This window comes from Cyprinus carpio, chromosome B20 (assembly GCF_018340385.1).
Source record: "Cyprinus carpio isolate SPL01 chromosome B20, ASM1834038v1, whole genome shotgun sequence".
NCBI lineage: Eukaryota > Metazoa > Chordata > Actinopteri > Cypriniformes > Cyprinidae > Cyprinus > Cyprinus carpio.
Genome location: NC_056616.1, coordinates 9,004,703 through 9,076,791, shown reverse-complemented (window position 1 = coordinate 9,076,791; position 72,089 = coordinate 9,004,703). Strand labels below are relative to the sequence as shown.

Sequence of the window (72,089 nt, the reverse complement as noted above, 5' to 3'; positions counted from 1 at the left end):
CCCATGAATTTCCAATCTGTGTTCTCAGATTTTGTAAACCGTACCTTAGGTTTTTGAATCCGTACCCACTAATTCATAATCCCTGCGCACACTTTCGCAATCCGTTCCCTCGGATTTGTAAACTGTACTCACGGATTCGTGCAGCAAGCTCCTATGTGTTAACATACAGTTTTATTGAATATTATTATGTGGAATAGGCCTACAGCAAAGTGTCTTAAGTGATTTTCTATCAATTGTAGTACGTGGTGGAATACAAGGATTTAATAAGAAAGATGTGCATCAAAATCATTTAATTTGTGATAATCTTAGCACTTGATTATTATTGTATAATAAACCTGGCATTGTGACTGATTTTGGAGTAATTTGTTACAAAATCTTAATTCATAACCTATAAAATAATATAAAGCACAAACAATAAAAAAAAATAAAATAATAATAAAAATAATAGTTATTATTTTAATTTATAGGCTAAATTAATGAGAGCACTTAAGACAGTAAAATGTTTGTCATAAAATAATTAATGAATGCTTTATTTTTAAATAACCTTTTACAGTTTTGGAAATGTTTGTGTACTATTCTTTCAAAACAATTATAAAAAATTTGTTGATTTTATTATACTAAGCTCTTTCCCCCAGAGTTAGATGCATGCTTCACTGTTAATGTTATTATTAAATATGAGGCCTATTATAACACTGCATTCAGTTAGAGAGCAAAGGAATGACAACATAACTGGTAAAATTGCTTTTTTCCTCCTTCTCTCGAAACTCAATCGTTTTAGGGGTTTTTTTAGCGTTATTTAGCTATTTTAGCATTATTTAGCTATTCTTCTTTTTAGCATTTATTTTAGGCTATAAATCACAGGCGGCGGTGTCTTATCCTATTGGTGAATAATGCAAAATAAACGCTAAAAAGAAGACTATTTTGTGAGTGCGGATCATGGTCTCATAGACTACTATGAACAATAATGTTTAATAAACACAAATGAATCTGTCGGTGGGGGCGGGGCCACAAATCGGTGAGTTTACAAATCCGAGGGAACGGACTGCAAAGCACGGATTATGAATTTGTGGGTACAGATTCAAAAACCGAAGGTACGGTTTACAAAATCTGAGCGCACGGAAATTGGAAATTCGTGGGTACGGTTTATTAATCTGTGGGCGCAATTTGTTAAACCGAGGGAACAGTTTAAGAATTGAAGAACTGAGGGGACAGATTGCAAAACCGTCGCCACGGATTGTATTGTTTTCTCCTACAGGTGACCTCCCAGGCTCCATACTTAGGGGAATGCAATAGTGTAGCGAGAGAACGCAAAAATTTTGCTAGTGAATTTTCTTGAAATCTTCTTAGGGAAATGCAATAGTTTTGAAAATTTTTTTTTTTTTTTTCGCATCTTGTATTTCTTTCCATCAACATGTCTCCTTGATGATTCCGTATCTATTCAAGGTTTAAGATTTTACTTTTTATTTAAAGGTTGTTATTTAAAGGTTGTTATTTTTGCTACATTATAAAGGTAACATTTTTAGAGTGTTCTGTGTAATGGCTTATGCTTTTTAAATAGATTTTCGTGTGGCGTTCATCTCTGTACAACTTTCCGCCACAATGCTAGGGTGTTACCATGCGGCAGTTAAGGTGTTTGGAGTGCTTTCAGTTGATTGCTATGTGGTTGGCAGGGCATTGCTGGCATGTTCTGGGTGGTTGCAAGGTGCTTGCTAACTTGCAAGTTAAATACTTAGTCCTAAGGATTCATTCAAATGAGAGGAGAAAGAGAAATAGTGGCAAAGAGGGCGATTCATATGAATGTTTTGAATGTGTGTGTTTGTGTTTGTCTGGGGGCTGAAATAGTGCCGTGACGCGAGCTGAAACCACACTAGTTTCTCTTCTCCTTTACACACGCTCCAGAAGGCCTAAACCTCAGCACCACCACGCTGTGACATCACAGGCGCTCAGCTGAAACCTCCACGCACGCCTGTAAAAGCAGACAGAAGAAAAGAAGAAAACGATAACAACACAGAGAGAGTCAGTGGGTGTCTGCGTATCTCCTGGCTCCTACATCTAACTGAATGTGACGTCTGTCCTCCTACTATGTTCCCTTATTCCAATCTGTAATACACGCAGTATGCACTACTACGCAAAGAGAGAGGAAAGAGAAAGAGAGTGAGTGAGTGAGTGAGTGAGTGAGAGAGAGAGATTAAGTAGCATTATCGTGATTATTACCATGCCTCAGAGTTTAAGCGCAGCTGTGTTATCATCATGTCTTTTTGTGTCAGTACTCACATAAACACACTTGATGAATAAATGAGCGGCCGGGGGCTATTAAGCCAAAAAACACCTGTCTTTCAGGTTAATTAAACAGTAATGATTTCCTCAATGGAATAAATTGCTAATCACAACGCTAACAGCAGGCCTTGACTGACGTTTTGATAGCCGAAGTTTGACATTCGCAAGATTATGAAAACAAAAAGTCATTCATTCGCAAGACCACCAGCTCATCAACAAGTGAATCAGTCAGCCGGTCAATCAGCTCACATTGAAGCTCGGTTAGCATAGCATGTTTTTTGTTTTTTGCTAACAGCAGCAATAAAGCTATCATGAACATTCCTTACAATGTAGGGTAACCACAAAGTTACTACGGTCATTTTATAATAAATGAATATCAGATACTGCAAAGAATTTGTTTATGACAGTGTTTGCTATCACAAGTTACCACAGATTCATTCTAGTAAAAACTGTACATTTGACATGATGAAATAATGTGACTGAATGAAGTTTGGCTTGCCTTAACCCATACGGAAATGTAATACATTATATATATTGCTCTATACCAAGAGTCATATTGCCATATATGTTACCTATAAGGCAATATATAATTTTCACATACATACATTCTCTGGGTATGAAGATGTAAAGTGATAAAATCCCCTTAGTAGAATGCATTTTTTTTCAGACACTTGATATTAATAATATTGATATTATTGATTATTATTGTGACCTGAGTTTAAGGCCTTACTCTTTCCCAATCTTTTGGAAAAAAGGAGACCTTATCCGTTCCCATCACCTACTCTCTACCACTTCACTTCCTATCAGTCTATACTTTCCCATCACAAAAAAATGCAATAAATAAATAAATAAATAAAAAATAAATGAATGAATAAATGAACGTGCACACTTATGTGGGGTTTTATTTCATTAATATTATATTACCTGCAAGTTATATAAAATTTACATTTTAAAATTTGAAGCACATTGTAACACAAATAAGCACTTTTTTTCACAAGGCATACTGCTTGAAAGGTGCTATACAAATAAAGTTATTATCCGCTATTAAACTGAAGCACACCGTGATGCATTGACCTATAATGCAGGCCTTTTCTCAAGGCTCTCGCCTCTCACCTTAACTGGGTCATGTACTACTTTGATAATGTCCTCTGTTTACAATAAGATCACTGGGCTTTGACAGAAGGCAGCTCTCAGTCTTTGGCTACTTAGAGCAGTTTGATGTTTTTCTGTGTACAAGAGCATAGTTTACTACAACACAGGGACTTTCCACCCTACAACCCACTGCAGACCCACAGGGCTGGATGTAAGAATGATTCTCACACACAGAAAGATCACTTCACAGTCCACTTTCACCTACACATAGGTGTGAAAACACACACACAGATAGACACACACACACACACACACACACACATGTGTGTGCAAACACCGAAGGCTGTGTGAAACACAGGTGGGAAATTCACATGTACTACTTTTCTCTAAATGTAGTTTCAGTCAAATGCAGTTCATGAATGATGGACAAGACAAGAGGCATGCATATTAATGGAGAGCAAATTATAAAATTAAAAATATTATAGGGGTCATATGATGCAATTTCAAGTTTTCCTTTCTCTGTGAAGTGTTAAAAGCTGTTTGAGAATAGATAAGATCCCTAAAGTTGCAAAGACTAAAGTCTCAAACCCAAAGAGATTTTCTTAATAAAAGTTAAGACTCATCCACGATCTCGTTCAAACACGCTCCAACATCTCTACGTCACTGTGTGGGGAGATTTGCATAATGCCGCCCAAACGCAAAGAAAGAAGGCATAACTTTAATTCTCGCTGTAGTATTGTTGCTGCACCCATGTTGTGGAGATGCTGTGTTTTGTTATGAAAGCGAAGCTACTTTGTTTGGCCTTCCAAAAGAGGACAACTAGAAATCAGTGGTTAAGTTGTATTTACAACACTGTTCCAGAACAGTTCAACCCAAATATACAGATGTGTGCAGCGCATTTTATGAAGGACTGTTTCCCGATCCTGGGAGAGTAGCAATGCTGGCTGTGCACAAAGGCTGTTTCTATAAAATGGGGCAGTTCCAACTTTGCAAGGACAGTCTGGCGCTTCTGACTCACAGCCTGTAAGTATGTTTTCATATTTAAAGAATTTGCCACCAATGATTCAAACGTGAGTTTTGAGCAGTGTAGAGTAGTGCTTGTTGTTTGTCGTTTCTCCAATCACAATTGCAGACATGGTTTTATGTTTACGCAGCGTGATACGTAACATTTCCGTCACACGCTTGAGACATTTGGTCAATCACAATGCACTGGATAGCTGGCCAGTCAGAGCACACCTCGCTTTTCAGACCTATGAGCTTTGTAAAAATCAAAGTGTTTCAGAAAGGCGGGGCATAGAGGAGAAACAATAATGTACATTATGTGGAAAATAATGTGTTTTTTTAACCTTAAACCACATAAATACATTGCATTTCACCAAATAAACAAAATATGATGTTGCTAAAAAGAACATTTTCTTTTTAGCAATGTCATATGACCCCTTTAAGGGTGTGAGCCGTACTTGTTAAAACAGTGCCAGCAGAAGCTCAGGAATGAGCTCTAAAGGTGGGAAACAAAAGCTTTGAGAAGAAGTGAGGTGTCAAGTTACTTTGAAAGTATTTTGTTGTTGAATTATCATAACCTGTCTGTCAAAAGATGTTGGTGAGGACAAACAGAACATTGTGATGACTGAGATAATAAATGGAAACTCAAAGCTGATTAGATTGATAAACTGTGAACAAATAAAATGACAGGAGCCACTGTTTTATTTTTTTAATAAAACGCTGTCTAAAATGGATATGTCATCTCCCCCTTATGCTATCTGCTATCACAAGTAGCAAATGTCTCCCAATTTTCACTTACCTTTATAATACTATAATAAGGAGCACTTACTTTTTTACTTTTATTTGTGCAGGTTCATAGTATAAATACATTCTCGCCCTGCATTTGAACAATATGTAGTATATGAAAATCAGTAATCTGCATCACATGTGTAGAATGTCCAAATATGCTTTATTTTGTGTTGTTATTGTTAATTAAAACTACAAATCATTTTAGAATAAAATAAAATATAAATATTATGTATATTATATTGTTTTTTAGAAAACTTGAAAATGACTTAAAATAATTTAATAAAAAAAAACTAAAAAAAAACAAAAAAAAAAAAAAAAAAATAAAAAAAAAAAAAAAAGAAAAATTAAAAAAAACTAAAACTTAAAATTAAAACTGAAAATATAAAAATAAAAACAAATAGAAATTCTTAATGAATACTATAACAGTATACAAATTATGTTAAAATAACACCAGACACATGCAGTTGGACATTTTATTATCCTATGTGGAAATTAACAACAATATATAACAATATATAACAATATATATATATAGTCGTATATATATATATATATATATATATATATATATATATAGTATAGAGAGTATATATATATATATATTGTTTATATATATATATATATATATATATATATATATATTTTTTTTTTTTTTTTGGTATGTGAAATTAAAAGGAATGAGACAATGTAGAAAAGACAAAAAGTGGTGAAAAACAGAACTGAAACTCACCTTAAAATACACAAGCGAGATGCAAACCATCCCAGCAAGAGCTCAACACACATGCATATATACACTGATTCACTTTGTGTAACATTGTGTAAACAGAGATGAATGATAAACTCAAGGCACACATTCCTGACATCCATTCCCTCGATGAACACCCACATTGCACGCACACACACACACGCGCGTTGTAGTACCTTTGTCATTACACACATTTGTGTCCTCATAAACCATATATACTAGTACACACACACACACACACACACACACCCACACATATACATATACAAACTGCTCATTCATTCACTCATTCATAATTCATTCATTCATTCATTCACCAGCAGAACACTGCTGCAGCTACAATAGTCTGAGACAAACTATTGCAAACAAAGACAACATACATATATACACACAGATATGTGGAGATATGCAGTATCAAAAAAACTTTTGAATAGTAGTGTAAGTGCAGCAATGCTATCATAAATTTAGCTTCTTTAGCTCAAAAACTTTTCATATGGATTTGTGTATGCAACATTTTAAAGTAAATAAACACACACACACACAAAAAATGATTGGTTTTATTAACTGAAAGCTAGGACTTCCATTCCTTCAGCTGCAATACTGACCACTTTAGTTTCTCCCATGCAAGTGGTTCATCTCCTCTACCTATAATTATGGTGGCAAAGTAGTGTGCAACACAACAAAATCTACACAACACAATGAAATTAGCATAACACAACAGAAACAAGCCACAGCACAACAAAATTAGTCATATGCGTTGTGTTTTGGCAATTTCACTGTGTTGTGCACTACTGGGCCACCATATTTAATGTCAGTAACAAGACAAAAAGATACAAGCCGAGATTAAACAAGAAAAAAATAATTGTGATATGAGATAAAATAAATAAATGAAAAAAAAGTACTGCACTTAATCATGACATACTTTTGAACAGCAATAAAAACACAGAGATTTGAAATATGTTCACTATTTAGACTAAGGGACTAAAATATCTAAACACAATAATGCATTCTTTATTTGCAGTGACCGGCAGCTACACACAGCTTACTCACTTAAACACAGAAATCTTTCCAGCCTATCACCTGTCATTTCTAACCCTGGGGCCCGCATTAAACACAGATTTATGAGCCCAGAGTTATGCAAACTAAGAGCGGCAATCCAATCACTCAATGCAAAACTGCACAACAACAGCCCAGAGATGGAAAAATCCAGTCACTCTTTACTGAGAGATAGTTCGATTGCAGAAGATAAACTTGATACCTCCCTTTTGCAAAATGAAGTGCACTTTAGTGTACTTCTAAGGCCCAGACAGACCTTACAGGCTCTTTATGCATTTTTCCACACTCGAAAAAAAAACAAAACAAATCAAAACAAAACAAAAAATGCTACTGAAAAGATATAAAATGAGGTCAATGTTTTAAACCGAGATATAAGTACAAACTCTATGCTAAAAGCAATATCAAATGATCAAACCTATTTAATAAGTGTACGATGAACCTCAAATTTTGGAAAAAAAAATCTGCAGAGCCATGTGGGCCTCCTCATTAGTCTATTAGTCTAAATAGTATATTAAATATTATATTCCCTTCCAGAAAGAGTCCAAGCTGAAATGTTTTTAATCAGCTAGTACAGTATGTGAACATTAAAGGCACACACACAACAACAAGGCATTTTCTGCTTTCCAGCATTTCCAGCTGCTGTTCCAAGTTGCAGACAGGCTGGTTAATGCTGAGCCCGGCTGCATGAGGCCCACAGCGGCATCAGAGCCGAGAGAGAGAAGAGATCACATCACTAATGCACCACTTAATACAGTCTTAGAATAACACATATGTATCCACATGCCAAGCACAGCCCCAACACACACAGCCAGTCTTCCAGCTGAATGGACACTCAAGCCTTTAATGCCCAAGGGTGATGCCAGGGGCCACTGCAGAGCCACACCTGTCCCTCTCAGCCCCTTATCTATTGTGTTCAGATTAACCCAAACAGATGGCAGACGGACGGTCGGCACATACTGTACACGCATGTATACCACTGTGCTTGTTTGAATTTTGACTTCTGTAATGATGAAAAGACAGTTGGATTTAGTTTTCACAACCATTTTCTGACACATTATACAGGTTTTTGCTCCTGTGCCCTTAAGACTTCTAACACACACACACACACACACACACACACACACACACACACACACACACACACACACACGCATACACACGCATACACATACACACACACACACTTTACAGCTTTGTTCCAATGACACTGTGATGCTTAAATCCTAATGACTAAAATGAAAGTTCAAATAATACACAAGTTTTAAAATAAAAATGTTTATTAAATGAAGTCCTTTTATCAAATTTTAAGCTTCACATTTCTGCACCCAAATTATGATTACAGGGCTTTTTGATTGACATTATTATTGATTCATAAAAACTTTTTTATATGTGGTTCCTTGCACAATACTAAGTTATGTGCTCAAACCACTTTATTATAGTGCATGATTTTTAAATAAATAATAGTGCTGGGCAATGATTACAATTTTTAATCGTGATTAATCACATGATTTTCTGCGATTAATCACATTGTTATGCAATAAATTGGTCCAAGACAAGACTGGATTGGGCCCCATTGACTTTCATTGTATGGGGAAAAACAAAGTAGGTTTGGAACAACACGACGGTGAAAAAATGATGAAAGGATGCTCATTTTGGGATGAACTATACCTGTAGCTCACTCAAAAATAAAAATCTGCTGAAAATTTACTCTCAGGCCATCCAAGATGTAGAATTTGTTTCTTCATCTGAACAGATTTGGAGAAATTTTGCATTTTGTCACTTGCTCACCAATGGATCCTCTGCAGTGAATGGGTGCCGTCAGAATGAGAGACCAAACAGCTGATGAAAACATTACAATAATCCACAAGTAATCCACATGACATCAGTCCATCATTTAACATCTTGTGAAGAATCCTCTATCTATAATGTTGCTTTCTCCAGTAAAAAATAAATAAATGTGTTTTGTATGAATCAAGAGAGAAATATGCACAGATCAAACATTGTTTACAAGTGAAAACAATCCAAAACAGATAAGGACTTTCTGTCGGTGGAATTTGATCTGAGAAGACAACAGTCCTGAATGGTGGATTTGTTTCTTAAAAACATGCAGGTTTTCACTTCACACGATGTAAACTGATGGACTGGAATCATGTGGATTACTTGTGGATTATTGTGATGTTTTTATCAACTGTTTGGACTCTCATTCTGACGGCACCCATTCACTGCAGAGGATCCTTTAGTGAGCAATTGACGCAATGCTAAATTTCTCCAAATCTGTTTGATGAAGAAACAAACTCCTCTACATCTTGAATGACCTGAGGGTGAGTATATATTAATTTTGCTGAATACAGAATAGGCATTGATATGAAACAGTAAGCAGTCATATGCTAACATGTTCAAGCTTTTGACATCATAATGATAGCGTTTACTGAAGAGGTCTGTTTCTGCAGTCAGTTTCCATAAATAGTCTAGAGAGAAAGCGTGTGTTGAATGTGTAAATATGTCTAAATAGTACATATATCATATGGCAAGGGTGTGTATATGTATTTCTGTGTATGTCTGAGCATGAACTAACTGACAGTAGTTACATAATGTCCAATAAGCCAGCCAACATCACTCCTGTGCAACACACAATAGATGGAATGCATCCAGATCAGGTCACCGCTGGGTTTCATTGGGTTTCCAAGACACAATTAAGAGCACATAGCAACACTGATGAAGTCGAATTCTATAATAAATAATATGCGTTAAATGATACAGCTAGAAAGTTAGCCACTAAAAATGTTCATGATATTCACATCACAATAGTGTTTCAGTAGCAGTGAAAGGCACCGTTGTTTTAAAAACAAGGTTTATGTCAGTAAGAATGTCCCATTCTGCAAGGTGGGGTTGTTTGTATGTTTCTATGACTATAAGCAAGCTGTACTAAGTCTGTTATGTGATGAATGAACAAGCTTTAAATACAATGGTTGCTATATACAGTAGTTGTTTCCACCAAAATACCAATTATAATATCTTAAAATAAATAGATTTTAATATTTTCTGAAGATAATGTTCCAGTTGGTTGTGTTGGTAATGTCATGTGGCTGTTAGGTGTTTTCAGTTGTTTTTTTTTAGAATATATCTATGTGTTTTCTAAGGGTGTTGCTAATGTCTTCTGGGTGATTACTTACTGACTTTAGTCAAAATATTTTTTTTTTCTTTTCTCTCCAGTTATATCATCTTCCAGGTGAAAATTATCAAGTAAACCAACCAACAAACAAACAAGAAATAAATTTGTCTGATAAAAACTGTAATACTGTGAAATATTTTTATCATTTAAAATAGCTACTTTATATTTGAATACACTTTAAAATTTAATATGATCCTTTAGAAATCATTCTGATATGCTGAAAGAGTTCAGTTGAATAGAAAATTTCAAAAGAACAATGTATTAAAAAGTTATAAATGTCTTTATAAATGTCATTTGAATCTATTTTTATTTTGGATTTATTAAAAATAGATTTGATTTAACTTTATTTATGTATTAATCTTATTTTGTTAGTTTTGTTCTAGTTTTTATTTATTTATTTTTATTTTATTTATTTATTTATTTAATTTTTTCTGTGGATACCATTGTAAACATGATACAAAAATGTATAGGCCTATCTTTCTGTTTATCCTTGTTGCCTACATACAGAAGGACAAAGCTACGCATTGTTCTTCTGAGAAAGAGGTGAGAGGAGATCATTGTACAAGACTGAGAACTCTCTCAGTGTTTATAGGGGCGTCCTCAGCCGTCTGTGTGTCTGTGTGTGGAATAAACGTGTGCTCCTCACCTCAACACTGTTTTCAAGTTCACTTCCAGGAGACAAAGACACCATTCTGCTGAGGAGAAGAAAAGAAGGGGGAGCGAGGAGGAAAGAGGGGCTGAAGAGAAAGACAGTGGAACTTTCCAAATCATTTGAGTTTGGAATTTTGTTAGAAGGTGCTACATAGCTCCAAATATTTGTTGTTTCAGTCAGCATAGCAACCAGTATACAGGCCAGCAGTTTGATAATGAGATTTAACATTGAAACTGCTGCCTCAAATTCTTACACACATACACACAACGTGAGAGGCTTGATTGTGGGAGATTTCAAGACTCCTCTTGCACTGTTTCTTTTTCTCTTGTTCTCTGGATCGCTCAGATTTCACTGATGGCATGCTCCAATGACAAATGTTGATTGACAACATCTCTCAGGTGAAACCAGTGACCAGAAATGGAAAAGAGAACAGAACAAACATCAGTCACTCAATTATTAATCTCTCTTGGCCTCTGGCCACTCAGGCACACACACACCCACACCCAAAAACATCCAACACCATGCTATGTTTGAGAGTCTGTCCCTGGGAGTCTAAAGCCACTGAACCATTTATATTTCAAGCTAATCATTTAAGGGGCAAGTGGGTCAACAGTTACAATATTCTTATGACTTTGCAATAATGCAAAAAATTAACCACAATCTCAGGCCAGAATATTACAAGACAAAAGGTACAGTTCACTCATAAAATTAAGTCATTTACAAAAAGTAATTTACTCACCCTAGCGTTGTTTCAATAGCTGTATGACTTTCTTTCTCCTGTAGAACAGAAAAATACATTTTGTAAGAAACTTTTCAGTTGATCAAAACTGCTGAGCACTTTTTTGACATCTGTCAAAAAATTAATGACAAAATATTATCTTAAAGGACCATAATAGATGTCTACACAAATTGTTTGCTATACTCAATGGCTTTTGAATTCATACTATATCTTTGCATGAAGAATAGATAAAAAATGTATTATTCTCTTAAAACATTGACATCTGCCCTAGTACTAGCGTATGAGAGGAGTAGTGTTTATTGAATATTTGTTCTATTTGATCCACAAAACCTGGATGATTTCTTCAATCATTCAAAGTAATTGGTGTTTTACTGCCACTGCTACTTCAGCTAGAAACTGTCTATAGGTACATCTTTAGAGCTTTGTAAAAATGCAAAAGGATGAGCCTATGTTGAGATTGTCAGGGAATAAAGATTGTTTCTTTACTGAAAGATGTTTTCACAATGCTTCTGTGTCTTTTTTGAAGCTCGAAAGCTTAATTCCCCATTAATGTAACTGGATGGAAAAGAGCAACCAGCATATTATTCAAAATGTTTGCCTTTTCCTCAATAGAAAGACATTCAAGCCATGAGGGTGAATAAATGCTAACTAAACATATGGGTGAAATATCCTTTTAAATAAAATTGTCACACATAAGCACATCTAGCACTTGCTTAATTTCACAGAATGAGGAAAGTGGGGAAAATACACATAAAGAAAAGGAGAAACATAGATCTGGGAGGTTCTTCTGTTGCCATGCGTGTACGTGTTTATGTATGTTAGAAACAGATACAGTGAAACAGGCATGAAATCTGATCACAGATCAATACTCAGCTCTGCTCCACAGAGACCAGAAAACATCAGATAGTGGCTTGTGGGGTGGAGTGGGGGGTGTCTTAATGCACTTGGATTTGGTACATTGCGGGAGGTGCCCACAAATGCTCATCCAAGTTCTTAAAAGCATGTTTTGTGCTTTGGGTGATTGCCAAAATGGCGTAGCGGTCTACTTCTGACATTTTAAAAAAGAATCACAAATAAAAGCAAATGTAAAATGAGAGAGAGAAAAAACTAAACAGATGTGAAAAGGCCAAGTTAAAGCTTGGCTCTCCATATGCAATGCTCACATCAATTCACCCATCATCTATAGCAGATGACGGACCAAACGTTGTGCACAAAGCCATTTGGGCTAATTACGTCATTAATTATTCATCAGTACTTGACCAGATCGAAGGCAAACCAGAGCTGTACACATTAGACAGAAGAGAGGCATGATTAGCTTTAATCATCGAATGCTTAGTGTCACAGTAAGATATGATGGTGGTCTTTTGTACCAGCCCTCTAAACCAAAATCAATTACATAAGTGGGCACACAGCAATAATTGAGTCACAGGATTCGTTAAATGGCCAAAAGTGTGCATGCGTGTGTGTGCGTGTGTTATGGATATGGTGGACGGTTGAGTTATCTGATCACTCAAATAACCATTCGTGAAAAGATACAGTGTATTGGAGAATAATACTCAAAAAATGGCTCTGAAAGTGACACTTTGAGAAAAATGGAAAACATTGTTTCTGTTCTTGGACAGCTGGAAAATAGGACCAATTGTGATCATTTCTTTCTAAAATTATGAAACTAAACAAATTTCCCTTGCTAGTCTGAGGGAAAACTGGAACAATTATCACCACAGTTTCTGCCACCTGAAAGGTGGTTTGTCCCATAAGTGACCATCCATGAGTTAACACCATTGCGTCCTTGAGAAAGGCACTTAAAACCAACCTGTTCCAGAGGGACTCTCCCTGTATTAAGTTACTTTGTCATTTTGGATGAAACCGCCACCCAAATTACTATTAAGTAATGTTACAATGTAGTTTCGTTTGAAAGTAGTCTATGTATGTTCATAAGTTTGCAAGAATGAGCACCTTGATTCCCTTCAGTAAATTAGTTGATCTTCTAGATCACAAAACACATGACTGAATAATTTGTTTGCAAATGAGACCGTTTCAGTTCAAACACTTAAAACGAACTTGAGTCAGCGGTGCGGTTCACTTGAGACTTTCACTTTATCTCAACCTTAAAATAATACCCAAATATGTTTGGTTATAATAGGGTACATACTTCAATAATTTTCAAATTTAAACAAACTGGTTTCCCAAACACAGTGTGAATGGAAACTGGACTGAAACTAAAGTGGACGAAAAAGAGACATGAGTCAATTTCCAAGGTAAAGAGTAAAAGCAAGTCTGTTTAGTCAGTTTGATTTCCCAGTTTGGTTTGTTTTATGTGAAAGCTGGTTGACAAACGTAGTTGCAGAACCTTGGTCTTTAAGAAAATGAGATTGATAATGTTAGGAAAGGAGTTATCTGAACTCAATATGGTTTACAATTGATACGAAAGCAGTTAGGAAGGAACTCCAGGTTGGTTCTCAAGTCATGTGAAAACAATCAAGCTGCATTTCCTCCAGTTCACATTACTTGCATATTTTCACAAACGCTGTTCTGTGCATCATAAGTTTTGGTAGCAAAAACAAAGGGACAAACACATGAGTAAAAACATGAAGTGTAAAACGCTTCCCATTTCTGGCGCTTTCCCCTCTTGAGTCATTACTTAGCAACAGCAGTAAACAGTTTCCACTAATGCTCACAGTGAAACTCTTAATGCAGCATAATTCAGAGCCAAATAAATACAATGTGAAAAGAAACCTAAGGGGGACAGCAAGAGGAAGGGTGTAGAATCGAACCTGCAAACCAACCAAGAGATTGAACAAACTGTCAAAACAACCTAAGTTGGGTCATTAAAAAAAGACTCAAGTGTGAAAACGCCCTACTAAACAATGACTCTATTTCTAGAAAATTCTTCACTAGACTCTTTGAAGCGGTCCTGAAAGTCTCTTCAAACCTCTGTCTGTTTCTCCATCTCCTTTGCTGACCGGACCGAGGACATGCACATCCTTGTAGCTCTCGAACCACAGAGATATATAACTGAAACTCTCTCCTTAGGTCATGCACTTACCCCTCACGTCTTAAAGCCTGTAAATGTTCTAGCAAAAACCACAGAAACTGAGAAACACACTCACAGAGGCACACAAGCACGAGAGAGAGATTTTCGCTCTGAGGTGGGGGTCTGTCGAAGGTGCCTGCCACCACACAGGGTTAAATGGTGTGGAACAGGTTTGGCGTAGAGCAACACATTGTTGGGCACCTGTACAAACAGCACAGCCCATCTGAGCTCAGTAACTCGCTGCTGTCTAATAGCTATCGATCATCCTCCTTCACCACACACACACACACACACACACACACCTCTGTTAGAGGCTCTGACACAGGCTGGCAGTTAAAAAATCAAACAGGCCCTCTGAATTATACAGGCAGGAGGTGGGACGCCAGTCTGTCAGATGTCAGATTTAGCCCCAAATGAGCGTCTGGATCTCAGCTGGACTTTTCCAGTGCAGTGGGCCTCTAGTCCAAAGAGAAGGAGGTAATGGGACTGGGGGAGGAGGTCAGGTTGAGAGAACATTCACCTGTAAGCAGACGAACTGGACGGGGGCCAGTCGCAGAGGTCGTCAGATTCGGATTGGAGGGTTTGGCAGCCTCACAAAGCTCCACATTGTGGCCAAAAGAACCTGTTGTGTGTGTGTGTTCGCGCATTTTAAATAGAGCCGTTGAAGTTTAACATGCTGCAAACATAAGGGTGTGGTGGATTTCACATAAATACTAGTGGACACATTCGTTTTCATGAACGAAATTAGCGAGACACATAACAGAGCAACATACAGACATGTACATTTAGACATTACCCACTCTGGAGAAAAGCTATATGGCAAAAAAAAAAAAAAAAGATGAAATCGAAAGATTAGGCCTCTGATGCAAACAGAGATTTCCACTATTCTGGCAGTAACTGACAGGTATACAGGCCACCAAGCAACCAAGCAAAACAGTTTTCAAGGATTTGCAAAAATTTAGTTTTTTTTTTTTTTCCGCCTATAGCAAAAAAAAAAAAAAAAAAAAAAAAATTGCGTGTATATATATATATATATATATATATATATATATATATATATATATATATATATATATATATACACACAGGTCCTTCTCAAAAAATTAGCATATTGTGAAAAAGTTCATTATTTTCCATAATGTAATGATAAAAATTAAACTTTCATATATTTTAGATTCATTGCACACCAACTGAAATATTTCAGGTCTTTTATTGTTTTAATACTGATGATTTTGGCATACAGCTCATGAAAACCCAAAATTCCTATCTCAAAAAATTAGCATATCATGAAAAGGTTCTCTAAACGAGCTATTAACCTAATCATCTGAATCAACTAATTAACTCTAAACACCTGCAAAAGACCTGTATATGGACCTGTATTCTGGACCTGTATATATATATGTATATACATATTTAAAACATAAATGTATTTGTCCAAAGGTTTGGTGTCAGTAAGATTAAAAAAAAAAAAAACTTTCAAAAAACATTTTTTAAGTCTCTCACCACTCAGAACTGCAGACTGCATTTTTTTGAATTACAAATACAGTAAAAACAGTAAAGTTGTAAAATATTATTACAATTTAAAACAACACTTTTCTATTTTTATATATTTAAAAGTTTTACTTATTCTTGTAATGGCAAAGCTGAATTTTCAGGAGTCATGTGTGAAATGACCCCTCAGAAATCATTCAAAAAAATGCAGATTTGAAATATATATATATATCTGTTATACATTTTATTTTTTCTGAATGTTTAATGAATTTAAAGTTCAGAAGAACAACTTTTATTTAAATTGTGAAAGTCTTTACTGTCACTTTTGATCTTTGCTAAATAAAAGTGTTTTTTATTATTATTATTATTTTAAACCTGTATGACTTTGTTTCACAAAAAATATTTTGAAAAATGTTTCAAAAGTCTTTGTCCAGATAATGAAAGTAAGTGGTCTAAACCAATCGACAAAATAGACATTTTTAAAACATCATTTGTCTTCCACAGAAGAAAGTCAGAATGTCATACAGGTTTGAAACATAATTATAATGCCTTTACTTCAAAACACATTAATAAATATTTTTATATTTCAGTAGTTTTTGCTTCTTAAGTGAATTAATTTTAGGGTATTTATATATTTAATTTTTAAATTATTTTTGACATGAAAACTGAACAAAAACACCATTACCCTGATTTCTAATTGACTCTCCACATTTCCTTGAGAACCTGATGTCATAAAACATTTCCCAGCATAAGTTACAACTCAATGACTGCTTCACTGAAACGAAACAATCAACGGGAAACAGAATTCCACAGCGTAACCCTGAGCCTCGATTAATCAAGATGTTTTAATGACAATTAATTGACAGCACTAATAAACTCACTCTCGCTCACCTCCTCCACGCCTCCGGGGAGACTACGGGGAATCACAGCCTGCTTTATAGCTTTATTAATTAAAAAAAGCCTGCTGAGATAACTCTCAACATGTCATCAAACAGAGATGAACGGCAGCTCGCAGACGTTTTTTCTTGACCTGATGGAGAAGGGCGCATGCTGATGGATGAAAAGTCCTGCTGTCAGACAATACTGATAATGTAACACCACTGTCTGTGGCTATAAAGAGACTTGAAGGTGACAAGCTGTAGCGCATCCATCCTGGTAATCCACACACACACCAATGGCCAAATGATTTGACATAATATTTCAACCTTTTATGTCGCACAATGAATCAGAGATAAAAGGCTGAGCTGACGTTTAAATCTGCTTTTTACAATATCTCACTGACATTGAGAATTATAAGTAGAAGTCCCAAGAATCCATTTCAAGATCTAAAATATGATCAGGTGTTTAAAACACTTCATATGTCAGATCATATTTTAACCGGTGAAGAGAAGTCTGCAGGGTCTATAAACCATGAAAACATATGTACTCTCAGCTCACTTGATTTTCATTTTAGTGCTTCAGAAAAAAAGTCACAGTAAAATAACTCATAGAGCAATAAGGCGCAATCCACTGAGGTAATGCTGACCTTTAGATGTGGCAACTCTGTTCCAGATCTTTCTAAAATGACACCACCATTAACGTGCTATAATTGGCCTGTTTTAAAAGAGTCAGGCGACTCGGACCAGGACCGCTTGTAAGTTATGCTTCAAGGGTATCATCAAACACTGAAATAAAACAAACAACACATAGAGAGAATTAAAAAGTCATTTATTGCTAATTTGGTACTTTAGCAGAATGGTTGACAACTTGAGCACAATCACTGGCCAAGAAAGAGTCCTATTGGTTCAAATGGGAATACTGTTATACTAGTCGTTATGTTGTTTATGTTAATAAGACAGGTTTGGCATCGTGGGTCATTATAATCAGTTCAGGGTCATGGCTGTGGTCAACACAAAGAGTCATTTCAACTGGGTGGAGGTGGCACACGTCACTTTGTACGATGGGGAACATTTGTCGCATGTAGCGTAAACAATGGAAGTGCTTGACAAATTGAATGAGGGTGAGTTGAGGTGCTAATTTCAGCCGCAGGGTATGCTTAATTCAGCTGTTTATTTGAGCCCCCTTTGCTCAGATGAGTCAATCAGTTTGTCACTCTCTGCTACTCAATTTAACACGTATAGAGCTGTCTAGGTTTTTGTTACTTGAGGTTGGTGACACAGCTCTGACTGAAACACTGACATTTTAAGAATTTGTTCTTTTTGTAAAGTAGAAGAAACAACAGTGTTAAGTAATTTTTTCAGTCAAAATGCTGATGATGGTAAATTAGAAAATCTACTGCTGCTGAGACAGCAAATCTTCGAAGATAAGGTGATGGACTTACCATTAAATGCCTGTGCTTTTATGCTACCATAAAAGAGACTAGAAATAGCCATCCTGTATTTAAAAAATAAAATAAAATCTTTGTAATTATACATTTGTATCGATGAAGTACCAATTTATTATATTTCAAATATCTAAACTTTAAATATAATATCAAATAATGTAATAAAACTTTACTATTATTAACAAAATTAAAATCAAGAACTGTACATGTGCTTTAGTGTGTTAGTACTATATGTCTTTAAAGCATGACAAAAGATTAGTATATCTATATGTAAAAAACATTTTAAAGTAAAACTTTAAATATTATTTTTTTTTTTACAATGTTAACTTATTAAAAGTCCACTTAATAAGAAACATAGTCTACACTTTATATATATATATATATATATGTGTGTGTGTGTGTGTGTGTGTGTGTGTGTGTGTGTGTATGTGTGTGTGCATATATATATATATATATATATATATATATATATATATATATATATATATATGTGATATATATATATATATATATATATATATATATATATATATATATATATATATATATATATATATATATATAATGTGAGTGTGTGTGTGTGTGTGTATATATATATATATATATATATATATATATATATATACACACACACACACACACACACACACACACACACACACACACACACACACACAGTAACACTTTATTATAAGGTGGACTTCTCATACATGTTACATGTATTTACTGTTATAATAACAATAAATTATGCATAAATACATGCAAGTAACTCCAAACCCTAATCAATTAATGCAATTAATTAATATTACTCAGTACTTAAATGCATAATTACATTGTAACAAGGACACCTTAAAATAATGTGTAACCAAATATACTTTTATGATTTAAAAACTCTACAAGTGCACATTCAGTACAATTAAGCGCCCATAATTTTTCAGATGTCTCTCTGTCATGACAGTAGTTAACCTTCAAGAGGTAAGGTTTATGTTAATGCCTGCTACAGCCTCCAGAAGATTCATGCCAATTCAGAGATGCCATTTTCTCTCTCCGATGTTAAACCAAATATGTTTTAAATGCAACTTCGGAGGAAAGAAAGGTGTATCTAAATGTATTTTTGATAGTCGAGTTGCATCTTCTGCAGATCATCTGCTTCACACATTCTACCCACCCTCATGTCAACAAATATAAATGCTGTGAAAGGTGCCAGTGCTTGAATTTAAGTCCTAACACCTACAAATTAAACATTCAGAACATTCAGAAAAATAATTAAGCAGGAAACATTCAGAATATTCAGTAAAATAATTTAGCATGTAGGCAAATGCAAGCTCACACATTGGCAGGCCGGTGAACTTGACCACAGTTTGAGCATTACGGAAGTTTAAACTTAAGCATAGTTATGTTGGCCGCTCATGCCCTGTCACATGTTGATAGAGACGTGCTGAGGAGAGCCGAGCGCCGGATTGGGACGCCCTCTCACACTCAAAGGAGTGCAGTGTGACAGGCTGAGAAACAGCTGTCCGGTCTCCTTCATAACAGTGTCTTTAATTATGTCTGACCTACAGAGAAAAGTAGAAACCCGCCAAGACCTCAAGAGAGCACAGCGCAGTCACTCTCCCCAAAAACACCAACCGACAATTTTATAATTCAAAGGAACAAGCTGGAACAGCAAATGAATATTAAGATTGAAACTTGGTATGATGTTTTCACAACTGCTTTCCTGTTATTATTTTTTGAGTTGTTGTAAAAGCTATAAAAAAAAAAAAAACATACTGTCCACAAGGACGCAGCTGGTTGAGAAAACAACCCATAAAGGAACCTGCTTTTTTTTCTCTCCGTCAACAGCTGAAACAACAGCAGTTCTTGGAGGGAAAGCCTTTGTGTTATTGGTAATCATTTTGACACCCGGCCAAGCAAAAGAAACTGAGCCATGCGTCATATAGTCCCAACCTCCAACCTACACACCAGCGGCCCTCTCCCTCGGCACAAGACCATGAGCCCACAAAGACTCGAGAGAATTCACTCGCTTTGACTAAAAAGAGGCATTGTGCAGTCAAAGATGATGTTTCTTTATAAACCAGACATTTCTCAAAGAAAAAACGCAAGGTAGCAAATGTATCTGATAGATATAACCATACTTCTGCAGTTGATTGATTATATTAAGAATTGGGAACATTTTGTTTTATATTAAAAGTTCTCTGAATTATTATGTTTAAATATGCAAATGACTCATTATCTATATGCACACATTTGCATATAATTCCAAAGCAGAAATTTCAACTAAAGTCAGGTTCAATATTCTTCTTTTATTTTGGTGAATGTTTTTACAGAGGGGTCTTTGGATATTTCTTTTTGTGATTCCATAATTCAAAAAAATAAAAATAAATAAATAAATAAAACTGCAAACAGACAGAAAATAAGTAAATAAGTAAGTAAATAAATAAATATCATGGTTGGTTTAGGAATACAGTTTTGTATAAAATCAGCTAAATGACATAAGAACAAACTTCTCTGTAGAAACCTCCAGCTATAATTAGGAATAAAATTGTAAATTGTGGTGCATTTAAGTACTGAAGTTGAGATTTCTGGCTCTTTTTTGAGAAAATCGCTTTTAAAGATATGCATTGTATTTGAAGATGTAAAGAGACAAATGCAACAAAACAAAGTGTATCTTGGATTTTTCCTTTCCATTAGACCTGAAACAACATGTTATTAAAATCCAAAATGATGACGGGTCTGTTTCCCAAAAGCAACTCTTCCAAAGGTTACTTTGGAAATGTAACAGGTTACAGATTACAAGGCAGAAACAGGCTTCCATAGCTCAAGTGATTACAGCCACAGTGTTCACATATGAGTGGTCATGGAGAACTAGGGCTTCCAAACAATGAGTTATAGACAAGTGTGTGTGTTACTGAGCAAAAAAAAAAAGAGTTGGGGGTTGGTGGCGTGTCCTCGCTGTGTGACAGAAAATGCTCAGGAAGTTCACTCCTTTCACGTGGGCATTAGGTTTTTCTGGAAAGAACAAACCAACACAATGGAGTTCCACTGAAACTGTTTTCAAGGCAACGGATTTCCTGCCCTGTAGTTGTAGTAAGGATAGCCATACAGAGATTGTATATGAGTGTGAGTGTGTGCACAAACAGATAATGAAATTGATACAAGGTTAGTGCTGAACGACTAAAAAGACAAACACAACATTCTGTCTTATCAGAGTTAGCCTGAGCACAAACAGGCTCTGTTGATAGGAACAAGAACACAGGATGGCGTAGGTGGCAAAAAGAAGAGGAGAGAGGAAGAGAGTCCATATTCTGCACAAACACAATGGCATGGGTCACACCCCCACTTGTGCCGGTTTAATTCAGCTGGGCTGCATAGAAGAATATGAACAAGAAGAGAAAAACATCAGAATAACAGCACAGAACGTGTTTCTACAGTATAAAATAAGAGTGCCCATGATAAAGAAAAGGACAAATCTAGTATAAAATACATGTTCCAAGTTACTCTTTGTATTCAGGTTAGTTTCAAAAAGTTTAGAAAAAAATAAATAGAAATAAAGTTAAATACATCAATTGAAGAAAAATTCAATAAATAAATGTAATAAAATTGTGTAAATTACATTAAAAAATAAATACATTTAATGACTCATACAGTTATGTGGCTATGGAAGCAGATTAGTCTCAAATATAATTCACGCAAAAAACACGATTCACACATGCGTAGACAATTTCACATGCATGAAACCTAATTCACGTACACACAAAAAAAATTCACGTGCGTGAAAAAAAATATATATTCACAAAAAGCAATTCACATGCGCAAAATAAAATTATATATTCATAAAATACATTTCACAAATGCAAAACACAATTCGTAGATATACAACTGTGCAACTTTTAACCTTTGAATGTTTAAAATGTACTATTGTCTGAATGTACAAATCGTCATTTACTACGAATCCACTCGGATTTGTGTGTGTGTGTTTTTGAGACTTTCCTGGCAGAGCTCTCTTCCCACGTGGGTCTGTCGTACTCTTTAGCCAATCAGATGCGAGCTTACCATTCAACCAATCATATCATAAGCCACTGAGAGTGCATTCAAGGAGCACGATTCTGCGCACCTTTTGCGCAATATGGATTAATTAGAACGGAAATTAAGCCTTTACATCAGTAATCCCATAGACAGTAAATGAAATGGACACAGCGACCCAATTGGAACGCAATTGAGACAAGTGAAGCCCATTTTTAGCGATTTTTAGCACTTCCGTTTCTGACGCGCAGACTCAAACTAAGCTTGATGACGTCAGCAACCTGTCTGACAGATGTAAATCTTCTAGTAGCTGTGCGTGCAAACTGCCATCGTTAATCTTGCAGAGACGGCGACCTTGAGCGGGGGCACTAAAGCCTCAGCAACCAATAGTAAAAATACTAATAAATAACCACGTATAAAAATATAAAATCCAACAAAGTCTCATCTATGGGCTTCTCACTCATACATTTTAAACATTCAAAGGTTTTTGTGCACAGTTGGATATCTACGAATTGTGTTTTGCATTTGTGAAATGTATTTTATGAATATATAATTTTATTTTGCGCATGTGAATTGCTTTTTGTGAATATATATTTTTTTCACACACACGTGAATTTTTTTGTGTGTACGTGAATTAGGTTTCATGCATGTGAAATTGTCTACGCATGTGTGAATCATGTTTTTTGCGTGAATTATATTTGAGACTAATCTGCTTCCATATGTGGCAAAACTATAAAGTAAAAAGTATTAACATATTTTCCTTACACCTTATATTTAAGTGACCAAACAAAAAGTATAAATACATACAATATTTTATATAAATATTATAAATTATTAATTTAGAAATATTAAACTTTGAGGGTTTGCACCATATGACATTCCCCAATCTGAAAAAAAAATAAATAAAAATTTTAATAAATGTAAAAAAATTACTGGATATCTGGTATTTTATTAACCTTTATTTTATCGTAATTTAACTTTTTTAAATTATTTTATTGTTATGTTTTCTTTTTGTTGTATTTATTTTATTATTTATTGATTGATTGATTGCATGTTGGCAGCACATGACTTATTAAAATACTAATATGCTGTATATACTACACATATGTGTGATTTTGGACCACAAAACCAGGCACAAGGGTCTTTTTTTCCTTTAAAATTGTCCGAATGAAGTTCTTAGCAATGCATATTACTAATCAAAAATTAAGTTTTGATATATCTGCAGTGGGACCTGTTTTTATACAGTCTATGGGTAGGACATTTACAAAATATCTTAATGGAACATGATCTTTACTTAACATCCTAATGATTTTTGGCATAAAAGAAAAATCGATAATTTTGACCCATGTATTGTTGGCTATTGCTACAAATATACCCGTGCTACTTATGACTGGTTTTGTGCTCTAGAGTCACATATATACACACACATTAATATATATGTGTATATTATTATTATTATTATTATTATTATTATGAAGATTATTCCTGACTATTGAGGTTTTTCTTCTACAGAATATATGAGGATAGTACAAGCCTACCATTTTTTACTTGAAGGAACTTTAACAATTTAAAAAGTCACTGTATATATGAACTGCATTGTTGATTTATTTATTGTGTACATTACCACATATATGTGAACCAACCAAATTTTATGTGGTTTTTAAATGTTTTTTTTTTTTATTTTTTATTTTTTTTATGAAAGTTGCACTAGGCACAGTGTAAATACAGAGTTTAGGACTCAGACAACCTCAGTGAAACCACAAAAACCTGGACATCACAAAATAACAACCCGCCCCCCAACCCCCAACCCCCCCCCCCCCTTTCCGCCCATGGCAGAAGGAGATGTTATCATACACCACATTAGCTCAGCTAGTGTCTCATACCACTGCCAACTATGTGGTGGGCACAACGACTGCTACAGTTAAGCTGTGGGTCTGTGCGAGTGTTTTGTCAGTCCCTGGTGAAGAAGTACAAAAAATACCCCAAACACCTCAATCCCAAGATTTCCAACCACTGTCCACCAAATGTCCGCCTGCAGAACAATCAATTTTATTTTTCGTTAAGACTGTGCTAGACTCCAACTCAAAATAAACACTAAAAAATTTGAGAAGTATTTAGAGGAGACATTATACATTATCAATGGGTAGTCACGATAAAATACTTTTAAGAAGTGATATATTTATTTTATTTGAACTTTTATAAATGTAGTTAAAAATCATTTCATTCGACTGCAGGGAAATTTAAACCAGTTAATAAAGGATAAAAGGTGATTAAAAGTTGTAAAAACAACTGTTTCTCATTCACAGCAGCTAAAATAATAAAAATACACTGATAATTAAAATGTTGAACTTAACTTCAAAATTTGTATTGAAACATAAAGCTTATGGACATGTTATTGATAAATTCAATTTTTAGTTTCTATTTTGTGACTGAAGTGGTCCATCTTTTCGTGCAAGGCTTTATGTCTGTGATTTTAAGCATTAAGTAAAAACAATGAACATGGAGGCAGTGTTCGGCTTTATCTCCCTCTCCACCTGCTCCAATTTGTTGTCCCCCCCCCCCCACCAAGTGGTTATGAATGAAAAGCCACATGCCTTCACAATCAGCTTGCTTTATCAATCTTTCATTCACTGTAATTCAAAATTAGATGAGTTCATGAATAGATGAATGAGAAGTTATATCAATATTTCAGTTGGTTTAAAGTCACAGTCATGAACAAACATGCATCTCCAAACATCTCTGCCTTTGTCCCGATGGATTGTGTTATAAAACACACATTAAAAAAAAAAAAAAACACTGAATGAGAGTGAGGTAAGATTTAGACCAAAACTATCAAGCAGAGGCTCGACAAAGCAACGTGAGTTGAAAGATGGCTTTCCAAAACTGGTTTAGATGATCAGTCTCTAATCAGCTACTAACTTGGAAATATAGAGTGTCATACAAAGACAAAACTCACTATGCATTTTGTGAAAATTGAGTTTCCAGGTCTCTTGTGAAAATTGGTATCAAATCAATAACAAACTTTTAAGGCATTTTCTCTGTTCCAGTGTTGGCGTACTAACTGTGTTTTGCCTTTGTAGGCTATTATATATGCAATATTTGTAATAGAGATAAGACAAATCATCAAGTCAAGTGTTTTACATTTTCTGTTAAAAAAAAAAAGAAAAAAAGAAGTGTTTTGAGTGGTTGCTAAGGTGTTGCAAGGTTATTTTAGCATTATAGTTGTCGTTAATACCTTGAATTAGATTTTGAGTTTCATATATTTAAATTTTTAATTTATATTTATCTATTACTTTTTTTTAAAGTCTATATAGTTATTATTAAATTTTAGTTTATGTCTTTTCAGTACTTCAATTTAAACTAAAGAAATCTGAGAAATACTGCCTTGGCAATAAACGTTTAATTTGTTTTTATATTTTATCTAAGTTAATGCTTATTTTTATTACAATCAATAAAACAAATAAAAAACACACATATACACACAAAAAAAAAAAAATAAAAAAAAAAAAAAAATATATAAATATATATATACAAACTTATACACATATATATATATATGTGTGTGTGTGTGTGTATACTTTTTTTGTTGTTGAAAATAATAGTCCTGGATTGAAGTTGGAAAAATGTCAAAGAGCAAAATCACAAGTCCATCCTAAAATGTCCATTTTAGCATTTTAGAAAAGTGAAAATCATAAGTCTTAAAAGTAATAGCAAATTTCTACTCAACAGGCTGCAAGCTTGAATGTTTCATTCGTGTCTGTAGCTCAATCGATTTAGAACAAACCCCTGACCCTAATCATGAGCAATAATAAGGCAAGCATCCCTAAGAATTAGGTTATTACTGAGCCGTGATCCATAAAACAGCCTATTCTCTTCCACAAAAAAACCCTACGACCCCCACAGGCTTACCTGTCCAGTGTGCTCTTTGAGTCTGTCCAGCTAGCGCCAGTACTCTGATTTAGTCTGACTCTGAGGCAGGAGACGCCGTTAAGATGGCGGTGGACTCCTGACAATGGGTTGGATATGACAGGATTACTCTGTGACCTTTGCCCAGCCCTCCATTAGGACCCTAGTGATTTCTGACCATGGGCTCGAGGGCAATGAACTACAGAACACTAATTACAGACACATAGTGACAGGCCTGGGACCACAATGGGCTTTTATGAGGGATCGGACAGATTGGCATTAAAACAGAGCAGGGCACTGCGGGGCAGAGGACATGACCGGGCAGCTGTCCCTCACGCTCCGCTTGGCTCAGATATAATATGATTCACAAACTTAAATGCACAGCGGTTCTGGTGCTAAAGAAAACGGTCCATTTATATATAACTATTATATTATTATATAATTTTACCTGAATATTCTCTTGAAGCAACTGCTAAGAAGAAAATAGTCAGTTTTAATGTCATACAAGACAAACACTGCAACAAAATCACAGGTCTAATGTTAATAATCTCTAAAACATCAAAAACTGGGACACAAGATGGCAGTTTGTTTGTGTGAAATGAGACTCAGCAAGTCCGTCAAAAGAAACAAGCCACATAAAAATAGCACCGGTGTCCTGAAAATATATTATCATGAGAAGTCTGATATTCCTACACAGTCTCATTGAAATTAGTAAATATTTTTCATCTTTGCAAGTTGGTTACTTCGTATGAATTTGTAGGATCTCATTCTCATGATTTTCAGGTTGGATACATGGATGATGGTTAGGAAATGTCAGACCGCTGAATGGACCGACTGACCAATTATAACTGATTATTCCACTGCACTATGTAATAGTAATTCATATAATTAATAGTCTACATATCCTGGAAACACTTTACAATAAGGTTTCATATGTTAACTACATTACATTTATTAGTCATAATTAATGTTAATTTAAATATTTACTAATGCATTTTTAAAATTAAAAGTTGTATTTGTTAACATTAGTTAATGCACTGTGAACTAACATGAACGAACAATGAACAAATGTATTATTAGCTAACACTGACAAAGACAAATGTTATAAGTATACAGATATACATATACATATATATATATATATATAATATATATATATATATATATATATCATATATTATATATATATATATATATATACCACACACACACACACACACACACACACAGAGAGATTGTTTGTATTTGTATGATATTTGTAAAGCAATATCATATTTCTAAGTAAAAAGTAAATTTATAAAAATGAAGACAATGGATTAAAATACATATCAAAAAAGGAATATTTGGTGTGCAAATAAAACATTATATGAAGAATGCACTAAGCATTTAATTACAACACTTTTGGATTTATTAACTGGATGTTATGGACGAACAAGTTCTAGTAAAACAAAACGTTCCTATTCTACTAATGGTAATGGAAAAGATGGCTGATTTAGAAAGTGAAGCGAACACACCCTTTAACAAAACTAAACTCTTTTTAACCTGATTAACAACACAGCAAATTACAGCTGAGTGAACATGTATGTTTGTATGAATCCGGCGCTGTGTGTTCAGTTTTCACAAATTCAGCATGTGGCAGAGGGCAATTACTACAGCACCGTCTCAGAGGCGGGTGACTGGGCCATATTTACACAAGACCCTCCTCACAGACGGACGGACCACTGCTGAGACGACTGGGCGGCCAAAGGCTAAGTTACCGCAAATAACGACAGGCCGCATGTCAAAGAAAACACACCATGCACAGTCCATGGATATCTGATATTAACCCAACAGCCATATTAAAGATTATAGTATATACACTGATGTATAAATAATTGCTTTTTCCATGGGTGCAAGGGCACTGTCCATGTACCAGCCTCTACCTGGGTGGCTCAGACACTGAAAGAAATAAGCAGTAATGACATAAACATTAGGATTCTTGTATATACAGAAAAATGTATATAAAAGTATAGAAAATTTATATTAGAGTTAGTGACTACACTATAGATGTAACTGCTCTACACTGCAGTTGTAGTACAGTTTATGTCCGGTAAAGCAGGTGATAGTGACGAGCTGTCACTTTAAGATGAACAGTATAGACTGGATGCACTGCACGCATCAGGCTTAAAAAGGAAATGTTCAGCTGGATTTCGTAACATAGCTAACACGTAACAAAGTACACTAGTAAGAAAGGTGACAAGGAAAGCTAAAAAAGGAAAGAAGCAAGCAAAGAGGAACTGGTTTCACAGGCAAGCTGCCGTTTTCTACGTTTGGTCTGGGTTGTGCTGCCCAAACAAGTTTCTGTGTAGTACAAAAACAAAGATGACTTCTCTTTGTCATAACTCTGGACATCCCCTGTTGCCTGCATTAGTGATGCAGACATGTGTGGTGATCAGAAAGAGGATGCAGGATGCTTCGATCTGGTCATGACCTTTAATTTACAATAAAAACCCTCATCTGACCTTTGTGCACTTGAACTAGGCCTATGAATGATAAAAGATTTTTAAAAACCCAATAGAAATTCCAATAAATCTGACAGTAAATATAGCGTAATCCATCCAAAAGCCACATCTAATTCCTTTGACTCATGAAAAATTAAGTACGGTTTGAGATGATATTTAAATTAATAATAATAATAATAATAAATCTAAATGTTAAATTATTAATATTTAAATTGATTAAATATCAATTTATATACAAGTATAAATTGGCTCTTTCTTCACTCTGAAATATTGGTTAGTTCATATATTTTGTAATCATCATGATCATCATCATAATAATGTATTGCATATTGACTATACTGTTTATTTGTATCTTAGATTTGTTCTAAATGCACTGTGGGTATGTTCACTAAAATAAAGAATTATATTCTAACTATTTAGAAGTGAGCGAACACACCCTTTAACAAAAAACTAAACTCTTTTTTAACTGATTAACAACACAGCAAATTACAGCTGAGTGAACATGTATTGTTTGTATGAATCCGGCGCCGTGGGTGTTCAGTTTTCACAAATTCCAGCATGTGGCAGAGGGGCAATTACTACAGCACCGTCTCAGAGGCGGGTGGACTGGTGCCATATTTACACAAGACCCTCCTCACAGACGGACGGGACCACTGCTGAGACGACCTGGGCGGCCCAAAGGCTAAGTTACCGCAAATAACGACAGGCCGCATGTCAAAGAAAACACACCATGCCACAGTCCATGGATATCTGATATTAACCCAACAGCCATATTAAAGATTATAGTATATACACTGATGTATAAATAATTGCTTTTTCCATGGGTGCAAGGGCACTGTCCATGTCCCAGCCTCTACCTGGGTGGCTCAGACACTGAAAGAAATAAGCAGTAATGACATAAACATTAGGATTCTTGTATATACAGAAAAATGTATATATAAAAAAGTAATAGAAAATTTATATTAGAGTTACTGTCTACACTATAGATGTAACTGCTCTACACTGCAGTTGTAGTACAAGTTAATGTCCGGTTAAAGCAGGTGATAGTGACGAGCTGTCACTTTAAGATGAACAGTATACACTGGATGCACTGCACGCATCAGGCTTTAAAAACAAAGGAAATGTTCAGCTGGATTTCGTAACATAGCTAACACGTAACAAAGTACACTAGTAAGAAAGGTGACAAGGAAAGCTAAAAAAGAAAGAAGCAAGCAAAAGAGGAACTGGTTTACACAGGCCAAGCTGCCGTTTTCTACGTTTGGTCTGGGTTGTGCTGCCCAAACAAGTTTCTGTGTAGTACAAAAACAAAGAGGGACTTCTCTTTTGTCATAACTCTGGACATCCCCTGTTGCCTGCATTAGTGATGCAGACATGTGTGGTGATCAGAAAGAGGATGCAGGATGCTTCGATCTGGTCATGACCTTTAATTTACAATAAAAACCCTCATCTGACCTTTGTGCACTTGAACTAGGCCTATGAATGATAAAAGATTTTTAAAAACCCAATAGAAATTCCAATAAATCTGACAGTAAATATAGCGTAATCCATCCAAAAGCCACATCTAATTCCTTTGACTCATGAAAAATTAAAGTACGGTTTGAGATGATATTTAAATTAATAATAATAATAATAATAAATCTAAATGTTAAATTATTAATATTTAAATTGATTAAATATCAATTTATATACAAGTATAAATTGGCTCTTTCTTCACTCTGAAATATTGGGTTAGTTCATATATTTTGTAATCATCATGATCATCATCATAATAATGTATTGCATATTGACTATACTGTTATTTGTATCTTAGATTTGTTCTAAATGCACTGTGGGTATGTTCACTAAAATAAAGAATTATATTCTAACTCAAAAAAAAAGAAAAGAAAAGAAAAACGGATGGTTTCTAAACTGTTTCATGCTGAATTTGAATAGAAATAATATCAGAGCGTCAATATATCAATATATTTAGACAAAATAAATATAGTGAGTGTTAAACTAAAGAGAACAAGAATAGTCTGTGCATTAAAGTCCATAGTTTGTAGGCTATTGGGTGACGCTTAATGTCATTTTTACGTGCTCGAGCACTTGATCTGTCGCAACAAAGTGAAACGTGCCAGAGACCATCGTCAAGTCCTGGTGGTCAGTGAAAACGACTTTATCCCTGTTTTATACATGCACTATCGCTCAGATTGCTTTTGTTATTCGTGGTTTTCCTACATGACATCGTAGAATCAGAGATAGCTTTATGCAATAGTTACAGTAACAATTAAAGCTACAAACACAGTAGCAAGGTCCAACTCATTGCTAAATGCAAATAAACGTGTAATTACATCTTTGCATAGGCTTAAAACTCATGAAAACCAACTGAAAATATCCCAAAGTAAAATGAATCATTATTTGATGTGTCACTTAGCGATTGTCACGTTGAATTCGATTAGTTTGCGGTTGTGGTTTAAACAGTGACGTTTAAGATGCGTGTGTGTACTTTTGAGAGGATCTCTAGGGACTGTCACGGAGACGGCCGATGGACCTTATGGCACGCTGTCACTCCACAATAAGACACGCCCCTTTTCAAAACCATTGGCTGATGGAGCAAATGCACTTTGCCATAAACACCAGACTATTGCCCTGTTTTTCGCGCCACATGACAGTGTATCTTGACCTATCTAAACAACTCGTATTTATATCAAAGCTGACAGTTCACATGTTCTTACGGGACGGACAGCGGAGTCTTGTGAAACTCACGAGTGAGATTGCCCAACTCTCAAACGCACGCACTCACTTCTCAAACGAGACCTCGTGACGTCTATTAAAGTGAAAGTTTGCGTTATAAAAGTAGCACGCTATACAGAACTCGGCTTCTTTGTATCGCGCCACTGCCACGGTCTAAAACAGCTAAGCGGGTAACCAGATATTCAAAAACAATACGTAATCCCACAATGCACCGCATCGTCGATTTACAGCATTACCTCATCCCATCAGCCACCGCGAAAAGAGGTGGTCGTCTAGGCAACGCGCCTTATCTGAAATTGTGGAACGCCCAGTGAATCGCCTCCAGCCAATAAGAGACGGCGCGCATGACATCATTGCTATTTTTAGTGGGGCAGCGGTAGCAGATAAGGTTTGCCTCCACGCTGGAGGAGCTCAGAGTATAGAGATCTCGCCACAGTGAAACATCTAAGCAACACAGCTTAAGATAAAATAAACAAGAAAACTTCTCGGCTCAGCGCTGTTTGTCCTCTGGTATCTTTGAGACGCGCGGCGGCTGAAGAAGACCGCTCTGTCCGCGAGAAGAAGAAGAGCTCGGGACGCCGCGCGATAACTTTTACGCAGTAAGTTTCTCGCGGGACGGGGAGTTTACGAACTTTGCGATTCCTCTCGCTTTTGTCTCTGAGAGCGCGGCGCTCGTTTCTGAAAGCGGACACTGCTTGAGTTCTTGAAAGACTACTTTTGAACTAAAAAGTTTCGTTTTCTCTTCTATGTCTAGCAAGATGGAAACTACTTTCTACGATGACTCTCTAAACAGCGCTTTCTCTCAGCATGACAGCGCTAATTTTGGATACAGCCACAAGGCTCTGAAGCGCAACATGACGCTGAATCTGACCGACCCAGCTGGCAACCTGAAGCCCCACCTGAGGGCCAAAGCCAACGACATCCTCACCTCCCCCGACGTGGGACTGCTCAAACTGGCGTCGCCGGAGCTGGAGCGGCTCATCATCCAGTCCAGCAACGGCCTGATCACCACGACGCCCACTCCGACCCAGTTTCTGTGTCCCAAGAACGTGACGGACGAGCAAGAGGGCTTCGCGGAGGGCTTCGTGAGGGCACTGGCCGAGCTGCATCACCAGCACATGCCCAGCGTCACCTCGGCTCCCCAGACGACCATCAACAACAGCATGGCACCCGTTTCGTCCATGGCAGGCGGCGCGGTGTACAGTTCCTCCATGCGCTCCGACCCTCCAGTGTACGCGGACCTGAACACTTTCAACCCCGCCATCAGCACCGCCAACCCCGCGATGAACTACACCAGCGCCCCGCCGCAGCACACCGTCCAGCACCCGCGGCTTCAGGCGCTGAAAGAGGAGCCCCAAACGGTGCCCGAGATGCCCGGCGAGACTCCACCCCTCTCCCCCATCGACATGGAAAGCCAGGAGCGGATTAAAGCCGAGAGGAAGCGCATGAGGAACCGGATCGCCGCGTCCAAATGCCGGAAGAGGAAACTGGAGAGGATCTCCCGGCTGGAGGATAAAGTCAAGAACCTAAAGTCCCAGAACTCCGAGCTGGCGTCCACCGCCAACATGCTGCGCGAGCAAGTGGCCCAACTCAAGCAGAAAGTCATGAACCACGTCAACAGCGGCTGCCAGCTTATGTTGACGCAACAGCTGCAGACGTTCTGAGAAGAACCGAAGGACATTTGAGTTCACTTTAATAGACGCAAGGGACAAAGTTCAGGGGCTAGATGTCTGCAAGCCGGCACGACTGCTGGCATTAGCCCGCTGGGACCGGCCGGGTGCCGTAAAAGGATGTTCTGACTGGACTTTTGGGGAGTGCAAAACTTCACGAACTCGGTCCGACAGAGACAGCGACAGAGGGCATGAGACTCACTCTGTTACACGCTTTACTTTCTGACGAGAAAAGAGACTTATCCTTGTTCACTTAGACCAGGTTGTGCATGGACCCATACGCTTCAAAGGAGCACTCAGTATTATAGGAGTAAAACAGGGGACGTGACTGCCTAAAATAGGGATATAAATGTCTGGCTCACCCAGCAGGATGTTGTGTCCGCTAAACCTTTGATAAAAGCTGCCTGACTTCTGAGTTACATGTTGTACTTTTTGTTCTTAAACTGAATGGAATTGACTTTTTCTTTGAGTTAGTCCCAACTTCAGCAGTTTCTTTTTCTGAAAAAGTTCATTAATGAGGTTTCACTCATTGTTATTTGTAAATAAGATCAACCACGAGTACTTATGTTTACCATTTGTTAAGTACAATATAATGTTTTTTATGTTTGTTTTCTGAGCACCTCAGAAACTAATCAATATTTATGAAATGTAATAAAGTATGTGAAACGAAAAACTGTCTCTGTTGTCCTGATGGAGTTCGTGTGTGTTTGTGTGTTCACCAAGACAAACTTGTAGTAACATGTTTTGGGAGAGACTGCTTGTTTGGCAAAATCCACATACAGGTTTGAATATACAAGCAGAGGATGTAAAAAAACAAAAACAAAATACCCATAATAGTTATTCAATAGTAGCCTAATAATGACAGAATTTATTCTGAAACTAAAAAAAGAAATTATCTATGGTTCGTTCATGTTTGCCTAGAAAGGTGTTCATTAAACAATTTCAGGAGCAATCCTCTGCATCAGCAGAGGGCGCCGTAGACTTGCTTTCGGTAAATCTTTTTTATTAATGCCAAGGTATGAAAGATAATAGTGCATGAAATATCAACAGTACGTACAAAAAGCTGAGATTACATACAAAGCACCATTTTAAAACATTTTATTTAGTTTTTTTTTTTTTACTATTTTTAAAAAGATAAAAGTTTTTTATGAGTGAATTTACTGCGGTGAATATGAAATTTTGCAAGAAGTAATAATAGGTTAATAATAAAACATCAATTATTTGTATCTTTTCGTATATTAAAGACGCCAAACAATGCATCCTTTAAAAGCAAAGAGAAACCCTGAGTTACAATCAAGTCTCTTGGATAGAGGACGAGTTTCTTTTGTGATTTCAGTTTCTTGGATTCTGCTCAGAGCAGTGATGGGGAATTTCAGAGACTTAACTTCTGCTTGACTAAACGCCCAAAGAAACCAGTCTTCTTTGAAAAAATACATGACTGGGGGTGAAACATATCAGCATTTATATTCACCTAAAATATCTTTTAAAAAAAAGAAGAAGAAGTACATTCAATTAAACACTATAATATGCATGCATAAAATTACCATAATTGAACTCTCGTTAGTCAAATACATATGAAATGTTTTTAATTCGCATTTATGATCGCAAACCTGTGTTTCCTCGTTTTCTTGTTCTTTATTTTTGACGTGTGTCACCACACACAAAGGAGGCAAATAAAACTCTAATTTCATATTTAGGTCACTTGCACAGATTAATATTTAGCATCTTTTAGATCCTCTTATTTCACTGCCCAAACTTGGTAAACGATGACATCATACCGGAAAATCGGCACCTACCTATCCATATAAGGCAAGCGCGCGGTCGGAAGACCTACGCCATCTGAGGCAGTGGGTGTGTATTACGGGAAGAGGGACTCCTCGGCTCGGACTGATCTCCATAAGACTGACAGACAGACCTGCACTTTTAGTTTTGGGAACGAGGGGATTAATCATTGATCCAACGCATGATCAAAATACAATAACGCAAAGTGAAGCAAGAACTTTCCTAGAATGCATATATTCTGTTTACAATAAAATATGTGCAAAGCCAGTGAAAAGCGACCCTTTTTTAGCTAATTAAAGTAGCTACCATTAGGTTACACAATGTCATGTGGTCATGCACACATATTGGTTTAAGTTTAACAAACCTAAAGCTATATTTGAGTAAATGTTTTCTTTTAAGATGACAACAACATAACGGAAAAAAGTATAGCCCATATATATATATATTCTATTATATGCAATTAGTTGAACACTTAAGTAGGTCTAAGTAAATGTATTTGTACTTACATGTAATGATGAAGTTGCAACTTAGTACATTTAAAACATATGAACTTTAAATGTAATTGGATAACACACTAAAATTAAAATTATAATCAAGTATTTTACTAGTATTTAAAGTGCTTTGTATCTTAGACAACATCAAAATAAATGCAAAAGTCACAAAAGATGATTTAAAAAAATAAAAGTGTACTTTAAGTACACTTAGATGGCTTCTTATATTTGATTAATTTGAAGTATTATTACAAGTGCAAATGAAATACAATTGAGCTCACTTCTTTTTACCAAGGGTGTTAATATCTGAAAAACTGCACAGTAAACTCAAATACAAAAGACAATCCATGTCATGGTTACAGTATCCAAGTAGCAGGTGTCTTGTAATATTAGATAAGGCAGGAAACTTCAACAGAGAAATTGACTGTGCATTTTATCAAAAATAAATAAATTAATTAATTAAATGTAATTACCAAGATAGATCACCAATGTGCTTTTTATTGCTTCACAGTTTTAAACACTAATCATTTGTATCAGTATGTTACAAATCGTAATGCTGATTTTTACTTTTGTTTACTTTATATCTTGTTGCCAAGATACAATTTGTTCTTAGTGATAAAGACGTAGAGAATGAAGTTCTTTCAGGAACAGCTCTGCTTTTCCAAAGCTCACTGCTTTCCTTCAGAGGCTGACATGGGTTCAACTAGCTTTACCAATCCTTATGCGATCGAAGTCATTCGGACGAAGAAGAACGAGCTGGTGAGTGGCATTTCGAATACAGAAGATTTGCTGGATCTCCTCATTTCAAATGGCGTTCTTCAACCTGACAGCCGAGCGCTGATGTCCAGCATCTCTGCGCGAGAGGAAAAGAATTCCAAGATGTTAAACACCTTGATCTCGAGAGGAGAGCGCGCCTGCCGCATCTTCTTCTACCCTTGTCTGAAACGAGTGGAACCTGACCTTTACCAGCACATGAGAACTTATGTAGGTGGAGTTAATGAGGGCATTAGAGATGCACGGAGACAGCTGATAGGATATCTGCTGGAGAAGGACAAGCAAGGTCTTGTCAAATACTCAAAACCCAACAAGGAACTCATTCCTGAAAGAATCCAACCAAAGTCTCTGACAAATAAGGCTACATCTTCAACAGAACAAGTCAAACAAACCCCCAAAACTGAAAGTGAGCATGATGCCATCCTCAAAGCTGTATCCTCAGGTGATCTATATCTCCTTCAGGAGCTTCTCAAAGGATTGGATGTCAATACTGCTCTCTTGTCCACTGATACTCTGCTGCACCTCGCTGCTGAACATGGTAAGGAGGCCATTGTGTACTTTCTGCTCAGACAAGGGGTGAAACTGAACCTGAAGGACAGGGAGGGTCGTACTGCCCTGCACAGAGCGTCAGGACGAGGCCATACTGCTGTTGCTCTGGCCCTTGCGAAGGCTGGTGCAGACATCCATGCTACTGACCTAATGTCAAAGACTCCTTTGCATCTGGCTGCTCAAAATGGACATGAAAATACAGTCAAAGTTCTAGTGCATGAGGAAAAGAAAAGCCTCAAGAATCAGACAACAGTTCTGCACATGGCTGCCACTGAGGATGATGCAACACTGGCAGAGGTTCTTCTGCGAAACGGCACTTTAGTAGATACTAGAGATGGTCAAAGGAAGACAGCTCTCTATCATGCTGTTCGGCAGGGAAATGAGAAAACTGCTGGTGTGCTGCTGAAGGCCGGGGCACAGGTGGACTCTGTGATCGTGGATGCTGCTTTTGAGCTGAACAGGAAGTCTCTGTTGTCTCTGTTTTTGCGGTATGTCCAGAAGTCAATGTCTCAGAATGAGATCACCGCTGCTCTTTTTAAAGCGGTACAAAAGAACTTGGACGAGGTAGTGGCTGCGCTAATTGATCATGGTGCGGATGTTAATAGTTGTAATCAGCTTGGATACACACCTATGCTTCTAGCCGCAGAGCTGGGGAATGCTGAGGCCTTCAAAGTGCTGGTCTCAAAAAAGGCCAGACTGGATGAGAGACTCCCAAACCAGATCTCTGGTCTTCACCTGGCCGTCCAAAGTGGCAGTATGCAAATAGCACAGGTAAATGACTTTTTAAAAATTAAATAAATAATGAGTCCACAAGGGGAATGCGTTTGGGTTCATGGAAGATTTTAGAGGAAAAACACAATAAGCAGGAAAATAGACAATAAGATTTCAAACATATATATTTTTTAGAGCTGCCAAAGTTAAATTTTAATTAAATAAATAATTGAATGCTTTATTCATGTATTTAAATTTACTGAATTTGATATTGATACTGATATTTTTTATTTTATATTTACTGTTTCATTCTGCTTTCTGATCAGATATAAAGAGATTAATTATGATTAGTCTCTTGATATCGAGATATATATATATATATATATATATATATATATATATTATATATATATATATATATATATATATATATTCATTTTCAGGATAATATATATATATATATATATATATAGAATATTACTATTATATTATAATAAAATAATATAAATAAATATAATATTTATTTATAATGGCAAACAAACAAACACAAAATAATGATTTAAATTAATTTAGAAAAAATAAACGTTATGTTTATAAGATCACATGTAAATATCTTTCTCACATAATTTTATGTTTTTTTTTTATTATTTAAGAAATTATACAGCTGCCTTTACATTTTGGGTCCTTTGCAGGGGTGCATGTAAACATTATCTGAAGCATATGGCAAAAATAAATGCAATTTTTATGGGTGATGAAAGCTGATGTCATCATATTTGGGGGCATCATCCTGGTCAACAAAAAGTTACCCCTGAAACAGAGAATTAGACTAATAAACTGCCCTTTGGGACATTAAGCTATGTTAAGTGAAACTTATTTTACTAATAAATTTTCAATCTTCTGCTCTACCCCAGATATTGTTGGATAAGGGCATAGACCCCAACATCAGTGGCCCTAAAGATCAGACCCCTCTCCATCTAAGTGCATTACATAACCAGCCAGCGTTGATGGCTCTGCTGTTGCGTGTGGGGGCTCAGATTAACTCCATCACACAGGATGGGTTCACTGCCCTGCACCTTGCCAGCCAGAGCGGCCACACTGAAGCAGTCGCCCAACTGCTGGAGGGCAAGGCCGACATCCATGTCAAAGACAAACAGGGAAGAACAGCCCTGCACTGGGCGGCAGCACAAGGTGAAGTGGGAGTCATACAGCTACTACTCAATTCTGGCAGCAACACCAATGCCACTGAAAAAGAGAAGAAGACCCCACTGCACCTGGCTGCAATGGAGGGACACACTAGGGCAGTTTCAGTTCTGCTGGCCGGTAAAGCTAAAGTCGGAGCTAAGGACATGGATGGCTGCTCTCCTCTGCATTATGCTGCTCGAAACAGGAAGGAAAGAGCAGCTAGAGTTCTTCTCGCATCTGGTAAGAGCAAGATTGTGGATGATAAGAACGTGTGGAGGAGGACTCCTCTGCATTTAGCTGCAGAGCATGGTCATGAGCTGCTGGTGGGCCTTTTACTGGAAACCGGTGCCAAGATCAACTGCCTGGATAACAAAAAAGATACACCGCTGCACTGCGCTTGCCGTGATGGGCATGTTGGAACAGTACAGAGACTAATAAACTGGACAAATGGAGAACGAGCGAACCTACAGGCAACTAATAATGTGAATAAAACAGCTCTTCAGGTGGCAGAGGCAGATGACACACAGGCTCACCAAAACATATGTACCCTGCTAAAGAAGAAGATGTTCCTTGCAAAATAAAACTAAACACATACAACTGGAGTATCTTAAATATGTTTGTCAGAAAGTCAAGTAGAAATCATCTCAACCAGTTAGCAGCTTTCACTTTTTGCATCATCAGACTGATTCTAGAAAAATTACGTTTAAAGTGAAACTGTCATAATTAGCATGATGTATACTAATATTATCAAATGATTTAGTAGTTATAACGTTTACTTATCATTGATCCTCTAATAAAGCAATTCATAATTTCGTCACCAGGTGTCACCCAAACACAGCATTTAGGAACTTCGACATGAACATGATCTTAAATATATGGGACAATAATACAAATTTCTGAGGTTAGATAAACGCACAAAACAAAAAGCTGATGTAAATATGCTCACACGTTTTACTCTAATACATAGTGTATCATTTTCTGAAGTCAATTTCTGCAAACACATAGTCTAACTTTAAATCTTGCTTACAAAAGCTATTTAACATTAATCCATTAATGCCTATAAATGTCAGTTTTGAGGACAGAATACACAAAACTATTCTACTTTCAGATGGTTTTGTTGAATCCATTAAACGCCACTTTTAGAGAAAACCTGTTTTTATACAGTCTATGGAGAAAATACACGTTTGCATAATCGGACGTTTGGCTCAAAACCTTAGTTGGGTTACTCCAAACGGTTTTTTTGACAACTAAACTTCATAAACCGATGTAAACGTAATATTTTATACATATGGGGTTAAAAGATTGACGTAGGTTGAAATACCGTGTCATGTGACGTCTGTCCATCCTTGTCACGTGACTCCGTGTTGCCGGAAATGCTTCAGGAACGTCGAGAAACGAAGAGAAGCGGTTTGGAAACCCGAATCGACTGTGGCTCCAGAAAGAGAGAGAGAGGGTAAGAGACGCATTTATGGTTTATTTACACCAAGTTAATTGTCCCTGATGTGAAACGACGGAAAATGCAAATGTCTGCGTAAGCCAGCGTGTTATCGCATTATTTTGCACATGGTCAGTTTGCGGCATTAATGCATCTGTATTTTTATTTCCAGAGCGTCCATCAAAGATGTTCACGTATCAAGGCCAAAACTTGTAAGAAATCTCTTTTGTTGCCATACATCTCTTATCATTTCCCGCTTAAAGGTGTAACTTTCAACCACTGTAACATTGCAATATACAAAATGTGCTTTACATTAAATAACAACTAATTTCCAATTAATATAAATTGTATATATTTTATTTTAAATAATTATTTTAGTACAAATGCTGTTCTTTAAGTATTTACTGCCCAGCAGCAGTATCTTGGCAAATATGATTGTATGAAATTTTAACAGAACAGATTTTTTTTTAAAAATTAGAAATACATTCAATACTTGTAAAAGGTATTTTAAAGGTATCGTAGATATAATTAATACATTGTATGCTTGTAAACAATAAATGTAAACTGGTTTACTGGTCTCCCATCCTGGTCAGGTGGGTGTGTTGGCTGGTTTTTAAGGGGTTTGGGGCCTATTACAGTGGTCAGGCTGAGAGACCAAGCTAAGATTGTGCTTATTTTCATCAGACCTATGATATGATCAGTGTTGGGGAAAGTTGCCTTTGCCTTTGAAAGTTACTATTGACAGTGTAAACATCCAATCACAATGCGCTGTAGATGGTGCGATGAAGTATTTTGCTCCACCTGTATAAAGATTGTTTCACCCCAACTTCTTCCTCGTCAGCTTTTCCCACGTATTCACCGCAGCTTTATCAAGAACATGCTTGCTCTGTGGTGAGTGATGCGGGCCGAAGACCCAGGCAGGAGAAGAGGAAGAGAGTAGCTGAATTGATAAAGTGGTTAATAATTTATTTATTTGTGGCGGGCCGCAAAAGGCCTTGACTTTGTTGAATAAACATGAGCACTGCATGTTTCAAAATCAAAACACAGCACTGGTGTTTTTACTGTTTTCACTGTATTTCTGAAGGAAACTGACTGTCTTCAGAAATTTTTCGATGTCATTTTAATTTCATCTTGCATGTAATGCCTGATAAAGCAGCGTTTGTGAGCGGAGCACTCAATAACCCACAACCATTACCACGGAAATCTCTATTTCTGCCACTCCAAGAGCGCCTCCTGCTGGCAGAGAATGAATTTGCACACACACACACATATATATATGTACAGTCGTGGCCAAAAGTTTTGAGAATTACATAAATATTGAAAAATGCAAAAGTTGCTGCTTAAGTTTTTATAATAGCAATTTGCATATACTCCAAAATGTTATGAAGAGTGATCAGATGAATTGCATAGTCCTTCTTTGCCATGAAAATTAACTTAATCCCAAAAAAAAACCAAACCTTTCCACTGCATTTCATTGCTGTCATTAAAGGACCTGCTGAGATCATTTCAGTAATCATCTTGTTAACTCAGGTGAGAATGTTGACAAGCACAAGGCTGGAGATCATTATGTCAGGCTGATTGGGTTTAGAATGGCAGACTTGACATGTTAAAAAAGGAGGGTGATGCTTGAAATCATTGTTCTTCCATTGTTCTTCACAGGCAAGGACATTGTGGCTACTAAGATTGCACATGCGTTGCATAAAAAATGGCTTCACAGGCAAGGACATTGTGGCTAATAAGATTGCACCTAAATCAACAATTTATAGGTTCATCAAGAACTTCAAGGAAAGAGGTTCAATTTCTTGTAAAGAAGGCTTCAGGGCGTCCAAGAAAGTCCAGCAAGCGCGCCAGGATCGTCTCCTAAAGAGGTTTCAGCTGCGGGATCGGAGTGCCACCAGTGCAGAGCTTGCTCAGGAATGGCAGCAGGCAGGTTTGTGAGCGCATCTGCACGCACAGTGAGGCGAAGACTTTTGGAAGATGGCCTGGTGTCAAGAAGGGCAGCAAAGAAGCCCACTTCTCTCCAAAAAAAACATCAGGGACAGATTGATCTTCTGCAGAAATTATAGTGAATGGACTGCTGAGGACTGGGGCAAAGTCATATTCTCGATGAAGCCCTTTCCGATTGTTTGGGGCATCTGGAAAAAGGCTTGTCCGGAGAGGAAAACGGTGAGCGCTACCATCAGTCCTGTGTCATGCCAACAGTAAAAGCATCCTGACACCATTCATGTGTGGGGTTGCTTCTCATCCAAGGGAGTGGGCTCACTCACAATTCTGCCCAAAAACACAGCCATGAATAAAGAATGGTACCAAAACACCCTCCAACAGCAACTTCTTCCAACAACCCAACAACAGTTTGGTGAAGAACAATGCATTTTCCAGCACGATGGAGCACCGTTGCCATAAGGCAAAAGTGATAACTAAGTGGCTCGGGAACCAGAATGTTGAAATTTTGGGTCCATGGCCTGGAAAACTCCCCAGATCTTAATCCCATTGAGAACTTGTGGTCAATCCTCAAGAGGCGGGTGGACAAACAAAAACCCACTAATTCTGACAAACTCCAAGAAGTTATTATGAAAGAATGGGTTGAGAATGATTGAGAGCATGCCCAGTCGAATTGCAGAGGTCCTGAAAAAGAAGGGCCAACACTGCAAATACTGTCTCTTTGCATAAATGTCATGTAATTGTCGATAAAAGCCTTTGAAACGTATGAAGTGCTTGTAATTATATTTCAGTACATCACAGAAACAACTGAAACAAGATCTAAAAGCAGTTTAGCAGCAAACTTTTTGAAAACTAATATTTATGTAATTCTCAAAACTTTTGACCACGACTGTATATCCCCTTGGGGGAAGTGCCGCTACAGATAAAGTGTAGGTCTGTGGGAAACACTGAAGTAGGAAGATTTTAAATGCCATCAACTGGGTCATGCCAGTGTGCATAAAACTATGTAAAGTGTGAACTATGTCAGTTATATTAGATGAACCTTGTGGCTGTACAGATACAGCCTCAGTGTTTGATACTGATCTTGCACATTCATAGCATGTCCATGCACAAACTGAAGAGTGGAATGTATGGTTTATTGATCATGAGTTTTTCACACGTTTGTTGTTGGAGAAGACTTTTATCTATCTCTATTTCTTTCTGCACTCCGAGAGCGACCCCTCCTGTGCAGAGAAGAATTTGCACACACACACACACATATATATATGTACAGTCGTGGCCAAAAGTTTTGAGAATTACATAAATATTGAAAACATAAGCAAAAGTTGCTGCTAAAGTTTTTATAATAGCAATTTGCATGTATACTCCACAAATGTTATGAAGAAGTGATCAGAATGAATTGCATAGTCCCCCTTCTTTGCCATGAAAATTAACTTAATCCCAAAAAAACCTTTCCACTGCATTTCATTGCTGTCATTAAAGGACCTGCTGAGATCATTTCAGTAATCATTCTTGTTAACTCAGGTGAGAATGTTGACAAGCACAAGGCTGGAGATCATTATGTCAGGCTGATTGGGTTTAGAATGGCAGACTTGACATGTTAAAAGGAGGGTGATGCTTGAAATCATTGTGCTTACCATTGTTATACCATGGTGACCTGCAAAGAAACGCGTGCAGCCATCATTGCGTTGCATAAAATGGCTTCACACAGGCAAGGATATTGTGGCTACTAAGATTGCACCTAAATCAACAATTTATAGTGTTCATCAAGAAACTTCAAGGAAAGAGGTTCCAATTCTTGTAAAGAAGGCTTCAGGGCGTCCAAGAAAGTCCAGCAAGCCCAGGATGTCTCCTAAAGAGGTTTCCAGCTGCGGGGATCGGAAGTGCCACCAGTGCAGAGCTTGCTCAGGAATGGCAGCAGGCAGGTGTGAGCGCATCTCTGCCACGCACCATGAGGCGAAGACTTTTGGAAGATGGCCTGGTGTCAAGAAGGGCAGCAAAGAATCCACTTCTCTCCAAAAAAAACATCAGGGACAGATTGATCTTCTGCAGAAAAAGTATAGTGAATGGACTGCTGAGGACTGGGGCAAAGTCATATTCTCCGATGAAGCCCCTTTTTCCGATTGTTTGGGGGGCATCTGGAAAAAAGGCTTGTCCCGTAGAGGGAAAAGGCATGAGCGCTACCATCAGTCCTGTGTCATGCCAACAGTAAAGCATCCTGACACCATTCATGTGTGGGGTTGCTTCTCATCCAAGGGAGTGGGCTCCACTCACAATTCTGCCCAAAAACACAGCCATGAATAAAGAATGGTACCCAAAAACACCCTCCAACAGCAACTTCTTCCAACAACCCAACAACAGTTTGGGTGAAGAACAATGCATTTTCCAGCACGATGGAGCACCGTGCCATAAGGCAAAAGTGATAACTAAGTGGCTCGGGGACCCAGAATGTTGAAATTTTTGGGTCCATGGCCTGGAAACTCCCAGATCTTAATCCCATTGAGAACTTGTGGTCAATCCTCAAGAGGCGGGTGGACAAACAAAAACCCACTAATTCTGACAAACTCCAAGAAGTTATTATGAAGAGAATGAGATGGGTTGAGAATGATTGAGAGCAAATGCCCAGTCGAATTGCAGAGGTCCTGAAAAAGAAAGGGCCAACACTGCAAATACTGTCTCTTTGCATAAATGTCATGTAATTGTCGATAAAAGCCTTTGAAAACATATGAAGTGCTTGTAATTATATTTCAGTACATCACAGAAACAACTGAAACAAAGATCTAAAAGCAGTTTAGCAGCAAACTTTTTGAAAACTAATATTTATGTAATTCTCAAAACTTTTGACCACGACTGTATATCCCCTTGGGGGAAGTGCCGCTACAGATAAAGTGTAGGTCTGTGGGAAACACTGAAGTAGGAAGATTTTAAATGCCATCAACTGGGTCATGCCAGTGTGCATAAACTATGTAAATGTGTGAACTATGTCAGTTATATTAGATGAACCTTGTGGCTGTACAGATACAGCCTCAGTGTTTGATACTGATCTTGCACATTCATAGCATGTCATGCACAAACTGAAGAGTGGAATGTATGGTTTATTTGATCATGAGTTTCACACGTTTGTGTTGGAGAAGACTTTTATCTCTGTCGATTTGTTGATAGCTGATAATAGTTGTAAATATTTACAGCTTTGCATCTGTATTTTGCAGCAGTCGCAGTTATCTCACTACCCAGACAGGAAGATAGATGAGTTCCGTCAGCGTATTGAGGAACTGGAGACCGAATACAAATGCTTCCTAAAGAAACTATGCTCCCTGGAGCCTACCTGCAAACACAAGCCTTGGGAACCTCGAGCATATGCCAAGAGGAGGCAGGATCCAGTCAGCAATTAAAACACCTGTCAGTTTATGCTATTATAGTACCAGTCTTTGTTTGACAATGTCAACATTGTCTCTTTAAAGAAATAGTTCACCCCAAAAAAAAAAAAAACATTTGTTAAAAATGTACTCACTCTCAGCCAATCCAAAATGTAGATAAATTTGTTTCTTCAACAGATTTTGAGAAATGTAGCATTACATCACTTGCTCACCAATGGATCCTCTGCAGTGAATGGGTGCCGTCAGAATGAGAGTCCAAACAGCTGATAAAAACACGAATCCACAGATAATCCACAAGCGTTTTAACTTTAACCTGTTGCTTCTAGCTAAAATGTGAGTCCATAATCCATAATAACACTTCCTCCAGTGAAAAAGTCCATCCCCTGTTGTCCTCTCACACCAAAATCCTCCGTCATATTTCTTTAGAACAACGGCCAAGCGATAACAATAATTCTAGAAATATAATTTTCCTTGATAAAACGATAATATTATTTTGTTAAATGTTTGATATAATGTTTATGCACCAAAAGCTGAATGAAACAGAGCGACTCATTTGAGCCACGCCACACAGACCATCTATCCACTCGGCTTAAAGTTCAAGCGGCGGCGCAGCGTGAGCTTACTAGAGCAAAAACGTTTACTTGCGGATGATGAGGAAACAGCGCTGTGAGATCCAGTGTGAAGCACTTGAATTCTGTGACTAACACAGCTGACTTGGTGATTTAAACTAGTTTAAAACCAGATGAAACAGCACTGACAAACAGGAGAAACACTGTGTGCAACGATACAGTCAGAAGGCTTTTCAATCTACAAATCATCATCATTTACCATGGATATACTGTAGTATCACTAACTGCACCATGGTATTGTGTCAGAAATGTGGGATATTCATATCGAATTTTATTGTTACTATCGTAGACATGTATTAAATGTATTAAAGAAGTAATGGAATATAATTACAGTATTTTTTATGATTAAGTTATAGCATTTGTGCCTTTATACTAAATGTATTTAGACTACTGCTTTTCATGCAAATACCTAAAAACCATTTAGGCCTATTTATATTTTTACCATGGTATTGAGGTACTATCAGACAACGATATCGAGATATTATCAGACAACACAAACCTGTTTCTTGATTTGAAACAATATCGCCCATAAGAACATGCAGAAACTAAGAAATAAATTTTTCTATTAAGATATTTTGGTAAGGAAAAATGACTGGAAAAGTGTAAAAAATTCAAAAACGTGAAGCATTATTCATGTTCTGACCATAAAGAATAGTTTAAAACCACAATTAACAGTCTGATCTCTAAAATTTTCACTTTGGAGCAAACATCTGCTTTTAAACTTGAAAGAAATAAAGATTCAACATTTATTGTGATAATTATCGATATCGACTGATATGAAAATTATTATTATGATAATTTTTTTAGCCATATAGTCCAGCCCTATTTAGAACAAGTTTTGGACTATTTTTGCTTATAAACAGTGCTTAAGCTAAATATATTTCTCTCCTGACTCAAAATGGAGAAAGCAATATTATGGATGGAGGATTCGTTGGTAGGGGTGCTCCGATTGATCGGCTACCGATCACTATCGGCCGATAATCGCTTTCGGATGTTTGATCGGCGGTCTCAAAAAAGCCGATCTCAAAAAAACGATCCCCAAAAGGCTTCAAATCACATCACGTCTGCACTATAAGCAAGCTGCAAGCTGCACAGTCGAAACAGGAATTGTCACTTGCACAATCGAGGCAGTGTCGCTTTGTCACTAAAGTTTATGAATTTCATTTATTTTTAATTCTTCAAACATTCAGTGCTTGTGTTCTCTCCTGGAGACCATGCGCTTATGCACACTCGCAACGCACGCACATAATGCCAGGTTCACAATACTCCGTTTGCAGTGTGTGTGCGGTGCATATTTTTTCCATGCTCATGTTAACGGATTGAAGCGTTCACACTGGACACACGGTTGCGGTCTGGCAGTGCGTTTAGGAGCGGTGCGTCTGCAGCAGTGCGGAGATTGTTTCCACACCAAGTCTATGTTTGCCGCACTGCTCGCGCTGAATTAAAGTAACAGCGTATTGTTTGCGGTAAATATGAACATGGATTGACATGAAAGTGTAGTAATAACACCATAAATGCATATAATTAGAGTCTACTGTGTTTCAGTCAACACACAGGCCTTGGCTTTTGGCTAGGTTTAAAGGGAAAGGGCACTTTTAGATAAGACAATAATAGATGGCATTAGTGGAGGTAGGAAAACAAAGTTCTTTATGAACCGCAGGATTGCTTGTATAAAGATTTAAATGCAAAAGAAAAGGCAGTAGAGACTGAGTGGTAAGTTTTCATTTAGAATGTTTGTGATAATGTAAGAAAAGTAGTTAAAATGTTTTGCCACTTGCTTGAGCAACTTAATATACAAGTAGATCAAAAGTAAAAAGCATTGAATGAAGTGTTTATGTTTATTGCGTTTAAACATGTCTGTGAAAAATCATATTACTGAAAAAGTATTTTACGTAATAATGTTTGGATTTGAAATTAAAATAATGGATTAATGTTGTTTGTAGTAAACAGCCACGGATCAGTTGCAGACTCCTGTTACCTTCTGTAACACACATGGACTGCATACACACTGCAAACGGAGTATGTGTGAACCTCACATACAGCTCACGAAATCAGGCTTGCGCTGTGTCATCTGTTGAAAAAACAAAAATGCAGTGCATGATCAAAGTGAGATATATATATCACTATAAATAATACTACATGATAAAAAGAAGGCTTTAAAAAGATCGGCATCGGTGATCGTATCGGCAGATATTGCTTTCTGTGAACGGCAATTGGTGATCTGCCTCAAAAAATCCTGATCGGAGCACCCCTACTCATGAGAAATTAAAAAAGCCCAATTGATGGATTTGTTTATTACAAACACGCCCCTTTTACTTCACAAGCTGTTAACAGATGGACGGGAGTTGTGTAGATTGTTGTGATGTTTTTATCGGCTGTTTGGACTCATTCTGACGGCACCCATTCACTGTAGATGGTCCATTGGTGAGCAAGTGATGCAATGGTAAATTCCTCCAAATCTGTTCTGATGAAGAAACTAACTCATCTGGGTCTTGGATGACCTGAGGGTGAGTAAATCAGCAAATTTTCATTTTTGGGTGGACTATTCTTTTAAAAGTAACGTCATGACCTACATTTGTCCTGACGTCATGATGTCATTACGTATGCTGATTATATGTACGCAGGGATATTCAAGATGCTGTGGTTAACGTAAATCATGTAGACATCAGAATTAATATAGACCTTACTATAGCCAAAATATAAACCTAAAAAGGAAAATGATGTGCATATAAATGTAGTCATAATTTTTTTTCTTAGCTAAAAAACTGTGCCTCCACACTCCAAGCAGCCCTTGCAAAGAGGAAGAGGATGTTAATGAGGACGTCAACCCAGAGGAAGCAGGAAACCGCATATCACACATATCTCACATATCTCATTGATATACAAGAACTACACACCCCATCAGTTCCTGCTACCACCGAAGCCTACGACCCCCTAAACCAGGACCTCCCGCTGTGCTTCGAGCAGTCCCGACTCGCTGTGGCATTGGCCAGTTCATGTGTGGCTCTCGCCGGGCAGCAGCAGACACCTGTACCTCCACAGCCTCCCGCTAGCACAGACAGCAGCAAAAAAACAACTTGCAGCCTCCCAGTGCTGAAACAGGCCGGAGTACAACTGAACATTTAGTGGCTGCTACTCATTGTCCTCAGATGAGGAGATATAGTTCAGTTCAATTATTAAATTTCATTATGCTCATTAGCTGATGAAACATAGTTATTTTATTATTAATATCATATTATTATTATGTTTTCAGTTGAATGCATGGTGCTGCACATTTAAAGGGATAGTTCACCCATAAAGGAAAATTGTCATAATTTACTAACCCTCAATGTCGTTCCAAACCGGTAAGACTGGATAATCTTTGAAAACACAAATGAGGATATTTTTAATGAAATCTGAAAGGTTTATGTCGCTCCATTGACAGTTCAGGTAACCAAAACTGGAATCGACCAGCTAAACTATAATATGTTTTATGGATGAACAGTTTTAATTTGCACACACAAGGACCAGTAAGGTTTGTTTTTGGCCTCTGACACACAAAAGTATGTGTTTATCAAATGGGATTTGCTATATGTTTGCGTGTTTTATATGTAAATCAAAGCCTATTTTTACTCTGTTCATCAAATTCAGAAGACTTTCAAAAGACTTGGATTAATCCACTCAATTGATATGGATTCGTTTTATGATTCCTTAATATGGATCTTTTTAAGCTTTGGTTACCTGGTCTTTCAATGTAGAGACATATATACATATATTCTTAATCTGTATTCTGAAGATGAATTTATGGGTTTGCAGGCGAGTAATTTGACAGAATTTTCATTTTTGGGTGAACTATCCCTTTAATATTTGATATTCAAAATATATCTGATGAAAGTGAAACTTGAAAGTAAAACATTTTGGAGTGAAACCTGAAAGCTGTAAATCACCTGTGTTTGTGTGTTTATACTATTTGTCTTATTCGGGCTATGAATGTGTTAAGCAGTGTTCAGAAGAGAACGGAAATGGCTGAGATGTGGTTAGAGTAGAACTCTGAATGGGATGTAAGTGATTACTTGGCAAAAACAAAATAAGAAGTGTTTACTGTTATATAAGTTTATCTGAGAAGTACATCTTCGGTATCTATAAAGTTTCAATTTTAACCACAAAGGTTTTTTGCACATTTTAAGTGACACAAACATTCTGTTCACATTATATTCACTTGTACCGGACGAAATAAGTAATGTACTGGTGCTTTAGAAAATACAGAAAACACAACACTGATCTGAAGACCCGTTACTATAATGGTTCAAGAACTACCTTTTTTTTTTATTATTAAAGCATCATGGAGTCAATTCAAGAATCCGATTCACTTCAAAAAGCTCTTTGATGAACTTAAAAGTGTACAGTGCCATTTGTGTTGCTATACAAACCCCAAAGTTTCACATTGACATGAGTTTTGATAATACGTGCGCCACAACAAGCCTGATTAAAATGAATGCGAGACTTTTAAAAGTTCAGTATGTGCAAAGATGCTGAGTCAGAGAGAGACAGAAAGATGTCTGTGTTCAAAAAATACATCGTTTTTCCTACAGTTTGGTAAGAGAACTAGGACTTCGCGCTGCGGCCCACGGTCCAACCCCAAAACCCCTCAGCAGCAAGAATTGCTTAGCATGCGACACTTCTGGGAAACTGAGCAAGAGCAGACTGTTGTTACCAGGCAGCAGTGATGTCTTACTCATTCATCACCACCAGCACCATTGGCTACATTTGCTACATTTTTTTTTTGTTTTTTTTTTTTGTCATCCATGACATTGAAATGCATCGGAAAAGGCTTTGCTTGCAATATACGTTTTGAATTCCACACAATATTGCAATGACTGGTCATGATAAGTGTATTTGAATACATATTTTAATATAATGGTTATTATATCAGACTCATTGAGTTCAGTATAGATTAATTATAGTTGCTCTTAAAACTGAAGATTTGGTCATACTTTTTTACAGTCCTGTTTCACATGTATGTGCATATTAAAGTAATTACAAAAACTGAGTAATAACTAGGAACTAACCTTGAACCACCCAAACCTAACCTTAACCCGTTTAGTTACCCTTATATTTCCCAGTAATTTCTAAGGTTAGTACATGGAAGTGCACATATACTGTAAAATAAAGTGCAACCTAAATTTGTATTAAGAAATGTAACTAAATATAAATAAATCTAAACCATATAGCATTTGGAAATACTCAACATTTTCAAACAATTTATGAACAGTAAAATATCAATCACAAATGCAAAAAAGGAATTCAATTTCACACACACACACACAAACACACACACACACACATATTTATATAGGCTATTTGCTTTGTGGGATTTTTTGTTGTTGGATTTCATTTAACATGTCCATATAATATTTGATTATTTTTATTTAAGTTTTAATTTAAGTTATTTTAGTACTCCTTTTACAATTTGTTTTTTTCAAGAATTTTTTTTTTTAAAAAAAAAAAAAAATTTTTTTCAAGAATTTTTTTTTTTAGGCTATAATATTTAATTAAATATTTGTATATAATAATTGTATTATTATATAAAAGTTTTTAGTTTAAAATGTTTCACAAAATTCAATAACCGAGTGCTTTTGTTTGAAGCAAACATCAGACCTCAACATTTATTGTAAATTCTTTTAATTCCTGGCTTTTGCAGCCCCATGTGTGCGATATGATCACAATCTTCCATTTGACGATTTTTGTGGCATCTCTGCTCAAATGACTGATGAAATCATAACTTGATCCACTTTTGCTTTTGCTCATGGAAGTAATGCAAATTTCCACTGCTGGGGAGTTTACACTGCAGAAGCTGAAACTCCTTGAATGCAAACAGGCAATGACATACATATCCAAGGACTTAAAACAGTAGGAGGAGGGAGCACTTTTGGGGAAAAGAAGCACAGAAAGGTACACGTTAAGCAATTTATTACAATTCTAATGCTTTAACATTCTTCATGATGAATAGCATGAGAAGTGGGTATATGAGGGTGAGGCCAAGCTACTGATGAAAACGGCTGATTTTTCCAGGAAGGTCTAGCAGTGATGACCTGCAAACGGGTATGCAGCAGATTGAAGGGTTTAAGGTGATGCCTTTTCCTGCCTCGCTTGGTTTCAACCACATTATTCACCTCACTGTCATAGCTTTAACCATTCTCATGCAGACCCCTGAGACTGCACACTGCAAGATCGAAAGCGCACGAACACACTCATACACGCAGACAGACTGTTTCATGTGGCAGCTCCTGTTCTTTAGTGGTAAGTGAAATTGGGTTTACTGAAACTCATTTTCCGCTGCATCACTGTTTACAAATACTTGAGCAAAACTCTTTAATGGTTAGATAGCATATGAGATGGAACGTTATTTACTTAATCGTTGTAGAGGCATGGTCTGGCATGCATAATACAGTACTTTTAGTTGTTTTCATGGATTCAAGTGAAAAAAAAAACTTTTTCATGAGAACACAAATTTATTGGGAGAACGCAAAACTTTTGCGAGTGAACACAAAAGCATTAAAGGGATAATTCACCCAAAAATGAAAATTCTGTCATTAATTACTCACCCTCATGTCATTCCAAACCCGTAAGACTTTTGTTCATCTTCAGAACACAAATTAAGATATTTTTGAAGGGATCTGAGAGCTTTATGACCCAGGGCCGGCCCAGGCTCTGTTGGTGCCCATAGGCGAGATTTTTGATTTCTGCCCATCCCCACTAAAAACATTATGAAAATGCAGATTTTACTTTACTGTACTATAACATTACATAAATACTGATACGTATTAACATAAATAAGTAGTAAATCAATTGTGATAATAATTAAATTGAGATGTTGAAGTGCCTTGTAGGTATTTTATGAGTGAATCAGTTAAAATAGCCTATTGAAGAGACCAGACCTGAGCTACTCCCACAACGATGCCTATAGTGACTTACGTGTTACTATTATTAGTACTTATTACAACAAAGGGAAATGTGAGCAATATGAAATGCCTAAAATAGCCTAACAGACAACAAAGGCAACAAAATAAAGGCTACATTTTCTAATTTATTTGTACGTTCACCAGCTAGCTAGTCAGTGTTGTCAGTTAAAATGTTCTAAAAAGTCTACTTCAAAATACTACATAAACATCACGGGCTAATACACAGTCGTAACTTGTGCTTTTTAACTCTATATTGATATTTTTTTCTGCTCCTCTTCTTTACGTTGCTTCTTGCCTTGTGCCCCTGATAATTTTCTTTTTTCACACATTTTTTAGAAATTATACTTTGAGAGCAGAAACGTAGCAAGGACATTATTAAGGCCCCAATATACTTCAAACGAAGTTCATTTTCGTTCGTCGTTTGGGGGCATAAAGAAGTTTGAAAAGGCTGAGTGACGGTATACTGTTTTCAAACTTTCCAACACTCCCACGCTGCTTGAGGCAGTGTGTAGATTAATGTAAATATTTGTTGCTATGCTCGTGCATATGCCCTAAACACAACAGCAATGAAATGATGAAGTGTAGGCAATAGAGGTGTGAGACGGGCACCAATGGTCAGGATATTATAGACAAAAGAATAATGATTAGCAGCAGTTAAGATTTAAGTATCATGTTTGCAATACAAAAGAACCATTCTATTTCTTTTTTCATAATTAGTCCTTTATGGGAAATGTGAATGTCTATAGTCTGAAAACTTTAGCATGATGTGGAACAAATATTGGAGTCATCTCAATAACACAAACCTGTTTGTTACTTTATTTTATTAGTGTTCATTAACTGGATAAATTATTACACCTTTTTATATTTTATGTGGTGTCATGATTTGATAAAAACAGTGGTTTATTGTTGTATGTTCTTTTGGTATTTCATTTATTGTAACCTTTTAAATTTGCTTATTGAAAGAATAACAACAACAGCAGCAGCAGTAGTATGGTGTAACATTTATTTGAAACACATGTATTTGGTACTTGCTACCTTATATCTTTACTCTTTCCTTTCATTCTTTTCATTGCTTTGGAAAACTTGCATCTGATGTTTCTCTACGTCGCTTTTTGCAAAACTCCAGGCATATATCTGTGACAGCTCATCTATTCGACAAACTTAAAATGACTTTAGTTTTGGCCTGATTTTGTTCAAAATGACATATCAGTTTGTTCATCAATTTTGTTGGAAGTATATTGGGGCCTTTAACATAACGCGTGAATGTGCGTAACTAATGTAAATCAAGCAAGCTAGTATGCATAGGCCACAAAGTGTTGGCGAAATAACACATTAGCGGACCAGAGGGAATAATATATAATTTTTTTTCCAGAAAACTTCTTGTACAAAATAAATTTAAGCACTTTCAAGGACCTGTGTCAGTTTATGTTTATTTTAAAAAAACTTTCCAGGGCCTTGAATTATTTTTTTTTTTCAGATTCACAAACTTTCAAGGATTTCAAGGACCCGTGGGAACCCTGGGAATATCCTCTTTGTCCACCCATGATCTCTCCTCGGGACCATACCCCTCCAAATCCACAAGACACTGAAGCCGGCCACCCCGCCGTCGAGAGTCTAGGATTTCTTGGACTCTGTAGATGGTATCATTGGGGTCGACTTCGGGAGGAGGTGGTATCTCGTGCTCTGCAGAAGGAGGGAGCAGTGGATCAGTGAATGGCTTTAATAAAGACACATGGAAGGTGGGTGAGATGTGGTAGGTATCTGGGAGTTGGAGTTCATATGTGACCTCACTAATTTGCCTTGTGATTGGGAAAGGACTGACATAACGGAGACTCAGCTTCCTGCTGGGCCGCCGTAGATGAATATCCCGACTTGCGTTTTCCGATGTCGTAATTTTGCTCCGCCGGGGACATCTTCTCAGAGAAGTACGTGCATGGATGGAGTACAGGGGGTTCACCTTTCCATAGGTGGTGCTCGCGGAGACATTGAATGGAGTATTGGTTGAGCATATCACAGAAGATTTCATTCATGAAGATTTGGAAGATGGATGGTGAGTTTGAAAGGCCATACAGCATCGCCAGGTACTCGCAGTTTTTCATTAGACCCCCCCCATTACACCAATTATATCATCCTCCTACTCTTCATAAGAGGATTAGATTGTAGGCACTGCGTAGACCTACACTAATAAACACCACAAAACCCACCAAACAAGGCTCCAAAAAGAGGAAGTGGATAAGAAAATTTGACGGATTGGGAGTTGAGTGCTTGATAGTCGATAAAAGGGCGTAGGCCTCCATCCGTCTTCACCACAAAGAAGAAACTGGATGCTGCAGGAGAAGTGGAAGGATGGATGAACCCCTGATGTAATGCCTCCTTGATGTACTCCTCAGTGAGGTGGCAGCAGATGAGGAATCCTCTGTGTGACAAGCGGTTAGATGTTAGAAGATGTGCAGCGCTCTTTGCAGAAAGCTCTCTAGACCCACGGTGTCTTCATAGATGGGCATTTTCTGTCTGAGTGAAGGGTTTAGACCATGTCAGAATGCCGTCCTCTGCTTTTTGCCAAACCATAGCGGAAATGATCCACAAAGGCATCATAGGAGCACACTAGGGGACTTTGCGAATTCCAGAGAGCTTCGGCCCACTGCAGCGCCCTTCAGGACAGAAGTGACATGATGAATGTGATCTTCGCTTAATCATTCACAAACTAATGTGGTTGTAATTTGAGGTATAATGAACACTAGAGTAGAAAACCGCTGCAGATGGTTGCCTCACCGGAGGAGGTCACGGGTTTCGCCATGGGACATGCAGAGGCCGATGGTATGACGGGAGGAGGCTGTAGGGCAGGGATAGGCAACTTTGGTCCTGGAGGGCAACTGTCCTGCAGAGTTTAGCTCCAACCCTAATTAAACACACCTGAACAAGGCAATCAGTGTTTTCGGGATTACTAGATAGATACAGGCAGGTGAGTTTTTTTGAGGGCTGAAGCTAAACTCTGCAGGATAGTGGCCCTCCAGGACCGGAGTTGCCTATCCCTGCTGTAGGGATTCGTGGAGTGCTTGAACCAATTCAATGAAAGGATCTGGGGTGAGTGGTCTCTGTGCCTCCATAGCAGGCTTCAATCCATTTATTTTCTTCTTACTTTTGTTTTAAGGACTGGTCTTCTGTCACGGCTGGATAGAGAGGTATACACAGGAAGAACGATTCAGAGCTTCTTTATTTACACAAACTGAAGGAGAACTTCAAACGGTAAGTTTTGTAACATAAACATAACTTTAGCTCTTAAGGCTGAAGCGAAACAGTCCTTATCTTAATCCTCTTCAAGAAGATCCAGCAAGACAGCGAGAGATACAGCGCCATGGAGATCCAGAGTGATGTGGAGAGGCATGTGGTTAGGTAGGCAACCTTGAGACCAGTCAGTGAGATACTGAGGTGAGTAAATAGATATAATGTGTTCAGGTAAGTGACATCAGGTGTTCGTAATTAGTACTAATGTGGTTGTGAACGGGTGCAGGTGGCTGGTGTGGCTGATGAATCTGTGACAAAAACAAACTTAGTTTCGGCCTGATTTTGTTGGAAATGACGTCATTGTTCGTTCTTTGATTTCGTTTGAAGTATATCGGGGCCTTTAAAATAGTCCATGTGACATCAGGGGTTCAACTGTAATTTTACAAAGCTACAAGAATACTTTTTGTGCGCAAATAAAACAGTATTTACATTATTTATTCAGCAGTTCTTCTCCCCAAGTTACATCTTCTGCCATTTTGGAGAGTACCCCAGAACGTAATCAACGTAATCCGCGTTCAGTGTGCACGCGCTGTCTACTGTACGTAAACAACGCTGAACATGGTAGTACCCTTGCTGTCTATGGAGGGTCAGAGAGCTCTCAGATTCCATCAAAAACATCTTAATTTGTGTTCCAAAGATGATCAAAGGTCTTACAGCTTTGGAACGACATGAGGGTGGGTAATTAATGACAGAATTTTCATTTTTGGGTAAACTTACCCTTTAAAATATAAATTGCTTAAAAATATAACTTATGTAAGTCAACGCAAAGTTTCTAATGAGATTGCAGATTTTTTGCAAGCGAACATGAAACACAAAAATTAAATAAATTTTTTTGTCTTATTCTATTATTTTACTATCACCATCTCTATAAAAGGATGTAGACATTTTCGAACAAACACAAAATAGAATGCAAAACTATTTGTTGGAGAATGCAAAGTTAATATTGATATAGTTATGCATTACAATAGCAGGATTAGCAAAGTGCTGTGTAAAATAGTTTAAATGCAGTATAGTGTCACACCATCAGACCGTGATTGAGTGGTGGGTTTGTCACAAAGTACCCCATCTGACAACTTGCTCTAAAGTTTCTATTTTCAGTCAACCTTTGTACATTATGTGATGGCTGACAGGATGCTGGTGGTCTTTAAAAAGACATTTGGCCCTTCTGAAGAACTCTTTCTAGGTCACAGGCAATCCTTTGCTTCATATGCAGATGACATACCACATTGACCTATGGAAGAGCCTGAAACTTACAGTAAAGCAAGTTTGGATTTGTTTTAGTGCATCAATGGATGTGTGATTGACTGCATGAAAAAAATGCACTAAAGCTTTTAATCAAATGCTCAAACCAAACTTTTGCCAAGGAAAGGCACAGTTTACTCCAAAATTACATTCTATTCATTATTTCCTTTCTTCTATGGAAAAAAATATTAATTTTAAAGAATCTTCACACAGGCCTTTTTCGTACAATTACACAGTTTGTTAGGGCTGGTTCATCTACAAATATTAAAAACCCTCGTAAATGTAGTCCATATTACTCCAAACTGAGATTGAATAATTCAGTCCAGTTTATTGAAAAGATCACATATATGTACTGATCCTATTATTAATGATTTTTTTTATTAATCAGTTAGTAAAAAAGTCATGAGGGTGGATGTAAATTACAAAATTGTCATTTTGGGCTAAAGGGTTTCTTTAAGAAGTAAATCATAAATCTTATATTGTAAATCTTTTATTCATATGCTACACTTACTAATAATTGCGAGAGCAGTTATTGCCTGCAAGTGCACAGAAGACTCAAGATGAATGGTTTCCTGTCCATGATGTCACTGTTATACCCTTTTCAGATACTACTTTATGCACATTGGTTTGCCACAAATGCATGCGAATGCTGATATACTGACCAAAAAATTCATAATAATCCATCATATGCATCAGTGTACATGAGAGAAAGGAAGAAAGGATCAGAGACAGAGAATGAGAGAGATAGACAGACTTCTCGTGTGTGTGTGTGTATGTTGGTGTGCACGCAAGTGTGGGTGGGAAGTTTTAACCACACTGAAGGACCTTTTAAAAACTGTTCAGCAACAACCTTCTCAAGACATACTCTCTCATCACTCACACCTTCACACATACCTCTGAGCTCTGCAGACATGAGCAGTAACTCTGGCCACCCGTCCCGGACGGTGTTCATGGTGGATTCTGACAGAGGTCACCCTGAAGAACATCGGTATTACCATCAGCAGATGCCTAGACATGCAGAGCCACAACTGGTGCCCTGCTGGACGTTCCCCCCTGCCCGAGCTGAGATGAAGAAAAGAGGCTGGGGGGGGATGAATGCTGGGATGGCCTGGGTCCTGACACTGATACTCCTGCTGGTTTTTGCAGCCCTGGGACTGGGAGCCTATCAGATCCTGAGGTTACAGACTGAAGTGCAACGGCTCTCACAGGTAAGAGCTACTTAACAGTGTATTAACAGTGTATTATATTGTGATTATATATATATATATATATATATATATAGAGACAGAGAGAGAGAGAGAGAGAAATCAAAATCAAAGGGAAAATATCAACTAAGGTTTATATATATATATATATATATATATATATATATATATATATAAAATCTGCAATTAATACATCTGATAAAGTGACATTTCATTTCAAGAAAGACAGCAAAAGTGAAACATTTCACAAAAATATATATAATGTTATATTAAGTATTATGACACTTTTTGGTTAACAAATGTCCCTGGATCATGCTCATAGTTAATGTGATAAACTACACCTGTGTCTAGGACACCTGTGTGAAATAAAAGTGTTTAGGAAATAAATTCTGAGAACTGTGCTCTTTTAATTCAGTGGAATTAAAATCCATTTTAGGTGCTTAAATGCTTTACAGTATACTGACTCGTATACATATTGACACATCAAAATGTTTAAGAGATTTGAAGCTTTGATAGTTACTCATACACCACCTGGAACCCAGCCAAGATCTTTATTATTTGTTTATGTAATCTGAATCTCTTTGATGTTCATGAGAGTATAATTTTTCAGTTTCCATTCCATCGTGTGCACACGACTGAGTAGGACACAATTACAAGTGAGAAAAAAAACTTGTGGTCACTGGTCACAAGGCTACAGGAAATCATCTACTTCATCTGTAGAGAAATCTAACACCAGCCTCTCTTTCTCATAACTAATAGTCAGTTCACTTTTGTATATGAATGTTGGCAAAAAGACCCATTTGTATCAGCTTGAGAATATTTTGGAATACACAAAATGTGTGAACAATTTGTGACCCTTTTTTCTTCCCTCCAATGGCAGGAAATGCCCGCACAAATGCAGAGCATCGCTCCACAGAGACAAGTTGGTGAGTTGTGTGACCAAGTTATCAGTCATCAGCTTCATCCTGTGCTAAATCTTCTCTGGTTAACATGACCTAATTGCTCACTTTATCATTCGACAGGCCTGAATCCTGCCGAGCTGAACAGGAACAAACAAAAATCTGCTGCACACTTGATAGGTAAGATTTGGTCCAGAAGGCATTCTAAAGAAGCTGCTTACATTTTTTGCTACAAAACAGTATCTTATCAGGATATTTTGTTCAGGTCGTGCAGAACAGAGCGTATCATCTGGTATTCTGAAGTGGGAAGCAAAACACGGCGAGGCCTTCACAGAAGGCATTAAGTACATCAATGGCGGCCTTCAGGTTAATGAGACCGGTTTGTACTTTGTTTACTCTCGGGTGGAGTTTCTTTCACCCAACTGCAACCCCGAAGACTTTTACGCTCACAAAATGCATCTGCAGAGAAACAGCCACAACCGGACAATTATGGAAGATCACCGAGAGGGCTTCTGTTCTGCGGGAAGCAGAAAGCCGTGGATGACCGGGAGTCACATAGGCTCGCTTCAGCATCTCAAGGAATCCGATTGGCTGTTTGTCAATGTCTCACACCCCCATCTGCTCAGCAAAAATTATCACAGCAACTATTTTGGCCTCTTCAAGATTCACTGATCATTTAGGGAATGCTTAGGGTACGATTGTGAGTTCAGATGAAGAGGTCATCAGTCTCTGGACTACCCTGAGATCCTCAGAGCTTCATTGCAATGCAATCTGTCTGCTTGGCATAGTCAAATCACATTTGATTTTGAATGTATCGGTTGTCTGTGGCTGTTAAGTTCTTTTGGAAAGTTGTGCAGAAGAGTTTCAGATTGAATGAACACTAATATGCTTCTGTATCAGGAGAAAGTAGATTAAATCCAAATATTTATTTTCTTTAAAGTATGATTGTATATTAATATGATCAGTTAGTAATATATCAATAAATCTGGTTTGAATAAAAGTTTTAATTTGCAAAAACTGTTGTTGATTTCAACTTTGAATCGAGGGAGGATGTCTCACTCTCGTGAGTGTGTCGAGGTGTTTCCATGGCCACTAATATTTGCATGTGATAGTGGGTTGGTTGTCACTGGAAATTATGCTGATTTTTGGTTGAACGTTTCCAGAGGTATTTAATCTTAAAAAATCTCAATCTAATTGCCATATTCTAAATTAGGGACATAGAAGAGCTCAGAGATGACTGTGACACAAAAGAGTTTCTAGTCAGCTGTTTTTGAATATCCTCTATGTACCACAAAGGCAACTTTTTGCACGGTTGCGTCATTTCTGCAAAGACCCTCAGGTTGGCTTCACTGCAGTGTTTGCTGCACCACACATGAAGATTAAGGGGTTCTGTGCAAGCAGTACACTTTGTACTTCTATTCTCGTGTTTCCTTCCTGTGTTTAGTTATAGCGTTAACAGGGGTCAAAAAGCTTTGATGAGAAATGAAAATGAAATATGCTTCGATCACGCATTCATTCAATTACTCACGAGATAAAGTGTTATAGTTCTCAGTGTTGGTCTTAGTTGCCAATATATTATTTCTAGTCACACAATTTGAGTAGAAAGATCTTGTCTCAGAGCCAATGAAACTGCGTGTTATGCAGTACTGTGTGTGTTTTTGTCTTGTGAATCCATTACACCTCAATATTCCACTTACTATGAGGGTGAGTGGAAACAAGGCCTACTCTTTCATTACCTCCAACTCTTTTGGACACATTGACAAGCATGCACAAACACACACACACACACACACACACACACACACACACACACACACACACACACACACACACACACACACACACACACAACACATATAACCCACAGGAAGTGACCACTGGAGAATCATCACCCACTGTTCATCCATTTTCTCAAACTCTGCTTCAAACTAATAAAAACTAAAGGCCATTGATAGCACACAAATGGATATTTCACAACTCAGAATTACAGTAAATGAGATCAATTGTGAGACAGATGTTGATTTCAGTTTCTCACTTCAGGTTAGTTTCAACCTACAAATAAAGCTTTTAGCTGTATGTAGAGTTAAACATGCATAGATCCTGCATCTATAGCCTACTGGATAATAATTTGGACAATAATTTACTGATCCATTTTTATATATTATCATACATATAAAAATATAATCAAAATTATCTTGAATTCTAAAGATTCTTATGATCACCAAGTCTACATTTGTTTGATCAAAAATACAATAAAACAGTAATTTTGTGAAATATTATTTAATTTTTTTTATTTTAACATTAGTAATAGGAATATTTTATATTAATAATGTCATTGAGTCTACAAGAGCAACTGAAGGTGGTATAAATTAGCTTAATAAGTTTCATAATGAATCACTATTGCTCACTGCCCAGCATCACGTGATCAGAAATGGCAAAAATAATAATAATAATAATAATATTGTAGACTACACCAGTGGCCTTGTGGGCTTGAGCTTCTCATTTTAAGTTGGAACAATGCTTCCGCTTTCCACGGTGCCCAACAAAGGTGCTACAGTAAATGCTATGAAGCCATTGTTTAACCACATTATACTTCAAACATGCGCTTTTTCTAGGATGTTTCATTTCAAAAGATGGTATCAATCCTGACCCCAAAGAAAGTGCTGATTTGGCTCAGTAATAAAGCCACAGGTCAGGTCAGGCCAGGCCTTTTACATGCATCTGCTCATGCTATTGCCATTTTATCAAAGGCAGAAACATAGACACAAATGAACGCTAAATTCTCTTGGACCAAACAATGCAAAGAGACTGTGTTGGTTAAAACAAGGTTAAGTATTAACATTTTCTTGTTAAAGTGTAAAGAAGATCAAAATCCAGGCGCAACATTCATTATACACAAAAATAAGAAAAGAAAAGAAAAGAAAAGAAAAGAAAAGAAAAGAAAACTAAAAATAGCTTTGTGAGTTTGCTACCAGCGCCCCACACTAGTTGAGGTGACATATACTGTGTGGATTTTTTTTTTTTTTAAATCAACTTTAAATAAGTGTCAAGTTGTTAGACATGCATTTATGTTTTTCATTTCATTTGGTTTTGAAAGAGTTTTACCATTTTCAAGAGATTTACATTTTTAAAAAAAAGAGAGAAAAGAAAAAAAATTACAATGTAGTAAAAAAAAAAGTATATTTCGATTGCAGTTGTACACACACAAAACTGCAATCAAAATTATTCAACCCCCTGGAGACTGTAATGTAAGTATTTCTGAAGATCCAGAATTTTATAAAATGCATCTATAACCATTTTGGGCTAATTAAAACTTATAATGTCAAAATATAATGTACACCGATCAGGCATAACATTATGACCACCTTTCTAATGTTTTGGTCCCCTTTTGTTGCCAGAACAGCCCTGACCCGCCGAGGCATGGACGCTAGACCCCTGAAGGTGTGCTGTTGTATCTGGCACCAAGATGTTAGCAGCATATCCTTTAAGTCCTTTAAGTTCCAAGGTGGGGCCTCTATGGATCGAACTTGTTTTCTTTCTTTTCTTTTTTTTTTTATTCCTGATCGGTGAATAATGTAAAGTTTTTGAGTTATAAGAGTTTTGTTTTGTTTGTTATACTGCTCTCTCATAATTATTCAAGCCCTATTCAGTGCTTCTGTTCTCTTACTTATCAGCAGTCACTTATTTGTATGGTATGGTACAAAATTGTGTTAAAACATAAGCAAGCATTTGGAAACTTTATTACTATGTACATAACTTAATTAGCTTTAGCTGCTACACATTCATACATTTAACATTAGCACATGCATGGGTAGCAAATATGGCCAAGTTAAAAGACCTCTACAAAAGCTATAGAGAAGAAATTGTTTTCACATTGCCACTGCTTTCTTCAAATATCCCCAAATATTTTCAATGACATTTAAATCTGAAGACTGAACAGGCCACTCAAGAACATTTACAACCAATCCCTGACTCAGGCTTCAGTAGATTTGGATGTATTCTTTGAGATGGTTGTCCTGCTGGAAAGTCCATTGATCAGCTTCTGCCCTGCACTGAGGGCATCACAATCTTTGCCAAAATGGCCTAATGCTTCAAAGAATCCAGGGGGTTCCTCACACAGTCAAGATTTTAACTTATTGCAAAACACCCCCTGGTCCACCTCTATGTTTGATCATGGGATCATGTTTTTTTCTGCTTTACAGCTGAACCATGGGTCCATAAAGTTCCAGTTTGTTCTCATTAGTCCATAAAACCTTATTCCAGAACAGGTCTATACAAATTCATTTAACAATTTTCAGGTTGGCCCTACATGTTCTTCTTAGTCACAAGTGGCATTCAGCAATATGTCCCAACATGAAGGCTATGTTTGTTTAGTGTTCTTGCTATACTCTGCATTGAAATGTTGGGTTACACTTTATTTTAAGGTGTAATTGTTCCAGTGTAATTATATATTTAAGTACTGAGTAATATTAATTAACTATATGTACTATATTTTTTTACTATGGTTAGGGTTAGGGTTCGGTTTAGGGTTACTTACATGTAATCATGCATAATTTATTGTTATTATAATAGTAAGTACATGTAACATGTAACAAGGACATCAAAAAATAAAGTGTTACTAATGTTGCTTCCTCTTGTAAGTCTTTGGCAGCATTGAGAGTTTTTTCTCAGCTGCTCTGATCGAACATTTTATTCCCTTTGATGATATTGTGGTTTTCCTTCAACACCCTTATTTTGAATTTATGCATAAGGATGCAGCTGTGTCTCTAGGAGCCTTTAGATAAAATCTTGTAGCCATAGACCTAAAACCAAATAAAAATAACCCCCTCCCACCCCCCAAAAAAAGCATCAATTTTTACAAAGCTCATCGTTCTGGAAAAGCGAGGTGTGCTCTGATTGGCCAGAAATCCATTGCGTTGTGATTGGCCGAATGCCTCAAGTGTGTGGCCTACTCTACTGCTCAAAACTCACGTTTGAATCATCATTGGCAAATTATTTAAATATAAAAAACGTTCTTACAGGCTGTGAGTCAGAAACACCAGACTGGCCTTACAAAGTTTGAACTGCCCAACTTTATAGAAACAGCTGTTGTGCCACAAACACATTGCAGGCTTCTGGTTCAGGAAACAGTCCTCATCCTCCATAAAATGTGCTGCACACATCTGAATTTGTTGAACTGTTCTGGAACAGTGCTGAAATACAACTAAACCACTGATTTCTAGTCGTGTCCTCTTTTGGAAGGCCAAACAAAGAAGTTTTGCTTTCACAATGAAACACACAGCGACTCCACAACATGGCGGCAGCAACAACAGCAAGAATCAAAGTTACACCGTCTTTCTTTGCGTGAACATTTGGGCGGCATTATGCTAATCTTCCCACATCGTGTTGTAGACATGTGGGGGTGTATTTAAACGAGGTGTTTTAGGAGGGTGTGGTTGACGCTTAACTTTTATAAAGATCTCTTTGGATTTGAGACTTTAGTCTTTGCATCTTTACAGATCTTCTTTATACACCAAGAGCTTGTAACACTCCAAACAGAAAGGAAAAATTTAAATCGCATCATATGACCCCTTTAATATAGAATGGCAATTAAACTGAATGGTTTTAATGCATTGGCCTTGTCACACACACACACATACAGTAATGTTCACTGCAGTCACACTGTATATCTGTTATTCAAGAAACTTTTGAAAAGTTTAAAAAACAATTTATGAAAAAATCTTCAGAAACTATTTGCATGAAAATCAAAACAGGCCTATTGTTTTTTTTGTTTTTTTTTTATCATATCATTTACAAATGTGTATGTACTGAACAAAGCATTCATGCATACTGTATAATACCGAATGCATTAATAAAGAGGGGGGTGGGGTTTATGGGGAGGTTTGCACTTTGGTTAACCAGAAAAATTAAAAATGACATGTCAGACCGAAAAGGTTGCCGACCCCTGACCTGTACCCATATGGTTTATTTTTATGCCCACTAATGCCCATATGGTTTATTGAGACCTGATTATGATCTGACATGTCCTTGTTCATGGAGTTCCTAAAAAGGAAGAAAGAACTTAATTGAAGGCCTCAATCACGCCATGTCTCACTACTAATATAATACACATCCTGTGTCTGTGTCTCTGAAAGCGGTAGCGATGCTATGGCTTTTATGTATGTTAAACCTCACAACCTCATGGAAGACCTACTGTTCACCACATCATCACCACATAGAGGTAACATCATACTTTCATTTAACTAGTAGAAGCCCTGTGGACAGATTAACGGGAATTTGTTCATAAAATAAGGAATTAATGATGATTAAAGATTAGAAAGACTTTCTAAAATATGTAAACTTTAACATATGCAAATGAATGTAATTTTTAAAAACGTTAAGGTATAGTGCCATTGATACACTTAGATAAATTGGCTTTGACGATTTTTTTTTTTTTTTTGGTGATTTCATGCCATTCCAAACCCATATGACTTTGTTTGGAAATTACATTTTTATTTTAATAATGTTGGTTACCAACAGCTGGTTTATTTAGACACAGTCGCCCCCTACAGAAAGCACGCAACGATTTCTAGCAACTTTGCCCTGTTAGTGGCAAGTTCAGATGGATGGCCTTATAAGTCTAAGTTCGTAATGATATCACGATAAAGTTTATTGGAGATCATAATGTTTCAGCCTCCATGCTAACATGCCCCACCATCCTTTTTGACATGTGTCACGGAAAATATGTCTCAACGATGAGCTGTGATTCTCAAGAATCACTTAATGATAAGAATACACAATTATAATTTTGGCAACAATGTCGGAAAAACAGCACAGTCATACTTTCCCAAATATGATGCTTATCGCACATCAGTTTTTAGCAATTAATGAGTCGAACTGGTTTCGGTGGTCTTTGCACACGTTTGTCCTCTCTCAAGGAGTCTCAAGATTACCACAACAACGGCATCGGAAACCTTTGCACAGACTTGCAAATGGTGACCCCAATTCGGGGAACATGAGCGAACGTCAGAAGAATTAACTTTTTCTTCTTCATCTGAACATAATTATTAATATTGAATAATAATAATAACCTACTTTATATTAGGTGGCCTTAACTATATATACTTACATCAAAAATAATTACAATGTACTTATTGTGTTCATATTGTATTTCAAAACACATTTGCTGCTATTGAGGTGGGGTACGAGTAAGGTTAGGGACAGGTTTGCTGGTATGGGTAGGTTTAAGGGTGGGTTAAGGTGTGTAATTATAAATGTAATTACATGCAGGTATTTTTAAAAAAAATATATATATATATATAAGTACAATGTAAAAACTTAATTTAAATGTAAGTACATAGTAGTTAAGGCCACCTAACATAAAGAAGGACCATGGTAACATAAAATTTCAGTCTAATTGAAATTATTGAAATATTATCTAATTGAACTCCCCTAGGCACCCACCTTGTATGAGGACACTTCCTGTGTCCCCGTAAGACAAAAGGCTTAACAAAATATACGAAACTGTGTGTGTGTGTGTGTGTGTGTGTGTGTGTGTGTGTGTGTGTGTGTGTGTGTGTGTGTGTGTGTAAAATGCAATAGAATCTGTGAATCTGATTGCTTCATTGAATTTTTCTTTAACCTTTTTTTTTGATTGACAAAAGTACAAAGATCTCCAATATTTTCACTGACTAAATTAATTGTATTTTAAAGATATAAACAAATGTTGACATTGATGACCGCAACACTCTCTTTTAATTACAATGTTTAATTGTTTGAGAATTGAGGACACTAATTGTTAAAGTTTTGCAAGCAAAATATTTGCGTAATCTCACTTGATACGAAACCTCAGCTGCTCATCAGTCCATGGTCATTGTTGTCAGATTCTCATTTTTATAATCGGCCATACTTTATCAATAGGAGCCAGATCTGCAGGCCAGTCAGTCACATCCATGCATCTACAAAACCATGCTGTTGTAGCACATGCAGATTGAGACCTGGCATCATCTTGACCTAATAACCATGGACTTCCCTTGGAAGACATCTCGATGGCATTATATGTCTCTGTACAATCCCAATAAATATGCCTCCATTTCAACAGTACCTTTGTACATATTCCAGTCACCCATGCCGTTTGCACTGATGTACCCATATACCATGACAAACATTTGCTTTTGCATCTGTCCCTGATTGATCTCTAGATGTTCTCTTTGGTCTCTGGGACTGAGAACTCGACATCCATTTATCTCAGAAACAAGTTGAAATGTGGACTCATCTGATCGGTCGGCATGATTTTGCCAAATAAGACATGTTCCTGGATCAACATCTTTTGTCAAATCACACTCACCCATCTGACCACAGCACACACTGTCTTTTTAACTATCTGAGATGAGCTCTGGCCTTGATTTGCTTGACACTTCTCTCATGAAATTTGGCACAAAGTGATGAACCATGATCCAGCTTTGCTTGCAAAGACTGAGATGCTCCTTTCATACCCTAACATGATCCCTCACCTATTACCAGTTCACCTGCTTATTGTGGACCATTTCAAAACAGTTTAATATGGATATTCTGTAAACTTTTATTTGCCCTCTGTCCTAACTTTTTTGGAGTGTGTTTGTGTTGCAACCATTAAAATTAGTTTATATTTACAAAACACATCTAAGTTGGCCAGTGAAAACATTGGAAATATTTTCTTTATACTTTTGTCAATTAAATCAATTTTTTTGTATTTTTAAATTTTAGACGAATAATTAAATAACCAGTGGTAAACAGAGCTTTTATCTTTTGCCCATATTTTAATTGAAGATATGGCATAATAGAAACACTATATGCAAATGTAATTTTCACTCAGATAGCCTATAGGTTTTAAATGAAATAAAAAAAAACCACAAAAAAAACAATTAAATAAAAAACAAAAAAATAACACCCATCCCATGTTTTGAAAAAAATGAAAACATTCAATGGATTGTACTGTTGTTTAAGAAACATATTGGTTGTTTAGCTAATAAAACCTAATTCAGAAAAAAACTCATAAAGTAAAAAAGTCAATGCATAATAATAATAATAATTATTATTAATGGAAAATAATTGCCCTTAATGGAAAATGTTACTTCACTGCCTGCAAATGACGCAACAAGCCTGCAAACAATGAAAATGAATAATCAACCGACAATAAAATGACTTTTATCAGATCAGATCTCTAATAACCAGAGTTGGCTTGTCACGTTGGGGGGCAGCAATGGTAGCATGATGCGGGGAAACAATGGAAAATGTTGATTTATATCTCAAATAAATGCAAACCTCCAAAGCTAGCATGCAAAGTACATCTAATGTGTTTTAGCAGGTTGACCACAAACAAAAAAACATACAAGCCAATGAGTGAGACGCATGAAAAAGGTGTTAAAACAGAGGTGACGTGGTAAAACTGACTTAAAGTAACAGATAACCGAAAAACTTTTACACAGAAGCAAGGTAACCTTGAAACCATTTTAAAATCAATATGTTACTCTTTGATCATTCAAACAATATTTCATGATGTAAAAAGGAAAGCTTTTTGCTTCTTCAGCTGTAAGCAATGTTCAGCATTAACCACATCATTTTACTAAAGTGTGGTTTATAGATGTTAGAGATGCTTGAGAAACCAGAAATGTTTGATGTTTGAGAAAACATGCCAGTGCTTTGCAGAGACCTTTACCTGAAACAGGAAATGTGTCTGACTGAGCTGATATGAGAAATATTACAAGCCAGCTGAAGCAGTAAAGGTCATTACAAAACCACACTAAGGACCACACTAAGGAAACTTTGAGTACAAATTGCACACCAAAGGTAGTTTATAGTAAAGCTGTCAAAGCTGTACATCAGGTAGCATTGAGCCTTCTGCAGGTTACACTGTTACACTGGCTTTTTTTGATCGAGTCATTGAATTATTCACTCAACCAATCTGTTTAAACACACTGATTCAGAGAGCAACCAAACTCTGGAGATGCACATTGTGCATTGACTTAGATTTGAACTTTTTTTGTTGCCGCAACAGAAAATGATAAACTGATTTCTTGTTTATTAAACTTCTGCAGACCAAAATACATGATTGTAAGCATCATATGTGCAGATATTCGGAACAGCACTCTTGTTCTTGTAATATCGCTAAAGTATTAAGAATGTTAACTGATAATTTGATCATTACATTTCATTACATTTAACATTATAATTATCATTCAGGTAATACACCCAGAGGTGTACTTGCTGAGATTATTCTAGCTAGTTTCAGTATCCATTAGCAAGTGTCCAAGTTATGATTACTGCTTTTAGTAGCAGGCACATTAGATATGTGAAAGCAACTGTGAACTCTGAGATAGAAGTAGGTCGTTGCAATCACAGATAATCAAAGACAGAGTGGAACATCCACAGAAACACTGCAAATATTGGATTGAGATTCTTTGGTGCAAATGAAAATGTAATTTCTGCTTCTACATTAAGATATATGGTAAACAAGTAATTCAGTATTATGTCCACTAAAAATGAAAGATCATGATTAATATCATATTAATGATATACTGTAATTCCTATACAGAGATTGCACTGTCAGAGCATATGGGTGTTCACAAATTATTCACACACTAAATAAATAATATGAGAATGTTAATAGACTAACGTTCTAGAAGAGAACCAAAATGCCATAGTTGTAGACATATAGATGAATATTCTTTACTAATAAAACAACGGTTGCAAATGTGTAAAACTGGAAAATCAGTCACTAATTATACCGACACAATACATGCTTCATTTCATAAAGGAAATCACTGAAAATAATCAAAAGTTTCAGTTAGTAAGATTTAGTAACCGCATACGAGGACATATCAGTTGAGATGGTTGTGATGGTGAGGTGGTTCTTGCCTCCTTTGAAGTACAGCCTTTATCACATTAATATAGATCAGTTCTCTTACAACCTTATAGGCCAGACAAGCCCAAAACTGGGCCAAAGGTGGCCTTTGATGACCTTTGATTTGGCCCACCAGGGGGAGAAAAAAAGTCATTGAAACATATCTTAATTTCTTTTCTTTTTTTTTTAAACATTTTGTTTATTACAGAAACAATATTAAGTGAATTTGATTACAAATAAATGTAAACATTTCAGAAATGTTTATTATTATTATTATAATTTAAAAAGTTTAATGTATTTAATACATTTTAATATCATACAGTTGGATATAATGGAACATGAACTTTTGGGCAATAGCCCTTAATCATACCTAAATCAGCTGACTTAGGTGTAAGTGTTTATGTGAACTGCACAACCCTATGGGGTTCAGTGGAAAAAAAATAAATGCAAAAATTTCTAAACAAAATCTGAAGGTGTTCATGATAAATGATCAGGTGTGAGCCATGTCGGCCCATGTACGTTTTGATAGTATTTCAATTTTAAATGAAATAAGCAGAAATTTGTCGTTTTTTTTTTTAATTTGTTCAAAAAAAAAAAAAAAAAGATTTTGGCTCGATTTTCCATATTCGAACATTCGATTTCTGCCGATAGTTCAGCAAAATAATAGTCCTCTGCTGCTGTACAGGGAAGGTCCTAGATCGGGCTTTCTTCTGTGCAACCTAACGCGTTTCACAGAAATATTTATTTCAGAAATTTTAATCAGCACCCAGCCTATTTTATTAAGCTGTGCACGTATATTACAAAGAGCCCCACCAAAATATTAATCCAAAACCTGATAGATCTCTATATAAACTGAATCAAAAATAAATTGTAAATCTGTTCAGCATTCTGCAACATAATTTTCGAATTTTCTAAACTATTTTAAGTCGTAAAGTAAGCAATATATAATACAATCCCGCGCATGGCTTTAGCAGGTATGTTTACATGATACTAACCGGGGCAGACAGTGCCTGAGACCTCCCGAGCTCAACAGCGCCCCACTATTTTCCAACGTAAATCTGTGGTGGAAAGGGGAACTGCATTTATCACGTTCCCTTGAGTGAACCTCGCTCCACCAAGACGATATCAATCCGCTTCAGCTGTGTGTCTGCATCAGGTCAGTAACTAGTCGGCATGTCTGTTTTTTTTTTTTTTTTTTTTTTAATTAATAAAGTAGGCTATACGTTAAATGCTTTCGTTTAAATGTGTTCACATGTAGAGCCTTTTTATGGTTCTGTTGTGTTTGTTATGTTTATGAGAATAGACATATGATCTTCTTTTCTCACCCGAATTGCTCCACAATTTGTAACAATCTAAATCAACATTTGGAGGTGATAAATACTAAATTAAGGCAATTAGTATACAGTCATGGCCAAAAGTTTTGGCAGTGACATAAATTTACCATTTTGCAAAGTTTGCAGCTTAAGCTGTTGTGGTGTTCATTCGCATTGTACCTAGATTATTGTGTAGAGTGATCAGATGCATTTTAAATAATTGCTAAAATTGCAGTCATCATCACTTTGCATCAAAATGGCCTTACA

General features: G+C 36.8%; 4 protein-coding genes across 4 annotated transcripts; all 4 read left to right on the top strand.

Annotated features, from left to right (window-relative positions):
* Positions 1–31,925: 31,925 nt before the first annotated feature.
* On the top strand, positions 31,926–33,878 carry jun (Jun proto-oncogene, AP-1 transcription factor subunit). Its single transcript, XM_042746229.1, has 2 exons — positions 31,926–32,134; positions 32,290–33,878. Exon 2 carries the CDS (start codon positions 32,294–32,296, stop codon positions 33,197–33,199), a length of 906 nt encoding a protein of 301 aa, XP_042602163.1. The 5' UTR covers positions 31,926–32,134; positions 32,290–32,293; the 3' UTR covers positions 33,200–33,878.
* Positions 33,879–36,171: 2,293 nt separating this feature from the next.
* Positions 36,172–39,275, top strand: LOC109060457 (CARD- and ANK-containing Inflammasome Adaptor Protein). The gene is made up of 2 exons (XM_042746960.1): positions 36,172–37,572; positions 38,424–39,275. The coding sequence occupies exons 1-2, from the start codon at positions 36,172–36,174 to the stop codon at positions 39,273–39,275; spliced, it is 2,253 nt and encodes a 750-aa protein (XP_042602894.1).
* Positions 39,276–40,051: 776 nt separating this feature from the next.
* Positions 40,052–50,771, top strand: si:dkey-86e18.1 (uncharacterized protein LOC557342 homolog; the record flags this gene model as incomplete). Its single annotated transcript, XM_042747469.1, is given in 7 exon segments — positions 40,052–40,147; positions 40,302–40,341; positions 40,971–41,077; positions 45,280–45,469; positions 48,834–48,925; positions 48,927–49,108; positions 49,110–50,771. Coding segments are annotated over 7 exon segments (771 nt in total), but the record flags the coding sequence as incomplete, so codon positions are not given.
* A 7,566-nt stretch (positions 50,772–58,337) lies between these two features.
* On the top strand, positions 58,338–60,665 carry faslg (Fas ligand (TNF superfamily, member 6)). Its single transcript, XM_042747066.1, has 4 exons — positions 58,338–58,752; positions 59,630–59,675; positions 59,772–59,828; positions 59,914–60,665. The coding sequence occupies exons 1-4, from the start codon at positions 58,456–58,458 to the stop codon at positions 60,318–60,320; spliced, it is 807 nt and encodes a 268-aa protein (XP_042603000.1). The 5' UTR covers positions 58,338–58,455; the 3' UTR covers positions 60,321–60,665.
* The last annotated feature ends 11,424 nt before the right edge of the window (positions 60,666–72,089 follow it).

What these genes read in the sequence shown, in the direction of transcription:
- jun (XM_042746229.1), top strand. Translation starts at nt 32,294, where the DNA reads ATGGAAACTACTTTCTACGATGACTCTCTAAACAGCGCTTTCTCTCAG.
- LOC109060457 (XM_042746960.1), top strand. Translation starts at nt 36,172, where the DNA reads ATGGGTTCAACTAGCTTTACCAATCCTTATGCGATCGAAGTCATTCGG. An exon ending in GCAGTATGCAAATAGCACAG is followed by an intron (nt 37,573 to 38,423) that starts GTAAATGACTTT and finishes GCTCTACCCCAG; the next exon opens with ATATTGTTGGATAAGGGCAT.
- faslg (XM_042747066.1), top strand. Translation starts at nt 58,456, where the DNA reads ATGAGCAGTAACTCTGGCCACCCGTCCCGGACGGTGTTCATGGTGGAT. An exon ending in CGCTCCACAGAGACAAGTTG is followed by an intron (nt 59,676 to 59,771) that starts GTGAGTTGTGTG and finishes ATCATTCGACAG; the next exon opens with GCCTGAATCCTGCCGAGCTG. An exon ending in ATCTGCTGCACACTTGATAG is followed by an intron (nt 59,829 to 59,913) that starts GTAAGATTTGGT and finishes TATTTTGTTCAG; the next exon opens with GTCGTGCAGAACAGAGCGTA.